Raw genomic sequence first — 71,782 nt, 5'->3', positions numbered from 1 at the left:
TATTTGAAAGGCTTATGGAACCTCCTAGAGGAAAAGTCCTGCTATTCACAATCCGCTGGGACTTCACTGTTTATTTGTCAAAACGATCTTTTCCAGTCAAATACTTCCATAGCATATTTTCCTTTCGTATGCAGAAAAATCAATTTGCAAAGTATGGTAGGCATTTGAACCTTTATTCTTTTATGAGACACTATGTAGAGACCTCCTTCCTGTGTTCCTACACCAATGAAGCCTTTTCGGTGAAAGTCTGGAGATGGTGCAGGCAGAGAGAAGACCTGGAAGCTCTCAAGGAAGAGGAAATGGATCAAATCCTGACTCGGGACAGCTATTTAATTTACAACACAATCTGGGCTGTGGCAAGGGCCTTAAATGCAGCTTATTTATCCAGATCCAGGAACACGTTTAAAACTGGTAAAAAAGCGAAAACTCCAAAGATGAAGGCATGGCAGGTACTTATTTTCTATTGCAAAGCTCTCCACCACATCTGAGAATCTTTCTTACAATTGTAAGAACCTGACAATAATTATACTGTATTCTGAATATAAAAATTACCTTAATTTGCAATTTTCCACCGCTCTCCTTTCTGCAATTCATTTCACCCTATTCATTTCTTTTCCAATTTCTTTTTGTAAAATTCTTGGTAAAAATATTTTTCTTCCACCTCTTTCTTCTTTGACTCTTTTTTTTACAAGCAGGATCATTACCACGTCATACACTAACAAGTGTGTTTTGTATATTAAGCTGTTTAACACCTCTGATCCTCGCACTTCCTGGGCTTTTCCCAGAGTGGGTCATTCCCACTCACTCACTCACTTCATTCCCACCCCACTCCAGGGGAAGGTTACTGCAAAATCCCCATTTCCTCCTGATCAGCTGGGACTCGGGAGGCAGAGAATAGATGTGGGTGGGGCCAGTCAGGGGTATTTACTGGTTCTCTGAACTACTCAAAATTTTTGCTATCGGTTCTGCAAAACTGCTCATAACCTGCTGAATGCCACATCTGCTCAGAATCCCTTTGATTTTCCTTCCCCGGTTCAAAACTCCCAGTAGAAGACTCTTTGGGTCAAGAAGCTAAGCAGGCTAAGGTCACATTGTTTCTGTGTGGGGCATCTGATTTCATTTTGGCTTTATTGGCAAAATTCCTTCAGTGTTGTTGAGCACAACTTCCATTTCCTTTAGGGTTTTAATTTTGGACCTCAATACTTCATACTGCATCTATCCTTTGCTTTGGTTACTTCCCATTGGTTTTCCAAACTGTGCAGTGACAACTACAAATGGAAGAGATAAAGAACATCCTTCACTCTCCTTATTTTCCATGTCGTTCTTGGTCCTTCTAACAAGATTTTTATTCTGTTTTCCTCATACAGATCTGTGAGATTTAAAAAAACAGCAAACCTCATAAAAACTAAAATGGAGATCATGAACAAGTAAAAAGTAGTTTTATTATACAAACATAGATATGCACACACACACACACACACACACACACATTTGTGTGTGTGTGTGTGTGTGTGTGTGTGTGTGTGTGTGTGTGATAAGCTTTTGCAAAAGGGTTCTCCCATGAAAGGGAGAGAACGTCTTACAGCTCCGAATACATGGTTTAAATACATTTTCAGGCAATTAGCAAAACAATTGAAATGCCCCCGCTTATCATTGTTTTTCGGATGTTACATAACATTTTGGCTTTCTGAGCAACATTTGTTCCAACTTACAATTCTCTTTTGGAGGGGCATTTTCCCTCCAAAAATACCCTTTCCATATGTCCTTAACTAAGACAATTTATTGGAACAGGGTATCTTCCTTCCTTTTAATTTAGCTTAGGTAAGCCTGACCCAACTCAGAATGTACTAACACATTATTTCCTCAGAAAAGGCATCATACGTACTTCCCCTTTCTAAGTGTCTTACTCAGCTAAATAGCTGAGGGTTAACTCAGGTTATATGAAGGGTAAATATGGAATCACTTAGGCTATATTCTTTACAGGAATAATTCCGTTTCTCTCAAGATCCTTCATGCCAGCTGAGATGGAGGGGTCTTACCAAAGAACTTTCTGTGTCTATATAACATTGCCCATTTTCTCTTCCACTCCAGTTTCATTCTTTCCTTCGAACTGCTGAGTTTTACAATAATTCCATCAATGGGGTATATTTGGATGAGAATGGAAAGCTGGTAGCAGACCTGGACATTTTGAACACGGTGGTTTTCCCCAATTACTCTGCTATCATAGTGAGACTTGGGAGGCTAGAAAGAGTGGGATCCTTGGATTTCAAGTTCATGATGAACCAGGATGCTATTGCAAAGATGGAGATGCTGAACAAGGTGGGGAAAAGACTTTATTCTGTTTTTTCTGAAGGTCTTTCCAAGACGATTGCAGAATTGGAGCAGGGACAGACTTGGGTTGTCATCTCAGTTCTCCCAGAGAGGAAACATCTTCCCATTAGATGTTCAGGTGCCTATGAGAAAAATATCCCTAACTATTCCAGTTAACTGTTCATCAAACTTCTGCAAGGAAACTTGATTTATATCATAGGACAAAGTGATTAAGTTTGTCAAAACAAAAATCCATTCTAGTTTCTTTTCAGTAGGTACATTGAGAATTTAATCTAAAATTGTAGTGGGAGAAAAATTAGAGGAGCTCTTAGTTTCTTGTAGTCTTCAAATTTAGCAAAGCTAAACCTTGAATTGGAGATCCCCAAACATTTCCCTTCATGTATTTTAGGAAATAAAATAATTCATTTAATGGAGGTTATTTTTCCCCTCTTGCTGGCCAGCCCCAGCCTCTTTCCAGGTGTGTGGAAAGCTGTCCTCCTGGATTCATGAAGGTGGCTCAGGAAGGGAAGCTCATCTGCTGCTACAATTGTCATCCTTGTGCAGAAGGAACCATCTCCACCATGGAAGGTGGGTGACAGCAGGAGAAAGGGACAGACTTTGTGGAGGATCATAAATCCTGAGATTCTCCATGAACATGCATTTTGGAAGGCGTGATGGGAGTGGATGCCACCTCTTGGAGTCTTGATCAAGATGTACATTTATGTCACAGTGAATTATAAGAAAATATCTTGGAGATTAAGCTCATATATAGGTCAAGCAAACAGTTATACAGATCATGGATGAAGCTATGGGATAAGTGAGGGTTGAGGGTTGTGAGAGAGATGGCATCTTTTGCTCTTAATCTTTTACAACACTTCTTCCATGTTTCAAATTACTATTTACTTTATTGCTCTGAATAGTGAGAGTTTCCGGATTCCAGAATATAATGATGGAACTTTGATTGGATTTTTATAGGAGGATCAATCAGATTCTTGCTAGTTTCCATGTCTCATGGCTATTTTGGGCTGCCACAGATTCACATTGTAGCTATTTGCTTTTAATCAAAAGATGTATTTCTTTGCTGAAGGAGTTGTCAGGGTTCCAAGTAATACATCCATAGCGAGCAAAACTCCGAGGCAGGTAGATTCCTCCAGAAATAGCTTCATTGGATATATCATATTGGCAAAATTCAGGAGAAAACCAACTCTGAAGGTTCCCATAGCTTGCACCTAATTAAAAATAAAAGGTTTCCCTGAAACCCCAAACAATCATGGTCCAATCAGGGCACTGTCTGGTTGCCTGGTGACATCACTCCTCCTTCCTCTGGCCAGGTGGTAGAATGTCCTTTGTTCCCAAGAAAAAGGATTTTATTTTGGCTACAAAACCCCAGCTATCTCTCATCCCCCCTCCCTATCCCTCAGCTCCAGTGTGGCAACATTGAAGCTCCAAGATGGCTGCGGTCAGGTCAGCTTCAGGGTTGACAGTTGGCACATAGCGTGCCTTTGATGGGCTCTTCTTTCTACTTTCTGGGGAGGAGAATTGGTAGCCTTATGTCATCATCCTTTGACTGCTCCATATGTTCAGGTGGTGCCTGTTTGGGTCTGCTTCTGGTGACTCCTGGCTTTATACTTCCTGAATCTGACATTGCAGAGTTTCTGCTGGAGGCACCTCTTAAAACAATTTTCAAAGTCATGGTCCATGAAGAGGAGAGGAGAGGAGGGGAGGGGAGGGGAGGGGAGGGGAGGGGAGGGGAGGGGAGGAGAGGGGAGGAGAGGAATCATGAGTCGGGGTTGAGCCAAACTTCCTTCTTGATCTTATTGGAAGATGTTGCTCTTTCTGATAATAAAAAAAAAATGAGGAATGCATTTTGATGTCCTCACTCCAAATCTAACTCATGTTCAAGGGCCACTCCACCTGACATTTCTTTCTCCATGGCAAAATCAGTGTTTATCATTTTCAGCTAACATAAGCAACATTAAGCAATCCTTCACATGTACTTCATTCCTCTATTGGCTGAACCTCATTGGTGCCTTAAAGCATTGACAAAAGGCTGGGCTCCAATTTTCAAGAGATTTAGCAGTGAAAAGATAAAATGGTGGAACTGCCTTTCTTCTTCCCTTCTTTTCTCTCAACAAGTTCACTGATAAAATGGTAGCAGTAAAAAACAAGGAATATTAAGATGTTCTAGCTGGAGGGAAATGAAGAAATATATTGACTTCACCTACACACAATCATTCACACCAAAAACAAGTTTACCCAAAAAATGCATTTTATTAAATGACATGTTAAAATAAGACCCTACTCTTGCTCTTTTTCAGATGCAGACAAATGTACCAAATGTCCAGAAGATCAACATCGAAACACCAATCGAGTTCACTGTATCCCCAAGATTAAAAGTTATCTTTCTTATAAGGAAAATCTGGGGATCATCCTGACTTCCATTGCCTTGTTCCTCTCTTTAACCACAGGCTTTGGCTTGGGGATCTTCATTAAATTCATAGAAACACCAATTGTCAAAGCCAACAACCAGGACCTCTCCTACATCCTCCTGGTCTCCCTCCTGCTTTCCATTTTGACTTCCTTCCTGTTCATTGGCCAGCCAAGGAAGGTGACCTGCCTCCTCAGACAAACAGCCTTCAGCATTGTCTTCTCACTTGCCATTTCTTCAATCTTGGCCAAAACCATCACAGTGGTGTTAGCCTTCTTGGCCACAAAACCAGGGAATAAAGTGCAGAGATGGTTGGGAAAGAGCTTGGCCAACTCCATTGTCTTTTCTTGTTCTGGCCTTCAAGTTGTCATCTGCAGCATCTGGTTGAGCACTTTCCCTCCATTCCCTGACTCTGACATGAACTCCCAACTTAGAGAAATCATCCTACAATGCAATGAAGGTTCTGTCACTATGTTTTATGTTGCCCTTGGGTACATGGGCTTCCTCTCTTCTGTCTGCTTCACGGTGGCTTTTCTGGCCAGGAATCTCCCTGGGGCCTTCAACGAAGCCAAGCTGATCTCCTTCAGCATGCTGGTCTTCTGCAGTGTCTGGGTGTCCTTTGTGCCTGCCTACCTGAGCACCAAAGGGAAGTACACGGTGGCTGTTCAGGTCTTCTCCATCTTGGCCTCCAGTGCTGGACTGCTGGGCTGCATATTCTTCCCTAAATTCTACATTATTATTTTTAGGCCAGATCTGAATACCAAAGAACATTTGATGTCAAAATAAAATACAGAAAATGACTTTTACAAATCTATTATTTTTCAAAAATGTCATTTAGTAGGCTTGATTAACAGGTTTTGATAATTTAATGTTTGTTTGTTTGTTTGTTTGTTTGTTCGTTTGTTTGTTTGTTTAATTTACATGCTGCCCACCCTGGATAGGGCTGACTCTAGGCAAGTTATATTCAAGTCAAAAGAAAATAAAAGATTAAAATAATAAATAGTAGCACTAACATTGGTTTAAAGTTGACAGGTGTGGGAAGGAAGGGAGCAAGATCAAGGGTGAAATCCAGCAGGTTATGACAGGTTCCTGAGAACCAGTAGTGGAAATTTTGAGTAGTTCAGAGAACCAGCAAATACCACCTCTGGTTGGCCCCAGACTGGGGTGGGAATGGAGATTTGGCAGTTTCCTTCCCCCAGGAGGGAATGGAGATTTTGCAGTATCCTTCCTCTGGAATGGGGAGGGAATGGAGATTTTGCAGTATCCTTCCCCTGCCATGCCCACCAAGCCACACCCACAGAACCGGTAGGGAAAAAATTTGAATTTCACCCCTGAGCAAGATGCACATGGGGAGGAGATATTCCTCTTATCTCTAAAACTACCCATATTTATTTTCCTGTATATTCTTAAAGAAACGAATAACAATACACCAAGTCTCACTTTGAGTGACAATACTGTGGGTCAACACAGATTCCGGATGAATGGGACAGTTTGATAGGGAAATGCAGACATAAGGAATGCGGCTTTGCAGCTCAGAGTGACCTGTGGGAAGTTTCATCATCACGTCCCTATAACAACCCCTGAATCGGAAGATGCAAATCTTTCTTACATCTAAGACCATCTTTTTTTGCAAATAACGGGAAAGCGAGAAGCAAGCTGAGGTTTATTATGCTATTGGTGGCCCCAAAATGTCTTAGCCTGGTGCCAAAGCCAATCAGAGCCACATACGAGTGTGGAACTTTCCCAAAACTTTTAAAATAAAGCCACTTAGATAACTGAGATCCTGAACAACAGCATAGTATGATATTTTATGCAGTTGATTTCTAGAAAAAAGAGAATTGAAGTTTCACAAATCTATTATCTTTTTTTGGAGTTCTATCTTGCTTTTAGTCAATGTGTCCATTTGTCTATGGAGTTGTGTGTTGTTTGAGCATACATGTTGTTTTGCCCCTGTAGAGTCATGTCTTGTTTAAACTCCACCTGTCCTTTCGTCCCCAGTTGTGGCTTCTGCTGCTTATCTTCATCTTGCCAAACCTTGCAACTTCCTATCTAATTTAAGTAGGTGTTCTTACATTTCCTTTATTTCAAACTGACATCTTTGTACAGTTACATTCCTCTCAATTATCCCTTCCTCCCAAAATGGGGATATCTTGTTTCTTAGTAGGTGATTCATCGCAATTATTTATAAGTATGGACAGATGGATCATTTCCAGTGATGAAATTTAAAAAAATTCCCTACAGGTTCTGTGGGCGTGGCTTGTTGGGGGGGAGGTCATGTGACTGGGTGGGAGTGGCCAACTTGACATCACTCACATCGAGGGGCTCCTCACTGGCCCCTCCCCTCCCAGCCACTCCTTGTAACGAACTTTGAGGAACCTCAGGCCTCAGAGCTTTATTTGACATTGCCAGCAACTGGGGTTCTTCCTGCCCAGGTTTGGACCTACACGCAGGAGTATCATCTGGAGATAACCACTGAAGGTGCCAAGGTCAGATGTGTCACCAGGGAAATGGCTGCAGTGCAGTGGATGATCACCCTCGGAGTGGGTCAGAGGGGAGTGGCTAAGTACACAGAAGAACTTTGTGACCTAGTGTCAGGTTTCCAACCGATGCCCTAATTAAATCATGAGCCTTGAGCCAAACTTCAAAAGAAATCCAGTTATTTATTAGGAATTTCATGTCAGCATATTCTAAGTGAAGCCAACTCTGACCTCACTTCATTTTCATCCCGGCTATAACCCTGTTTCCCCTCCCCCCAAGGTGTGTCATCAGTCACATTCTCCAATGAAGCAATTGTTTCACTGCAATCCTGTCATCAAAGGATGGGGGGAGGGAGGGGGACAGATGGGCAATAAACCAGGTGTGAAATGCTCCCGACTCAGACCGGCTCGGGGTGAGTAGGTAGCGGAGATTGAGGCTAGTTCACCGAACCGGGAGCAATGGCTGGCTGGCCATGTCCCTGAACCGGTCCACGGTCCGCAGTCCTGCCATGCTTGCCTGCCTTCCATGCTGCCTTCCTGGCGTCCCAGTGGCCAGCTTGTGAAGGCAAGCAAGCAGAAGCCCATGTGGAAGGCAGGCCAGCATGGCAGGGTTGCGGGGATGGAGTCACAGCCCAAGGACAGCTGGAGCATCTCTCAATTTGCAAAGAATTGCAATTGTTCAAAAGACCAGTAAGCCTAAATATCAACAACAGAGACCGAGGCTGTGTGCGGGTGGGGGGGTGTTAAGCACGAAGCCTTACAAAGCACTGGGCTACTCCCGACACCTTCCTTCCCGTGTGTGTGGAAGGTTCAGGCAAGCGGGGAACAATAGCTAGCCCTCCCCCCCTTTGCGCTCTGATATCCGTTCAAAGAGCAGCTTTCAAATGTTTGTTTGTGTATGTGTGTGAATTGCTGTGATTATGCTTTGATTTTATTTTTTTTCCCAATCAGGCTTTACAGCTATGCATCTCTATTGATGTGCGGGGGTGGGAAAAAAAAAAAAAGAAGGCTGGGCACGTTTGGCTGCAGGAGGAAGCCTGGGTAGAAGGTGGCTTTTTCTGCAGCATCCCCCTCCCCTCTTTGGATCACCCTACAAGGGGGAGGCTCTGCCTTTGCAGAAACGGGGTGGGCGGTTTGTATGGAGGATTGGCGGGGGGGATGTGCGGCCCTCTGGGATGAAGAGCAAGGCAAGAGATGGCTGGGAGGTTCGCCTGGGCAGTCAAGCCGGAGGGAAACTCAAAGCGGTGGGGGCTTCAGAAAGGCAGAATGGGCTTTTGTGCAGCTCCTGTCTTCTGTGACATTCTGTGAAAGACAGAATGTGCTTCTGTGTCAGAATGTGGAGCTCCTGGCTCTAACACTGAGTGACGTGAGTGACGTCAAACTGAGCACGCCCACCCAGTCACATGACCACCAAGCCATGCCCACAGAACCAGTAGCAGAATAATTTAGATTTCACCCCTGCAATCAATCTGTATGCTTCTATGGTGGGAATTTGGGACAGGAGAATAACAGTTGAAGGAGTGCAAAGCAGTTTGGAACCAGTTCATGCCAGGAATCAATCAATCAATCGATCAATCAATCAATCAATCAATCAATCAATCAATCAATCACTAAAGACATATCAACACCAATAACAGCAATAGACCTAATCTTGAGGTAGTTGGGGCCATCTAGATCTCCAGGGAGGCTCTTCCACAAGGCAGGGGATGCCCGTCTCTCTGGCATCCTTCTTTCTGGTCCAACAGGATGATATGGATTCATAGAGGGGATGCTAAGAATGTCCCTGTGCTTTCCCTACCCTGGGCCATGTTGGATGCCAAAAAGTTATTCACTTAACACATTTCCTCTTTCTGATAAATTCTTCACACACATTTAATCAAGGTGTCAGGTTCCCCCCCTCCCCCTTCAGCCCCAGTGTGGCAACACTGAAGCCTCAAAAATGGCCTCAGTCAGGTCAGATTCAGGATTGACAGAAGAACTCTAGAGTATCAAACAAATTAGAATTTTTTTTTTGAAATTTATTTAAATTTATTTTTAAACATAAAACATAAAATACATCTTTTTAGAGCAAATGTTTGATCTGGTATAAAATAAGTACAATTGTTCACACTCCCTTAACCAATTCAATTCCATATTTCATCTGACATTTGACATTCTACTAATCTTTAACTCCAAATATACACAGCTCCTTCTTATATTCAATCATTTCCAAATGCACACCATTCTATTTTTTTCCATTTTAACAATCAGTATTTCATATATATTCCTTAATCCTAAAACTGAATACATCAAATCTCTATTTTACCTCTCTTAAATGACATCTAGTGTCCACAGTCTTAACATAAAATATTTTTTTCTCTCTTAAAGTCATTTCAAAGTCAATTCATTTTAACATTCATTCAATATTTCCATCTATTAGCTTATTATTAATTAGCTGTTTTCCAGCTATGCTTTCCTCCACTCCTAGCCTTACTTACTTGGCTGGCTCATAGTTTGGATTTAACTGCTCTCCAACATTATTTCCTCCACTCCTCCTAAATCTATTGTTAATGTCGAGTCCTACTGGAGCTCGCCATCGATGGGGGGTGTGGGAGACGAAGGAGTGGAGATAAGCAGCCGCAGCGAACACACAAACAGTTCCTGGATAGCAGCATTCAGGGTGATGATTGATGACGTTGCCGGGCCTCTCCGATTCTGCTGTTCTCGCTGCTCTGGTGCTCGCAGCTGTTACTGTTAAGGGAGTGGGGGGTGCTTGATTGATAATCACCGGATGTATGTTTAAGGGGCTGAGTTTTTGTTAAATAGCGCTGTGGTGTGATTACACCCAGCACTGACTTTGAACCAAAACACCGACTTGTACTTTACTTTTGACTGCAAGCTTATCATTGCCAAAGTAAACCCTGATTCTCTCTGTGTTACTGGTGATTATTTCCTATCGCAGTTCTGAATGAATGACAAGCCGAGAGAAAGTCAGCGCTTGGTTCCTTTTCGCAAGAGGTGAGGAGTCCCTGTGGCTTTGCAGTAAGGGGGGTATGGCAGAAGGGACAGTCTTGGAAGAGCAGGAGTGTGGTGGAGATGTGGAGGGGGAGGAACCACTGATAGAGGAGGTGAAGGAGAGTGTGGAACAGTTGGCAGTGAAACCAAAAGTCAAGCAACCCAAGAGCGCCCCGCCCCGACCGGAGGAGGAGAGTTTTCCAGGATCAATGGGTAATCCAAAACCCCTCTATGGTTAGCTATAATGATGGAATAGCGTGGAGGGAGAATAGAATATATGTTCCAGAACATTTACGGAATGTAGTGTTATGCAGGTGCCATGATGCCAAATCAGCAGGCCATTTTGGGTATTTAAAAACTCTACACCTTGTGAGGAGGCAATTCTGGTGGCCACGAATGTGTAAGGACATAGAAGCATACGTTAAAGGTTGCACAACCTGTGCAACCACCAAACCCTGGTCTGGACGACCGTTAGGACTATTACAGACAGTCGCGAATCCTAGCAGGCCTTGGGAAGAGATCGCTATGGATTTCATAGTCGATCTCCCCCCTAGCCATGGCCACACTGTAATTTGGATGGTGGTAGATCTGTTTTCGAAACAGGCCCACTTTGTGCCATGTAAAAGCATACCATCCACGCGACAATTAACCGAACTCTTTTTGCAACATATCTATCGTCTCCATGGAGCACCTAAGAGGATTATATCCGACAGCGGTGTTCAATTCACCTCTAAGTTTTGGAGACGATTTGTCTGTTTAATTGGGTCCTCTCAAGGTGTCAGGTTTCAGTGCTATCTTAAATAAGTTTCATTTTCAAGCGCAATCTCTCTAATGAGTCATTTTTATTTAAGAACATAAAAAGCCGACATTCCTGATTTTATTTTGCAGCCAAACTGGCCCCTCCTTCCAACCCCCTCCTCTTCCGCTCTCCAACCCCAATGTCCCATTGGCCATCATGCAGATCCATCTCTACCTCCTGGCACGTTCTTTTCACAGGAATGTAGCCCCCACCCTCGTCTCCCAGGAAACACTATCTGTACATACAAAACTAGGTAAAAGTTCATCTTGTTATGTCAGCGCTGGAAGAGAGCCTAATTTGGAACGCTGACACAAGGGTTAAGTTCAGCATTCCACCCGAGCACTAACGGGGTGGCTGAACGGGCCAATGCCATGGTCGAAAGATATATCAGATGCTACGTTTCTTACCAGCAGACGAATTGGTCAAGACTCCTGCCTTTCGCCGAAGTGGCATATAACAACATACCACACCGCAGTACTGGGTTCTCCCCTTTCCAAGTAATATATGGCCAAGAGTTTTCAGCCATTCCAGAGTTAGATCCCCCTATGACAGACGGTGACACGCCACGCTGTTGGGCCGATAAAATTAGTAATGTATGGCCAAGTGTAAAAACAGCATTACAAAAGGCAGCAGACGAGTACAAAAAATATGCAGACAAGAAAAGAGCTGATCCAAAACCATTCCGGATAGGAGACAAAGTATACTTATCTACGAAATACCTTAAACTCCGACTGCCCAGTAAAAAATTAGGACCTAAATATATAGGACCATTTCCCATAACACAAGTCATCAATCCTGTAACTGTAGCTCTTAAACTTCCCCCTCTATTCAGTAGGATACATCCCGTATTCCATAGCAGTTTGGTGAAACCGGTGACGATAGAAAGGCCAGGTACCTCGACTACTCCACCGGGTCCCGTGCATACCAACCAATATGAGATAGACCGAATATTGGACTCCAGGGTTCGTAGGGGGATGTTACAATATCTTGTGCAGTGGAAAGGATATCCTGTAACACAGGCCTCATGGGTGGCAGCACCCGATGTTCACGCTGCCCGATTGATACAACGGTTCCATCGGAAATACCCAGACAAACCTAATGCAGGATCGTAACAGTGACTAACATCTGTATGCTTTCTATTTATAGGTGAGCTCCTGGTAGGGGGGGCCGCCTGTCGAGTCCTACTGGAGCTCGCCATCGATGGGGGTTGTGGGAGACGAAGGAGTGGAGATAAGCAGCCGCAGCGAACACACAAACAGTTCCTGGATAGCAGCATTCAGGGCGATGATTGATGACGTTGCCGGGCCTCTCCGATTCTGCTGTCCTCGCTGCTCTGGTGCTCGCAGCTGTTACTGTTAAGGGAGTGGGGGGTGCTTGATTGATAATCACCGGATGTATGTTTAAGGGGCTGAGTTTTTGTTAAATAGCGCTGTGGTGTGATTACACCCAGCACTGACTTTGAACCAAAACACCGACTTGTACTTTACTTTTGACTGCAAGCTTATCATTGCCAAAGTAAACACTGATTCTCTCTGTGTTACTGGTGATTATTTCCTATCGCAGTTCTGAACGAACGACAAGCCGAGAGTTAAGCTGGTTCACAACTCAATTAGTTTTTTCCAGCAATGCTTTCCTCCACTCCTACCTCTATTTGTGACTGGTTCACAACTTTGTTTCAGCTGATCTCCAGAATCGTGCTTTCCTCCACTCCTAACTCGATTTGTTGGCTGGTTCACAGCTTTGCTTTAACTGTTCTCCAGCATCATGCTTTCCTCCACTCCTACCTCTATTTGTTAAACTGGATCACAGCTTTGCTTTAACTATTCTCCAGAGTCATGTTTTCCTCCACTCCTAACTTCATTTATTTAGCTGGTTCATAGCATTTTATTTTAGCTATTATCCAGCTTTATGCTTTCCTCCACTCCTACATCTATTATTTGGCTATCTAGTTTTAACTTATTCACAATATATTACCGGTATTATTTTTCAACATATTCTCCTCCATGTCTCCTACTAATTTAAAATAGAAATGTAGTGTAACAAATATCTTCTAACCTGCTCTCTCCTAAGCTTTAAATTTTCTCTAAATTTCTCCCATTTCATACTTATTTCTTATTTTCCTATGAAAGGCAACATTTTGAACCACTTTAAAATCAATTTTCTGTAATTGTTAAATCTATAAATAGTTCTTATTATTATTCAAAAATTCATTCATTTGCCATACTTTTTGTAATTTTTCTATAGAAATCACATTTTTCCCACCTTGAAAATCACTTTCCTCTAATTATTAAGTCTGTAAATAATACTTATTAAAAATTCAAAATTTAAATTAAGCATTAAAACATTCAAAAATCACAATCATTTATACTCTTGTTTCCTAATCAAATTAATATTTAAATGTTTATATAGTCAGCTTCAATTAAGGTAATTAAGGATAATAATAATAAGGAAACAGAAAGAGAGAGAAAAAAAGAATAAAGATATAACAGGAAAAATTATGAAGAAAATTAAAAAAGATAAGAGAGGGGAAAAGAAATAAAGGGGAAAAAAGAAAAAAAAGAAAGACCAAAGAGAAGGAGGAAGATACCTCCTAGCATTATTCAAACATCAAATACACAAAAAACGTTACATCCATTTTAATCAAACTGTAATATTTTTCTTATCTTTCTACACAATATATTCCATTTTTTCTTTCTCCAATCTGTCCAAAAATATTTCTTTTCAGCTTCAATATCATCAAAATTGTAAACTCTATAAGGTTAGTTCTTTTGTAATAACTTTTCCATATATAGTATCATCATGTCTTCTTCTGCTGCCATGCCCTTTCCTTTTGTTACTGCGCCCATTAGTTCAAATTTCATTGTTTCATTAAATTTCTTCTTTCTAGTCATCAATAAATTCTCCAGTAGACAGATTAGATATCTCCAAAGTCAAACCTCCTAAGTTTTTTCTCAAAGTAATCCAGTTTGAGTAACAAGACACAAAGTTTCTCTTTCAAATAACAAACGATCCACAATTTGCACTTTCACTTCTCAGCTGATGACCATTTTGTCCATCTCCGTTTATCTTTTCTCCTTGCTTTGAAAAGTTCCTATTTACTTCCTCTTCTCTTTTTTCTCTCTTAAAAAGTAATCCATTCTCGTTAACGACAAGAAAAAAAAAAAGCCAAACTTTGCCGTAGAGTCATTCCCAAACAATCAGTATTTACTATAGTCCATTAACGGGCCTTTTCCTTTTATTGTTTATTTTAAATCCTTTTGCCCCAATAGTTCTTAGCCGCTATAAAGGCTAGGGCACACTTGTTAACATCCATCATTTAAAGGCTGTTCCCGCCTGGGTTAAAATCCACTTCCCTGGCTTTCAAACGCCTTGCTCTGTTCTCTGCTTCTCCTCCTGCACATCGCTTGTCCCAGTTGCCACAGTTTCGAGGCAGCCGCCGTGGCTGCCACTCCCACCGCCGCCGGCTCAGAGGGCAATACTCCAGTCCCGAGGAACCTGCCCGTTCCTCTCGGCCATCCGAGGGGGCCCTCTCTAACCTCCGGTCCCTCCAGGACAGGGTAGGTTCACAGACCTGCTGGTGGCAGCTTAAGAGACGGGGTTTTTGCGGGGCTCCTAGGAGCCCCACTAATTCCCCATCTGAATTGCTGTGGTGCCAACAAATTAGAAAAGTTTTATAGATGGTGGATTTTGTTAGGTTTACTTGCCTAGGTCAGTTCAACAGGTTTCATAGGTTCTAGATCTACAAAAGTTATGCTATCCTAATTCTACCTATTTATTGATCTATCTCTAAACATGTAGATATTTTGCTGTATTTTTTCTCTCTCTTTACACAGTGGTCCCCAACAACCACCCTCTTCTGGTTTATTCTGTTATTTAGTTCCACCTTTATGAACAAATAATGGCTTTTTTTCAATGAAGGAAATGTCTACTCTTTTTTAAAAATTGAAATGTCCCAACAGTCGAACCCAAAGTCAAACTTTTGTTGACTATAATGGATAAAAGTGATTTTCAGGGATTTTGTTCTGGTCTGGAACTGTGTAAGAGAGAAGAATGCCAAATTTATTTATTTATTTATTTGTTTAGACTTATATGCCACCCTTTCTCTGAGAGGACTCAGGGTGGCTCACAACAATAAAACAGAAAAATGAAACAAAAACTCCGGGTTAAAGATTACACATAAAATCCCTAAAATCAATTAAAATCCATTTTAAAAACCCCCATCAGTCCAGGCCGGCAAGGTGAAATAGCCACGTTTTTAGTTCATGGAAGAAAGAGCGAAGGTCGGGGGCCATCCGGAGCTACAGGGGAGCTGATTCCAGAGGGTAGGTGTGCCCACACAGAAGGCCCGTTCCCTAGGGGTCCCCAGCCAACACTGTCTGGCTCACGGCACCCCGAGTAGGCCCTCTCTGTGGGAACGCACCAGGCGATGGCAAGCTGTTGCTGGCCGCAGAAGGTCCGCAAAATACCCCAGTCCTAAGCCATGTAGGGCTTTATAGGTAATAACCAGCACCTTGAATCGCACACGGAGGGCAACCGGTAACCAATGCAGGTCGCACAGGAGGGGTGTAACATGAGAGCGTCGGGACAAATGAACAAAAACAGCCACCCATCTCTTAACAAAGGCAAACCAGAATCAGCTGTATCAATATGGAGGATTAACATTTCAGACTGAAGCCAAAATTCTCTCTTGAGACTGGAATGTATGGAGAGTTTTTCTAAGGGATGTGTCAGGGAAATACTTTAAGATCGGACCAACCGCCATGATGCTGTAATACTGTAATGCTGTAATAATGATGCAATGATAGGAATGAGATGTTTGGGAAAGAGTTCTCCTGTCTCACTTCTTGTCCTGTTTTCAGAGTTTCACCCCATTTGTGATTCCTCCCATTGGGCACCTGCTTGTTGACTCACTCAGAGTTTAGAGAGATGATGTCTATTCTTGTTGCCATTATCCAAATCATAGTGATTTATTTATTCTCTTGGTGCTAAATCTCAAAAGACATTTTGGATTGCTTTCAGATATCACATAAACACAGCCATAACAGGCTTCCCCTTTGACATCATATCAACACCTTGTTGGCTGATCTCTTTGCACTGGAAAATCCTGGAGGCGTAAATGGCCCTGAAGAAATAGAGAACCTTGAAAGCTTTTATGACAGGCAGGGACTGCAGATATGAAGGCTTGTATAGACTCTGTCACTATTAGGAAATCTTTGGAGCTTCTGTCTTGGAAGAGGACTTTGGTTTCTTCCACCTCTTCCTATCACTGTGTCTTCAAAGCAAGGCTGGAGACTCCATCAGGAACACAAGTCATGTCGCTGCTTCTGCTGCTTCTGCTGCCCCAGGAAGTTCTGGCAAGTCTAAGAGCCAAATGTCTCCTGACTCTGAAGAGGAATGAGGTGCATCCAGAGAACTATTACAAGCCAGGAGAGTTTCTCATTGGTGGCATTGTCTCTGCAACGAGGATGGTGCTTTCATCATTAAGCTTCAACAAATCTCCTTTGACTCAAATTTCTCTGTAAGTCAAATTTTATGTACAGAATTAGAGCCTCTCCATTCCACCCTAAGTTCTAAAGTTTCAGCTGTCTCTCTTACAATGAAGCATCTCTTTGATCTGCTAGTTTTTCTCTCTTTCTGTCTATTTTCATTCTTGGCTCATCCTTTTCAGCTGATGATCTTGATTTGAAATTCTCAAATAAATAATCAGTTGAGATATTCTTCTTTCTTGACTTTGACGAAGAAGCATTTGCTTTTCTTGACATTCTCTCAGCAGAGGTGGACTGTGGATGGAGAAGAGAGTATAGTTCTTCTCTTCTACCACTCTCATGCCCAATAAGGTCATCAGAATGGGTAGAAAAATGTAGAAATATTGAATTTTCTCTGAAGTAAAAATGATAAAAGCTTGAAAACTCTATTCTGTACCACCAATAAAATGAATGGATCCCAGTTCAGAATTGACTTTTCTTAAATGTGTGAACCTCATTTGAGTGGATGCCACCATCCCAATAATACAGTGAGTTATTTGTCAGCTAAGTCTCTATAGCTTAGCTAAGTTTAGATATAGGCCATTTAAACACCTCCAGAAATTTAGCACTTGCTGCACTTGTTAACAGTGATATTTGTTCGTTTTATGTGTCATTGTGGGTATATCTGTCTGTATGTGTCCTTTAATGATTCTATATTTCATGTGGAATAATAGGTGACACTTCCAATGATTAATTATTGGAGAAGATAAATAGGCAAACGGATAGAAAGAAATTGAAAGTCAGTCTGAAATCTTAATACAACAGCAAGAATTAGGACAATATGAAGAATAAGCCAAAACTGAATTTGAAACTGAATTATGTACAAATGGTGAACATGTAATAACAAAAATGTATAAAATTTTAAGGATTTGAAACAAAAGATGAAGAGGCTCAATTTGCATGACTAAATGCACTATTAAACTTGGATATTAAATACAGATGCAGAGAATTTGGGTAACTGGTGTTCGGTTTATATTCTGTCATAAGCTTTTTTTTTAAATAAAATGATGCATTCTTGGTATAGGACATCAGATAAATTATCAAAGATGTATTTGACATTTCAAAGCAAAGCAAGAATTGTGAAAAGAATGGGGAGACATTTTATCATGCAGGGTAGACATGTGAGAAAGTTCAGAAATTTTATATCAAATTAACACAACAATGCAAAGAATTAGAAAGGCTAAAAATTGTGAAGAAACCAGAATTCTTTTTTAATGGGACTTCTGAGCAAAGAATTACCGTATTTTTTTTTACTATAAAATGCTCTGGAATTTAAGATGCACCTAACTTTGAGGAACCTAATCTTGCCGCCTGGGCTAAAAACGGGATGCGCTGAGGCAAAAAATGAGGCTCATGGAGGACAAAAATGGGGCACACAGAGGTGGCGAGAGGCAGCTGTGGTGATGGGTGGTGACAGTGGCGATGGGCAGTGGTGATCCCCACAACCTGGAACAGCTGATCGGCAGTATTCTGGGAGGCCGATCGAACATCCAGTCAGCTGCTTGTGCTGAATCAGGGTATGCTGAAGCTGACCAGGCTGTTTGCTGTTTGCTGCAAGGATGCAAATTGCTGGGAGGCAGAGGCCAAAGCGTGTGGGCCAGCGAGTGGGTGAGGCTTCAGCAACATTTGATCTATAAGACACACAGACATTTCCACCCACTTTTTTGGAAGGGAAAAGTGCATTTTATAGTACAAAAAATATGGTACATTCATAGTGTTAATATAGGGTAACTGTGGCAAGATTATTGTATGCTCAATGTTGGAAGAATCATGGAATCCTCACAGTGGAGGACTAGATGGTGAAAAATGTAGAATTTGCAGAAATGAAAAATTATCTGTTGAAAAGAAGGTGGGGAACCAGGTTTTTTCTTTTTCTTTTTTTAATTTTTTGGACTTTCTTCCTTTCTCTATTTTTTCATTCCTTTTTAATTTTGATTAATATTTCATTTTCTTAAACAATTCTTTATAAATATAAATTTAAAAAAGAATTAGAAAGCTAACAATTATTAGACTAACTCAGAAATAATATGCATTCGGTATCCAAAAATAAAAGAAAAATGGAAAGTATCCCAGAAGTTTTATTTGATAGGTGAGATGTTTTTTGGGTGGGGTGGCGGATTTTAAAATGACTCCAAACTTCTGAGCCTTAGGTGGATTAAAAATACAATTATTAAATTTACCAGTTAAATAAAATGTTGCTTCCACTGATTATGTCCTGTTACATTCATACTTTCAGGAGACCAGCAACAGAGTACTGGAAAATTCTATCCTTCCTTTTCGCAATCCAAGCCATCAACAAGAATCCCAAGATTTTGTCCAATGTCACCCTGGGGTACAATGTCTATGACAATTATTTCATACCACAAATGACCTCGGAGGCTTTGCTGGACCTGCTTTCGGAGGGGGAGGCCAACGTTCCCAACTACAGCTGTGGAAGGCAGAGAAACACGGTGGCTGTTCTCGAAGCGGCTGGTACTGACATTTCCATCCAGATTTCAACCATGTTGGGGACCTACAAAATCCCACAGGTGTGTCTTTGTTGGGAAGACCATTTCTAGACATGCAACTTACAGCCAGACATCCTCTCTTCTAAATGAAGAGCAAAGTTCTATTATAGGAATTGTATGAAGTAAGGATGAAGGTTCTATCAAATGGGAGAGAAGGATCCCAGCAGACAATCCTCTCTCTGGTACAATCATAATGCAGACTGTGCATCTCTGCTGGTGATTTGCAATAGCCAAATGCTTCACTGAAGAGCTGCAGTGGCTCAGTGGTGAGAAGGCAGTACTGCAGGCTATTTCTGCTGACTGCAATTTGGCGGTTCCAATCTCACCAGGCTCCAGGTTGACTCATCTTTCCATCCTTCCGAGGTGGGTAAAATGAGGACCCAGATGGTTGGGTGCAATATGCTGGCTCTGTAAACCACGTAGAGAAGGCTGTAAAAGCACTGTGAAGCAGAATATAAGTCTAAGTGCTTTTATATTTATATTTATAAAGTTTATTGTCATTGTATGTATATACACAGTATACCCATACAGCGAAATTCACATCACACCAAGAGATCAAGACGGACACACATGACAATTCCCAGACATACCCCCACCCACCAAAAATTACCCACCCCTAAACCACCCAAGCATCCACACAGCAGACCAAGTAATGCTGTCCAACAGCTTACTGATGGTGGCCCTTTAGTTCATCGTTGAGTGCAATTATAGCTCTGGGATAAAAACTATTCAGAAAATGTGTGGTCTGAGTTTTATTTGTTTTCTATCGTCTGCCAGAAGGCAACAGTCCAAAAAGATTGTAAGCAGGATGAGTCTCTGAGAACTTCCTCAAACAGCAAGTACAGCCTCTTCTGTGCCTTCTTCACAAGCATGTCAACATTCATAGTCCATGAGAGGTTCTCTCAGATATAAATTCCCAGAAATTTAACTACCAACCCTCTCTACCTCCTCACCATTTATGTACAATGGTCAATGTACATCTCTCTTCCTCCTAAAGTCAATTATATGTTCTTTAGTTTTTTTGGTGTTAAGTATAAGATTATTTTCTTTACACCACAATGTCAGCCCTTGTACTTCCTGTCTATAAGCAGACTCATTGTTCTTATTAACGGGCCCCACCACTGTCATGTCATCTATTTTGTTTTGCTATTGAAGTGAGAAGAGAGGCAATGTAAACAGAATGATCAGGAGTTGAACAATTCCTCCATTTGGGCTGGATAGTGTTTTATGATGTCTCTCTCTCAAAAAAAATACTGTTTACTTTTTTTTTCAATTTCAGATCAGTCACGGTTTTGACTCCCAGGTTCTGAGTGATGAAAATCCTTTCTTCTACCCAATGCTTCCAGCCGAAGGAGCCCAGTACCCAGGGATGGTGAAGCTGGTCTTCCATTTCAGGTGGACCTTGGTGGGTCTCCTTGCTCCAGACACTGAGAATGGACAACAGTTCATCAGGACGTTGACTTCCCTGCTGATCAGGAATGGCATTTGCCCAGTTTTATCACAAACCTTTTCCCCAGTTTCACGGGAAGCGAAGATAGAGTGGCATTTATTCCTCAGTTGGAGAAAGATCAATGTCTTTATTTTTGGTGCGGACATGAGTTCATTCAATACAGGGATTTTGCTTATGGATATAGTATTTGAAAGGCTTATGGAACCTCCTAGAGGAAAAGTCCTGCTATTCACAATCCGCTGGGACTTCACTGTTTATTTGTCAAAACGATCTTTTCCAGTTGAATACTTCCATAGCATATTTTCCTTTCCTATGCAGAAAAATAAATTTGCAAAGTATAGTAGGCATTTGAACCTTTATTATATTATGAAATACTATGTAAAGACCTCCTTCCTGTGTTCCTACACCAATGATGCCTTTTCGGTGAAAGTCTGGAGATGGTGCAGGCAGAAAGAAGACCTGGAAGCTCTCAAGGAAGAGGAGATGGATACAATCCTGACTCGGGACAGCTATTTCATTTACAACACAGTCTGGGCTGTGGCAAGGGCATTAAATGCAGCTTATTTATCCAGATCCAGGAACACATTTAAAACTGGCAAAAACGTGAAAACTCCAAAGATGAAGGCGTGGCAGGTACTTATTTTCTATTGCAAAGCTCTCCACAGCATCTGAGAATTTATGTTACAATTGTAAGAACCTGACAATAATTATACTGTATTCTGAATATAAAAATTACATTAAATTCCAATTTTACACTGCTCTCCTTTCTGCAATTCATTTCACCCTGCTGATTTCTTTTCCAATTTCTTTTTACAAAATTCTTGGTAAAAATATTTTTCTTCCACCTCTTTCTTCTTTGACTCTTTTTTTCACAAGCAGGACCATTACCACGTCATACACTAAAAAGTGTGTTGTGTATATTAAGCTGTTTAACACCTCCGATCCTCTCACTTCCTGGGCTTTCCCCAGAGTGGGTCTGATTCTTTGGCTAAGAATCAGTGGTGGGATTCAAATATTATTACAACCGGTTCTATGGGCATGGCTTGATGGGAATGGCATGGCTTGGTGGGCGGGGCTTGGTGGGTGTGTCAGGGGAAGGATACTGTAAAATCTTCATTCCCACCCCACTCCAGAGGAAGGTTACTGCAAAATCCCTATTTCCTACTGATCAGCTGGGACTCGGGAGGCAGAGAATAGATTTGGGTGGGGCCAGTCAGAGGTATTTACTGGTTCTCCGAACTACTCAAATTTTTTGCTACCAGTTCTGCAGAACTGCTCATAACCTGCTGAATGTCACCTCTGCAAAGAATCCCTTTGATTTTCCTTCCCCGTCTCAAAACTCCCAGTAGAAGATTCTTTGGGCCAAGAAGCTAAGCAGGCTAAAGTCAGGTTAAAGATGAAGGGTTGGGCTGGGAAAAGACTGGAAGCAACAAGTGTGAAGAATATTCCACAAATATTCCAAAGTTGTTCCATAAAATTGAAGGAGCTGACCTTAACTGATACCAGAGTTCATCTTTCACCATGAAGATATTGGGGTCTCTGCTCCATGGTAAGTTGCCCACCTGTCACCTCAATGGAGAGTTTCATAACCACAATTTACTAGTAGTGCAAAGATCCCACATTCATCCTCAAACTCAGCAAAAAAATTCTCTTCCTAGCTGCTGATTGACCTGTAAACCAGTTTTTTTATAACATTGTTTCTGTGTGGGGCATCTGATTTCATTTTGGCTTTATTGGCAAAAATCCTTCACTGTTGTTGAGCACAACTTCCATTTCCTTTAGGGTTTTAATTTTGGACCTCAATACTTCATACTGCATCTATCCTTTGCTTTGGTTACTTCCCATTGGTTTTCCAAACTCTGCAGTGAGAACTACAAATGGAAGAGATAAAGAACATCCTTCACTCTCCTTATTTTCCATGTCGTTCTTGGTCCTTCTAACAAGATTTTTATTCCATTTTCCTCATACAGATCTGTGAGATTTAAAAAAAGCAGCAAACCTCATAAAAAGTAAAACAGAGACCATGAACAAATGAAATGTGTGTGTGTGTATGTGTGTGTGTGTGTATCATAAGCTTTTGCAAAAGGGTTCTCCCATGAAAGAGAACGTCTTACAGCTCCAAATACATGGTTTAAATACATTTTCAGGAATCAGCAAAACAATTGAAATGCCCCCGCTTAACATTGTTTTTCGGATGTTACATAACATTTTGGCTTTCTGAGAAACATTTGTTCCAACTTACAATTCTCTTTTGGAGGGGCATTTCCCCTCCAAAAATACCCTTTCAATATGTCCTTAACTAAGACAATTAATTGGAACAGGGTATCTTCCTTCCTTCTAATTTAGCTTAGGTCAGCCTGACCCAACTCAGAATGTACTAACACATTATTTCCTCAGAAAAGGCGTCATACATACTTCCCCTTTCTAAGTGTCTTACTCAGCTAAATAGCTTAGGGTTAACTCAGGTTATATGAAGGGTAAATATGGAATCACTTAGGCTATATTCTTTACAGGAATAATTCCATTTCTCTCAAGATCTTTCATGCCAGCTGAGATGGAGGAGTCTTACCAAAGAACTTTCTGTGTCTATATAACATTGCCCATTTTCTCTTCCACTCCAGTTTCATTCTTTCCTTCGATCTGCTGAGTTTTACAATAATTCCATCAATGGGGTATATTTGGATGAGAATGGAAAGCTGGTAGCAGACCTGGACATTGGGAACACGGTGATTTCCCCCAATTACTCTGCTATCACAGTGACACTTGGGAGGCTAGAAAGAGTGGGATCCTTGGATTTCAAGTTCATGATGAACCAGAATGCTATTGCAAAGATGGAGATGCTGAACAAGGTGGGGGAAAGACTTTATTCTGTTTTTTCTGAAGGTCTTTCCAAGATGATTGCAGAATTGGAGCAGGGACAGACTTGGGGTGTCATCTCAGTTCTCCCAGAGAGGAAACATCTTCCCGTTAGATGTTCAGGTGTCTATGAGAAAAATATCCCTAACTATTCCAGTTAACTCTTCATCAAACTTCTGCAAGGAAGCTGGATTTATATCATGGGACAAAGTGATTGATTTTGTCAAAACAAAAATCCATTCTAGTTTCTTTTCAGTAGGTACATTGAGAATTTAATCTAAAATTGTAGTGGGAGAAAAATTAGAAGAGAAGGTAAATAGACAAACAGCAAGGAACCACATCAATTTGAGGAACTCTTCGTTTCTTGTAGTCTTCAAATTTAGCAAAGCTAAACCTTGAATTGGAGATGCCCAAACGTTTCCTTTTATGTATTTTAGAAAATAAAATAATTCATTTAATGGAGGTTATATTCCCCCTCTTGCTGGCCAGCCCCAGCCTCCTTCCAGGTGTGTGGAAAGCTGTCCTCCTGGATTCATGAAGGTGGCTCAGGAAGGGAAGCCCATCTGCTGCTACAATTGTTGTCCTTGTGCAGAAGGAACCATCTCCACCATGGAAGGTGGGTGACAGCAGGAGAAAGGGAGAGACTTTGGGGAGGATCATAAATCCTGAGATTTTCCATGAACATGCATTTTGGAAGGCGTGATGGGAGTGGATCCCACCTCTTTGAGTCTTGATCAAGATATATATTTATGTCATAGTGAATTGTAAGAAAATATCTTGGAGATTAATCTGGTAGAGTATATAGGTCAAGCAAACAGTTATACAGATCATGGATCAGGGATATAGGATATAGAAGATATGGAATAAGTGAGGGTGAGGGTGGTGAGAGAGATGACATCTCTTGCTCTTATTCTTTTACAACACATCTTCCATGTTTCAAATTACTATTTACTTCATTGCTCTGAATAGTGAGAGTTTCCGGATTCCAGAATATAATGATGGAACTCTGATTGGATTTCTATAGGAGGATCAATCAGATTCTTCCAAGTATCCATGTCTCATGGCTATTTTGGACAGCCACAGTTTCAGGTTGTAGCTTCTTGCCTTTAATCAAAAGATGTATTTCTTTGCTAAAGGAGTTGTCAGGATTCCAAGTAACACACCCATAGCAAGCAAAACTCTGAGGCAGGTAGATTCCTCAAAGGATAGCGTTATCATATTGTCACAGATCTGGTGAAAATCGACTCTGAATGTTCCCACAGTTTTCATCTAATTAAAAATAAAAGGTTTCCCTCAAACCCTAAACAATCAGTCACATGGTCCAATCAAGGCACTGTCTGGTTGCCTGGTGACATCACTCCTCCTTCCTCTGGCCAGGTGTTAGAATGTCCTTGGTTCCCAAAAGAAAGAATTTTATTTTAAATGACATGTTAAAGGGAGACTCTACTTTTGCTCCATTTCAGATGCAGACAAATGTACCAAATGTCCAGAAGATCAACATCCAAACACCTGTCGAGTTCACTGTATCCCCAAGATTAAAAATTATCTTTCTTATAAGGAAAATCTGGGGATCATCCTGACTTCCATTGCCTTGTTCCTCTCTTTAACCACAGGCTTTGGCTTGGGGATCTTCATTAAATTCATGGAAACACCAATTGTCAAAGCCAACAACCAGGACCTCTCCTACATCCTCCTGGTCTCCCTCCTGCTTTCCATCTTGACCTCCTTCCTGTTCATTGGCCGGCCAAGGAAGGTGACCTGCCTCCTCAGACAAACAGCCTTCAGCATTGTCTTCTCACTTGCCATTTCTTCAATCTTGGCCAAAACCATCACAGTGGTGTTAGCCTTCTTGGCCACCAAACCAGGGAATAAAGTGCAGAGATGGTTGGGGAAGAGCTTGGCCAACTCCATTGTCTTTTCTTGTTCTTGCCTTCAAGTTGTCATTTGCAGCATCTGGTTGAGCACTTTCCCCCCATTCCCTGACTCCGACATGCACTCCCAACCTAGAGAGATCATCCTACAATGTGATGAAGGTTCTGTCACCATGTTTTATGTTGCCCTTGGGTACATGGGCTTCCTATCTGCTGTCTGCTTCACGGTGGCTTTTCTGGCCAGGAATCTCCCTGGGGCCTTCAACGAAGCCAAGCTGATCTCCTTCAGCATGCTGGTCTTCTGCAGTGTCTGGGTGTCCTTTGTGCCTGCCTACCTGAGCACCAAAGGGAAGAACATGGTGGCTGTTCAGGTCTTCTCCATCTTGGCCTCCAGTGCTGGTCTGTTGGGCTGCATATTCTTCCCTAAATTCTACATTATTATTTTTAGGTCGGATCTGAATACCAAAGAACATTTGATGTCAAAATAAAATACAAAAAATGACTTTTACAAATCTATTATTTTTCAAAAATGTTATTTAGTAGGCTTGATTAACAGGTTTTGATAATTTTATGTATGTATGTATGTTTGTTTGTTTAATTTACATGCTGCCCATCTTGGCTAGGGATGACTCTAGGCAAGTTATATTCAAGTCAAAAGAAAATAAAAGTTTAAAATAATAAATAGTAGCACTAACATTGGTTTAAAATTGACAGGTATGGGAAGGAAGGGATCAGGTCAAGGGGGAAATCCAGCAGGTTCTGACAGGTTCTGGAGAATGGAATAATGGAGCTATGGTCAAGCTATGCTCCTCCTTGTAAGGATGGACTTGCCCAAACCTCAGTTCTCCCTTGTGGGCCAAGTTGTACATATTAACATCCCCCTCCAGATAAGAAAAATAATTCATCAACAATCGATCAAGATAAACCAGAACATACGGACTCCTAACTGTAAGCATTTGAAGGTCTTCTGGGGAGGATAAACAAAGCCTCAGAGATAGGAATATCACAATAGTCTTACCATACCAAGTGCATTTACATAACCAGAAGAACTGCCACCACATCCCCCTAAACCAGGGGTCTGCAACCTTAAATACTCAAAGAGGCATTTGGACCCGCTTCCCACAGAAAAGAAAACACCAGGAGCCAAAAACCTGGGTGGGCATGACCAACTCAATGTCACTCACTTCCACCAGTCACATAACCCCCTAGCCTTGCCTACCCAGCCGGTCATTAGGGCAGACAACCAGTTGTTAAAAAACACCAGGAACCACAAAATCCTTTTGACATCTCTCTCTCCCCTCTCTCCTTCCCTCTCCCCCCCCTCTGTATCTCTCTGTCTCTGCCCTGGCCACTTCTCCATCCCTCCCCATCACCCTTACCTTCTCTGGTCAGGCAGGGAGTGACTGGGAGGGGAGGGCAAGGGGCAGGGTCAGCCAGTGGTGGGATCACCTACAGGGAGCCACAGGAGAAGGCCCAAAGAGCCGCATGCATCTCCGGAGCTGCAGGTTGTTGGCCCCTGCCCTAAACCAACTTCTGGATGGTTGTGGCAAAAAAATCAGGTCACACCATCCACTGCAATGTGGGTGCTGTCAAAATCTCAGTTGCAGACCTCACAGCACACTGTTTATTTAAGAAACCAAGAAAATTCAATATTCAGAGGCTCTCATTGTTTTTGTCAGTAGGCAAAGACAACACAAAAAATGTCCAGAAAACTAAAATAATAACCTTGACTCCATTTATAACTCCACTTATAATTTGCCAATGATGTGGTCAACAGTCATCACTTTCCTGCCTCTGTCAGCTCTCATACAAAAATTGATATTTTTTGAACAGGTGGCAAATAAAATTTCACTTCAGTTTCAAGGAATTCTAAAATCACTTCCAGTTTAGGATTAATACATGGAGATCTCATTGAAAAGAAAATCCCAAACAGGCCCTATTCTTAACATTAGGCTGGGTTCAAGGATACGGAGTGGTTCCAATGGAGTTAGAACACAGCCATCACCAGTGTTAAGTGCCACCAATCTAAAGTGGCATCAAACTCCATAGCTCTGATTGACCTTCCTAGCAGTCTCTAGATCAGTCTCTAGGGGTGTCAAACTCGTGGCCCACGGGCCGGATGTGTCACAAGCTGGCCACGCCCACCCCTGGTTTAGTGAAGGGAGAAAAAGTCATGATACATCATGTGAGGATGACATGATGAGGTCTGTAAGGGGTGTGCATAAGTGCATCAGCGTGCCTACCGTCCCTGTCCTAATGTTCTCTTTTGTTCGTATCCTTATCAGGGGTGAAATGCTCCCGGTTCGGACCGGATCACCCGATCTGGTAGTGATGGTGGCAAGTGGTTTGGAGAACCGGTAGCAAAAATCCCTGCGCCCACCCCCCCCCATGCTCAGCTGAAAAAAATATGCTTTTAAAAGCCTCTGACGATCCCAGCTGAGTTGCCTGATTGTCAGAGGCTTTTAAAAGCATTTTTTTCTGCAACCTCTTTGGCCGAAAGAACCGGTAGTAACAAATTTTACATTTCACCACTGATCCTTATCCTGTATTCATAATCATGTCTATATTTATATCGGTAATCTTATATGTGTTTGACAAATAAATAAAATAAAATAAATAAAATAAAATAAAATAAAATAAAATAAAATAAAATAATAAAATAATAAAATAAAATAAAATAAAATAAAATAAAATAAAATAAAATAAAATAAACATTTAAATAATGTGCCTGGGATATTGGTCATCCTTTGCTCCTCATTGTAAGGATGGACCTTCCTATTCCATTTGCTTCTCACTCAACCCCCTTCCCACTTTTCTCCCTTCTAGGCCCAGCTGTAATATTAACATTCCCCCTCCAGATAAGAAACATGATCCATCAACAATTGACCAAGATTAACCAGAACACAGGAAATCCAAACTGGCCCTTTGAAACACTTGGAGGTCTTCTGGGGTGGAGTTTCAAATAAAGCCTCAGAGATGAGAATGTCAGGGGAGTTGCACCAAGTGCATCTACAAAACCAGAGGAACTTTCACCAGGTCCTCCTAAACCAACTACTGGGTGGTTGTAGCAAGAAATCAGGCTACACCATCCATCACGCTCTGGGCACTGCCACCATCTCAGCTGCAGACCTCACAGCACACTGTGGTTGTTAAGAAACCATGAAACTTAAAAAATGTAAAGGCTCTCAGTGTGGAAGAGACAACACAGAAAGTGAAAAGGAAACTAAAATAAAAACTTCTATCCATTGTTCTATAACCATCTCTCTATTAGCCAATGATGCTGTCAACAGGACAACCCTTTCTTGTCTCTTAGTCTGCTCTCATGCAAACATTGATATTTCTAGAAGAAATGGAAAATTAAATTTCTCTTCAGTTACAGGAATTCAAAAATAAAGCTCCAATTTGGGATTCATATATGGAAATCCCATTGAAAAGAAAACCCCAACCTCTTCACATTAAGTTGGGTTCAAGGATAATGATTGCTTCCATGGCGTTAGAGCACAGGCAGCACTAGAGTTAAGTGGCACCAATGTAGAGTGGCACCAAACTCCTCAGCAGTCTCTGGAGGGAAAAGACCACACTGAAGGACAGCAGAAGTCACTTTTCTGGCTGTTGAGGTCTCTTGCTGCAGCATCACTTTCTGGACATGTCCTAACAGGAAGGACTCTGGCCACTACACAACACTGCCCCAAGAGCTCTATCTGTGATTTTTCACTAATATGTTTTTCTCCACCTGCCCCTCATCAGATGGAAGAGGTTCAGGATCCCAAAAGGACAAGATCCTTCTCATTGTAATTATCTCCTCACAGGCCTTGAGATCTCTTCTCCTCCCTCTCCAGTGATTGCCTTTGGTGGAAACATCACATTGAAGCGACATGGAAGGGATCTTGTATTAGAAAAGGATAAATGCCACAGGTTATGCTTTTTGTGGCTCAAGTTACAGGACAGGCAGGAGCTGTGATCTTCAGTGTAGTTTCTCTCTCTTCCAGGTGACTCTTGGTTTGTCTCTATTTGAATCTGGAAAGCCATTGGAGATTCCATCCTGTGTGACTGCTTCCAATTCTTCTAATTCTTCTTTAGAAACGGGAAGGAGATTGATTCAGGCCCATGAATTATGGACCTCCTGCTTCTGCTTCTGCTTCTGATGCTGCTGGTGCCCCAGTCAGTCTCTGAGAAACTTAGAAAGAAATGCCCACTGAATTTGGACCACCAGGATGGAGAAAAGCCATGGAGCTATTATAGGCCAGGAGATCTTCTCATTGGTATAGTCATCTCTGCATCAGCAATAACACACACAACATTACCTTACAACGTGGCTCCTTCTAGTCAGATTCGGTTGTAAGTCATTTACTGTGATGGAGTTTCATTCCCTCCATTTGCAAGTCTAACAACTTTTCTATTATGTATGTATGTATGTATGTATGTATGTATGTATGTATGTATTTATTTATTTATTTATTTATTTAATCAAGCATGTATTAGATAACAGATATAAGTACAGACATAATTATGAATATATGAGATGGATACAAATACAAGGGAACATTAGGACATGGCTGGTAGGCACGCTGGTGCGCTTATGTACGCTCCTTAAAGACCTCTTAGGAATGGGGTGAGGTCGACAGTAGACAGTCTAAGGTTAAAGTTTTGGGGGTTTGGGGAAGAAACCACAGAATCAGGTAGTGCATTCCAGGCATTAACAACTCTGTTGCTGAAGTCATATTTTCTGCAATCGAGTTTGGAGTGGTTTACCTTAAGTTTGTATCTATTCTTTGCTTGTGTAGTGTTGTGGTTGAAGCTGAAGTAGTCATTGACAGGTAGGACATTGTAGCAGATAATTTTATGTACTATGCTTAGGTCAGAATGAATGTGCCATAGTTCTAAGTTGTTTAAGCCCTAAATTTCAAGTCTGGTGGCATAAGGTATTAGAAGAATAGAATAGAATAACAGAGTTGGAAGGGACCTTGGAGGTCTTCTAGTCCAACCCCCTGCCCAGGCAGGAAAGCCTACACCACTTCAGACAAATGGTTATCCAACATCTTCTTAAAAATTTCCAGTGTTGGAGCATTCACAACTTCTGCAGGCAAGATATTCCACTTATTAATTGTTCTGTCAGGAAATTTCTCCTTAGTTCCAAGTTCTATTGTGAGCAGAGGAATGGAGGACTCTTCTCATGAAATATCTCTGGACTCTCTCAATTGTATTAATGTCCGATATGCAGTGCGGGTTCCAGAGAGATGAGCTGTATTCGAGAATTGGTCTAGCAAATGTTTTGTATGCTCTAGTTAGTAGTACGATATTATAGAGAAGAAGCTACACAAGATTAGGTTAACAACCTTTAATGCCTTTTTGGCAATGCTGTTACAGTGAGCTCTGGCACTTGGATCATTAGAGATGAGTACTCCAAGGTCTGTGACAGAGTGAGGGTCGTCTACAAGGTCGTATCTGCCCAGCTTGTATTTTGTGTTTTGATTTTTTTTTTTTTTGCCAATATGTAAGACAGAACATTTGTTGGTTGAGATTTGGAGTTGCCAATTGTTTGACCATTCTGACAGACAGTCAAGGACATTTTGTAGGGTAGCAATATTGTCGGTGGTATTGAATAGTTTTACATCATCTTTTTTTTTCTTCTTCTTATTTTAGTTACTCTTATATTGCAGGACCTGACTAATTTCTTGAATCCTTTTGATTTCCTGGCCTCTCACTTTTGTCTTATTTTCTAGGAGAAGCTCAAATCCAAATTATGAGGAAAATAAAACCTGAAGGAAATCCACATTATTTTCCTCTTCAATCCTCAGTTCATGATTTGAATACGAAGTTTTCTTGAAAGTAGTGATTTTTGTGCTTCCCTCTGGCCATGTCATTTCTATATTTTTATAACTGTAGATTGATACTCAATCCCTTATTTTTTAGGAATAGAGGATGACCTGTTTTAGAACAGCTTTTCTGAATCACTTCTTAAAAATCCTCTTCCATATATTCTGTTTTTGTCTTAATGACTGAAATATTCTGCAACTTGGTTACTGGACTGATGAAAATTAGTTCTGCTACAAATAATACTATATTCTTAATTTTAGTCCTTTTGGAGAACTATTTCCATCCTGTCTTCTGAACATTCACAATATCAAAAAAAGTGATGGGTGACTATCATTTGTCTCTGATTTGGATCGATATTGACTCAGTTAGCTTGTGGAGGAAAAGGGGATTATATAGAGAAAGAGTGTTTAATTTTTGCTAATTATTGATGATCCTAATATTAACATCATTTTACACTAGTTTACCTAATGACAAGAAAAGGATATTATGCACGGTTTTCAATATTGAAGTGGTTAACGAAAATCTCCGACACCTGCACAATCACACCCTTGGTTACAACTTCTATGACAACTATGATAACACCCTCGGCACTTCAGATGCCCTGCTGGACATGCTGTCTACTGGAGAAGCCAATGTTCCCAACTACAGCTGTGGAAGAAAGGACAACCTTTTGGTGATTGTTGATGGAGCTGACAGAGACATCTCCATCCAGATGTCAACATTAGTCGGCCCCTACAAAGTTGCCGAGGTTTGTGTTTGTGTTTCTCTATCTAGTAAAGCAAATGGGTTGTTGGTGTGTGTCTGAGTGAATGATAGATCCAACCATTTCATCTCTATGGAATTCAAACTCTGCTTTTCACCATGGCATTTTCAGTGGCATGACTCAGGATTGGGATAACAGTGGGGAGGGAGCAATGTTGAAAACAGAAATACTTCCTCATGACACCATCCTCATTGCTTTGAGGGCTTCTGTTGCATGATTGTGAAGGTGAGGAGAGGCTCTATATTCAATCAAAGGGTCTCCTATACAATAGGAAGGTGTAGCCCCAATGGAAAGCTCACATTTTTTTCATGATGTTAGCCAATGATATTCTCAGACATGAATTAACCATTTTATAAAAGAATTATAAATATGTAATTCTACAAGATGGCAATTTTAGTTCCCATATATAAAAAAGAGAAGAAAATGGACTCTGCAATTCCAGGCCCATTTATTTAACAGGTGTAACTAAAATCTATGTTAGCTTCCCCTTGAATAGAGTTGAGAGTAGGTAGATGAAAAGTGCATTTCTTGTAGAAGAACCAGCAGTCTTAAGCAGATGTGGTCCACTATTGACAATTCTTTTGTCTTGAAACATCACACCATCTAAAAAATATCAGTCAGAGGAAAGAATGGTTTCCTGCCTTTATAGCATTTGACAGAGTAAACAAAGAAATATTATGGAAGAAAGTGATTGCCCTTAAAATGGAACTCAGAATGTTGACCCTGTTCAAAGCCCTTTCTACAAGCTACAGACAACAATTAATCAAACAATAAACTATAAGGAAGTATTGACATTACCTAAAATTGAACAAGTAAAGTGGAAAGGAGCCAAGGAAATGAAATCCATGGGTGAACATAACGTGTTCACATCTATGGCTTGCCACAGGGTAGCAAAGCTGTAGGATGCAAGAAGAAAGTACTACCCAACAATGAGGTCCAATATAAAGCAAGGTTAGTGGCACAAGGTTTTTCACAGATGAAAAATGTGCAGTAAGATGAAGTATTCGCGCCAACTGTAAAGAGTGAAAGCATAAGGCTGGCACTAACGTTAGCAGCGGCACATGGCCATAAAACTTGGCATTTTGACATAACCACTGCATTCCTCAATGCAGAATTAGTTCAAGCACCAGGGTATGAAAGTAAAAGGCCTAACATGGTGTATAAATTGAACAAGGCCATTTATGGGCTGAAGCAGTCAGCCAGGAATTGAATATATGTTTAGATAAGGCATTGAAGGGTCTTGGGTTCAAGAGTTGCAAGGCTGATGGTTGCATATACACTGGAAAGTTACAAGGTGGGGATTGTCAACTATTAGCATTTGTGGATGATCTTTGTTTCATTGCAAATGATGTATCTCAAGTAAAAGAATTTGCTAATAAGTTGGAGAAGAAATTTGAACTAAAGAATTTGGGAGAAATACAAAATTATCTCGGTGTAGAGATACAAAAAATGGAGAAAGGTGGTTATGTTCTCAGTCAAAAAAGAAAAATTAAACAGTTGTTGGAGAGATATAACATGAAAGATGGTAATACTACTTCAACACCTATGAGCATGGATTTTCATAACAGTTTGGGTGAGGATGAAAGTGAAGCCTGTGATCAAGAGATATATCAGCCAGCAATAGGGAGCCTGTTATATCTGTCACAGTGGTCCAGACCAGACATAGCTTGTGGAGTAAGCATTTTGAGTCGCTGTACTGCTGCACCAACCCAATTGCATTGGATGGGTGTAAAAAGGGTTCTCAGGTATTTGAACGGAACTGTGAATTTGGATCTTCAAATACAGGTCTCTGAAGAATTAAAATTGAAATGGTATGTTGTACCTTTCTCTACAAACATGGAGTTGGGGTTTTTCTTTCTTGAGTTTTAAACGGAGGCACACCTGACAGGTAGTGATTATGCAAACAATGTAAAAACCAGAAATCCAATTCTGGGATTGTTGTATTGTTTGGAGGGGCTTTAATTGGATGGAAGCCCAGGAAGCAAATAACTGTTGCCATTTCTACTGCGAAGGCAGAATTTATTGCTTTGTCTGAACTCTGTTCAGAGGTAACGTGGTATGTACAGCTGTTACAGGATTTAAATGTAAAGGTAAATGAAGTTATAATGGTATATAAAAATAATGCTGCCTGGATTAAAATGGCAACAGGTGACAGAGTAAAGAGTAGAAGCAAGCATGTGGACATTAAATATTGGAATGTTAGGGAAGCCATTAAATGTAAATTAATTCACTTGCTTCACTGTTCTTCAGAGGACAATTTGGCGTACATAATGACCATGCCATTGGGTGGAGTGCACCATGGAAAGAATATTAAATTAATTGGATTAATGTCCCTTCCAGTAATGAAGGAAGGAGTGTCAGATTATTCATGAACTGGCAGAGACATGGTAACAAAGTCAGCCAATGGGAGCTGAGACAGACTGGAGCCAGAGCGTGTCTTAGTCTGCAGCTTCTGAGTCTGTGCATAGAAATGAAATTGAAACCAGTCTGAACTAGTCTGCTCTGCTGAAATGAAACTAACTGTTCTCTCCTGCTTGTGTTTGACTTGTAACTGCTACAAGGTTGGAAGAAATCTGCTGTTGGTATTGTAAATTTACTTCATGTATTATTATGTATATAAAGAAGTTAATGGATCCTGCTGCATCAGTTTACCTGTGTGTCAGAGGTGGTATTCAACAGGTTCTGACCAGTTCTGGAGAATCGGTAGTGGAAATTTTGAGTAATTCAGAGAACCGGTAAATACCACCTCTGACCGGCCCTGCCCCATCTATTCTCTGCCTCCCGAGTCCCAGTTGATCGGAAGGAAATGGAGATTTTGCAGTAACCTTCCCCTGGAGTGGGGAGGGAATTGAGATTTTACAGTATCCTTCCCCTGCCATGCCCACCAAGCCATGCCCACCAAGCCATGCCACACCCACCAAGCCATGCCCACAGAATTGGTAGTAAAAAATTTTGAAACCCATGACTGCTGTGTGTGCTTTCTGGATTTAATTTCTGCAACAAACTCTGACAACTTAGAGAAATGATCTATTGGGATCCTAATATTAAATCAATATATTTCTTGTGTGATCAGAATCCAACAATTATATATAATATGCTGCTTTTTTGGAGGAAATTAGTTCAGTTGAGCTTCTCTTATGTGGTCTGATTGTGGTAGATTCGGGGATGATTTAAAAAATACTATTTTTATTCTTAATGCTTATTCCATTTTACTTATTATTATTTTTTTAAATCTACTTTTTTCAGATCAGTAATAAAATTGCTTCGGATGATCTGAGTGATAAAACTCAATTCCCTTTTTCCCATTCGATGCTCCCCAAAGAAACAGTCCAATATCCAGGAATTGTCCAACTGCTCCTCCATTTTGGATGGACCCTGATTGGTCTCTTTGCTTCGGACACAGAGAAGGGAGAGAATTTCATGAGGACTTTTACTCCTATGCTTGTCAGGAATAGAATTTGTGTTGTTATATCACAACAATTCTCAGCGACTGGAAATACAGCAGCCCTCAGGGATGCCATCTTTAAGTGGAAACAAGTCAATGTCTTTGTTCACTTTATAGGATTTGATTCCATTTTTGACAGAATTCTTCCTTTCCATTTAATGCTCAGGCGTTTGCCAGGACCCATTGAAGGGAAAGTCTGGATCATGACAACACTTGGAATATATGTAATGAAAAAGCAGAGGCTTCTCAAGTATGTCCATAGTATTTGGACCTTTTCTCTTCAGTGGAAAAAGAGTTGGAACAATGATGATGCCTATAAAAGATATTTCTTTGTGGAACGTGAATTTCAAGTTGAGTATTTTCACTGTTCTGTTTCAAAACACATATTTTCTATCAAAGGCCAGAGAAGATGCACCCAGAAAGTACCATTGGAGACAAAAGAGGAAAAGAATAGGATGTGGATCCCAAATAATGGCGATACTTACAGTGTCATTAAGATTCTGGCCCATGCCTTAAAAACTGCATCCAAATCCCAGAGGAGAAGGGAGAAGGGAGAAGAGAGGCTGGGGGCTCCAAGGCTGCAACCATGGAAGGTATGGGGTCCCATCAAGGAGCCATCAAACTAAATTCCTTTTCAGGGTCTTTGGGGCTCTCTGAGCTTGTTTGTTTAAGATCTTAAGCTTCTGAACAACATCTGATACTTATTGGAAGAGCGTTGCATCTTCCCTTCTACAACCATTTTCTATATTCAAAAAAATGTTCCTAGACTCCATCTGATTTTCAGCTCCTGTAAACTGAAATGGCTCTTTTCCTTGTCTTTCCTCAAGGCTAAAAGAGGTTCCTCTGATCTCTTCCTTGCCTTCTTTGTTTTTGCTTAAAGCTGATGAATATATATATATATATATATTCATATTTGGCTGAAAAATGCCTGCGTTAGCGTCTTTATAACATTTATCTTCTCAGATTTCAAAGGTATTATTCCAGCACTTTTTTAAACATGCTTGTTTGTTTGCAACTGAATGAGGTTTGATTAAACAGTAGCCTCTTCTCCCACTATTCACAATAATGTTCAGTGCAAATGAGTTTGGTTCAATATTTTTAATTTAATTAATAAAATAAAAATAAATATTGAGGGCTTGTAAGCATTTCAGGAGGTATTCATGGGGGGGAAAAGAGAGCAGGATTTTTCAAAATTGGCAGCAAAACAGTATTTCCAGGATTGAAACCTGCTAGAAACAAATCGAGGAAGTGAATTCCATGAAAATAGGATTGGGGTAGAGCTGTAGAACCTAAGGGGCAGATTCTGTTACAGATTTGCAGACTTTCAAGCTTTAGAATAGCAGCCCAAGAGGGAAAGTGGCTAGATTACAATCCACCAACATGATGAACTGCCTGGAGAGAAAAATGAAGAATATCAGTGGACCGAAGTAAGAAAACCAAGCTAACTACAGAATGGGAAGGAGGAGGAAATATTAGGAAAAAATGTCCTGAAAGATTGTGGAATATACACTAAGGAAGAAGGGATTTAGAAACCGTAAGAAAAAGTCCGGGAGTGACAATTGTGAATGACGCAAGGGAGCAAACCAAATCTCGGCTTGTCCACTGAAGCAAACAACAACCAGAAGGAAATGAAGCAGTTTGCAGCGTCTTTAATCAGGTTAAGCACAGCAACACAGGCAGGAGTAAGGCACAAGCCGGCATCGACGTTTAAAGCTAGCGCTACACGCAGCTGCTGTGTAGCGCTCTTTATACACTTAGTAACAAGCAATTTACCATTTACCATGCAGATTGCCAGGCTGAGCTTTCCTTCTGGATCCATATTTTTTTTAGAAAGCAGCTGAGAAACTATCCTCCTTTTCAATTGGCAAGTCCTCTCTTCCAAAGGCATCCGTTTCTCCCGAGTCTCGTGATCCCATCTCAATCGAATCCTGCTCGGTCTGTCCTTCCTAAAAGGGTGGGGGCTCCAGCTTCTCCATCAGGGACTTGATCCACCTTGTTCCATTAATCAGTTTGGTGGTGGCGATGATGTATTCAGTGCCCCCGTCTTCCATCTGAGAGAGGAACCGAAGGGCTGCGATTTTGGCGTAGGTCATGCCTCCCAGAAAGAAGACGAGAGTGACATGGTTTTCTCCATGCTGGCGCTTTTTCTGAAGCCCGGTTGGCAGCTGCTGCCTCTCTTCAAAATGTGGACCAGGAAGTATTTTTAAGATTTCTTCAATGCTTCGCCAACCTGGCCAGACAAGCAACTCTGCCAGGAGAACGCTTAGAGGCGCATAACCACTGTAGACGTAAGAGATATTGTTTGGGTTCTGCTCTTTGATGTTGTCCATACACAGATGCAAAGTTTTCCAGATGGTTGGGTAGTTGTTCCGACTGCCCAGCCAGGGCTTCAAAAGTCCAGCCTTTTCTAGGCTATTCAAGGTCAGGATGTGTTTGTAGCCATAAGTCTGGAGAATTTCTCTCTTGTAATGATCCAGCACCTTCTGCTTTAAGCCGCTGTTGCACACCGACTGCAGGCAAATGAGCCTCAGTATCTTAATCAAAGGATACTTTCGGGCAATGCGATCTTCTATGTAGCTGTTGACCTTATCGGTATCTATCCTGGACATAAATTCTTGCTCCATGATTAAATTATTGAAGAAGTCTTCAGAGGTGGTGATGTCTTTCACGAGCTCCGCGATGGAGGTATGGTTCCCCAAAGAGCTTCTGGCAGCCTGCATGTGCGGCAGCTGTGAGACAAACTGCTTGATCTCCCCCACGGTTTTGGCGTGGTGCCTTTCCTCAAAAGCAGCTGAAATGATTTTGGCTTTCTTGCTCAAGACGCTGCCCACAGCGTTGAGGTTCTTGTTGCAGATCTCCGTGTACAGCTTCTCCGCGGAGTTCAGCTGCAGCTTCTTGGCCTCAGTGGGGAGCTCCTTCACAGCCTCCCCCTGCTTCTTGGGTTAAATTTTTCAGGGGGAAGTTTTATGTAGGTGTTCTGAATTCTATATATTTCATCAATTAGGCCCTCATAAGTCAGTTGGGTAGCCAGAGGAGAGACCAAATCCACGTTGTGATCCAGCAGCAGAAGGGTATCGAAGATGGGCAGGATGGTGTTCTGGATCCCCGAAAAGTCCCTTTTCATGCGGACCATCATGTTTGCCACATGCCATGCGCACTCTCCTTTTCCAAAGATGAGTGGGATGGTTCCGTAGAGAGCCTGGAGCATCATGAGTCCTTTCACAGCATGGTAGAGGCAGGTCTGGTCATTTTCTAGGTAACACTTCTTAAAGGCGTTTTCTGACTCCATGGACAAGAGGTCGCTGTCAAAGGGAATGAGGACGTCCAGGATACATTCCTCTCAGTGAATAAAACAGTGCAACACACCCAGTTCTTTGAGGCGCTGTTTGCACAACAAACTGCGACGCGGCACAAACAAGATGTAGAAATCCCGCTGCGGACAGCAGATTTTGTCTTCACTGAGCACATTGTCTGCAATTATGTTCATGAATTCTAACCTGGGCCTGACAAAGAAAATAATGTTCTTGACATTAGCCGGTGGAAGGTGACCCCCTTTGAGGGTGAACATTTTCTCCACCTCATGTTCCTTCAGAAGAGAATATTGCACAATCAATCCAAAGGGCCCAGTAACATACTCATCCCACATAATGGCCTTGGATCCGGTGCATTTGTCGAGGAAGGTGCGCACCTCCCTCCGCCTGGCTTCCCGCAGCACCGTCAACGGGACGTGGCCAGAGCTGAGGTGAGCCACCATGGCTGCTGCGCTGCACTCAAAGCTGATGAATATTTTTCTGCAATGTCTTCTCTAAGTGTGTTTTCTACAAGAGGACATGAAATGATTCCACTGGATCATTAATAGCATTATCGCCAAATTAATAATATGGATATTATCGTATCATTAAAAGATTACTGCTACTTTATTATAATAAGTAACCATTATCTATATAAAACAATGTGAGAAAAATCACAAAGATACAGTCATCTATCAAGTACTAGATGCTAAAAATTAGTTCATTTCCAAATGGATTTTACTTATGCACTTCTCTCTATCACAAAATCATATTTTTATTTTCTGGAAGCTGGAATTTTTTTTAAGGAGATCAAAATAACTTTGTATAAGCATTATTATAATATTTGCATCACAAAAACATGATTTATCTATTTCTTTTATCAATGAAAATACACTTGTTCATAATTTCCAATTTTATCATTAATATTAAAATTTATTTGAATACAAGTTTTAAGACAGTTGTATCCATTTAATTATCATGCCATCCAGCAATCAATTAACTAGTTCCCCATTCATCACATCATGAATCATTTTGTTAATTCTTTGCTGAAAACAAGTTCTACCACCAGCATTCACACAATCCATTAAGGAAGTGGGATATGTAGGAATTAGTTTGGAGGACTAGAGAAAGAGATGCAGGGAAGGATCAGATAAGATGGTGGGGGAGGATGAAGCAGCATCTGTGTTACAGGGAGAGAAAGAAATTCAGAGAAGGTCCTCCCAAATGTTTAGACTGTAAAAAGAGATGGTGAAAGATTTGTATTTTCATACTTGCAAGATTCTGTTAATATTGTCTTGCAGTAAAATAGAATTAGTTCATCTGGTCATTTTCCTGTCTTAGTCTTGCAACTTTCCTCTTAACAAATCCTTGCTAAACAACCATAGAAGAAAGATTCAAATGTAAAAAGAGATAACAAAACAAGATTTCTGCTTTTAAAGTTCCTGGATGTTTCCATTCTAGTTCCATCTATTTCTACAGAAGAAGGAATTGTTCAATCTTTCCCTGCTGAAAGTGTACTTGGATCAAAATGGAGAGGTAGCAGCAGATCTAAAGATCAACAGTAGGGTAGTTCTCCTCAAGGAGGATCCCATTAACAAGGAATTGGGGAGTTTCGAAAGGCAGCGACTGATAATCAACCAAGATGCTTTGTCACAGCTAAAGTTGCTCAACAAGGTGGGGAAAATAGTGATGTGTTTTTTTCATTTTCCCAAAGAATTAGGACCCTTTTCAAGTGGGCTAAACCTAGTCAAAATGGGGGGTAACCTTCACTGAGAATTGAATGTGTGGAGTAAAACATCTATCATTTTCTTAGAACATAGAGAGGCTTCTCTTCTATTGACCAAGTTATCCTTTTGATGCTATAATGCTGAATACTGTTGTAAGATGATTCAGCTATATCCAAAATGAGATTTGGGATGATTATTATTTAGGACAATAATCATTGCCATTTCATGTCTCTTCTTTATCACCATAAAACCGGTGACAGAGGGCCTCATATACTGAGGATTTTGATATTAATAGCTTCAGGTACACTAATTTCTTGTCTTCAAATATCAAAGTTGAAGGCAATTCTGTTGACCAGAGCCTGAGTTCAGCTTTGGTCTCAATCTGATAAAATGAAATCAATACTGGATGGAAGTCCTCTTGGTCCCAATGGGAAATAAGCTTCACCTTGACCTGTTTGGAGTCAGGGGACTCCCAAAATTGCAGGCCTAGAGTCTACAATGTTTTTAATCAGCTGAGACCATAGTTATACATGTCTCTCTTTAACCCCACTAGGATAGTAGAATTTAGAAAGGAGGTCCAAGGCATTCAGTTCACACAAAATAATAATGCCTGGTCTGATGTGAGCTTATTTATTCATTGATTGATTCAATTTATTTGCTCTCCCATCTCACCACAATAATGGTCTGAAAACTGAAGTATAGAAACATGACTTTGATGCAAAAAAATCCTGATATCAGAAGTAATAAGGGACAATTTCAAGGGAAATATTACTTAGGTTTTGGCATTGGAAGTAATCAGAGATTTCATATTTTTCATATGTGAAGCCCAGAGACTACTTGGCTAATGTTCCTATCTACCTCCATGTTACATAGATGGTGAGTGTAACATGTTTCCTTTGTCATTTTTTCTTTCTCTTCTCAGTCTCTGCCTCAGTCCAAATGTGTGGAAAAATGTCAGCCTGGATTTGTGAAGAAGGCTCGAGAAGGAGAGCCATTTTGCTGCTATGACTGCGTTCCTTGTCCAGAGGGGACCATCTCTACTCAGGAAGGTGGGTGACACCATAGGGGAACCTTCTGGATTCATCCATCAAGTGGATATTTCCTTCCCACCTTTTCTTATCTATCCAATTTGTGTTGTTGTTAAATATTGAGATAAAAACTGTTATAACACCAACAAAAAAAAAAGGAATATATTTGTAGTTCTGAAAAGAAAAAAATACTAACATACAGTGCTGGGATTAAAAACAAGAGAAAGGAGGGGGAGAAGGAGAACTAATAAAAGACCACTCTACAAATAGATACCAATGTTGAATTCATTCTCTCTTTAAAATTGTTGCCAAATTTAGAAAGGATGGAAATATATTGCTTCATCTTCTCATTTTTATTGGGTAAAAAGCCTTGGCAGATAACAAACTCAGTTCCCCTTCTGGAATTCCTTCATGAATTAATCTTCCTTAAGATCTCTTTCTTTTCAAGTTTATATGGTTGTCTATTTCACACATAGTGACTTTTGGTGGCACACAATTAAATCACAAATTAAAAATTTAAAACAATGAGAACTAAATGCTAAGAAAGCAAGAGAGGAGTACATCAAGATGCTACCTACCATGCAACCAGCACACAGGGCTCTGTTGTCAGGGGATCTCCAGGACTATTGGAAAATATCACATTTTATGGGATTTGTAGAGACCCTCATAGTCTGGAGATACTCTCAATTTCAGGATAGTTAATGATTTTAACTAAAAAGGTCTGTTCAATCTCCCCTGAAGTAGGCAGTGTTGCAACCCTTCTCAAGAGGAATTCCATGGATCCAACCATGTTAGACAACTTTTATCCTGTGTCCAAACTTTTTAGAGCAGTTTATTGAGATCATGGTTGTTGAGTCAATCATCATTAACGGAGTTTAAACATTCTTGGGTTAAACACATGTCCATCATCTCACAAAAGATAAAAAAATAATAATATAATAAATCAATAAAAACAAAGAACTCATGATAAGATCAGTGAGAGATAAGAATCTGGTGGATTAGCTCAGAGAAGGCAGTTTGTGGCACCAGATATTTCTTCTTACAATTTTATTTTGTTGTTGTTCTTGTTTTTTTTTTTTAATAGTTGTACTGTATATATTGGGGAATTTTTTGCTGGAATGAATGTATATACAGTACAATTTAATGAGGCTTTCCTGTCTCTCAGTATCAAATCTCATCTAAAGGTTTTCTTGAAATTTCAAAGATTATGAAAGAAATGTTACTTTGTTTTCTCAGATACTGAAAAATGCACCAAATGTGTAGATGAACAATATCCAACTAAGAACAGAGTCCGGTGTATCCCAAAAAGAGTAATCTTCCTGTCTTATGAAGAACATCTGGGCATAATCCTTGTGTTCTTTGCTCTACTTTTGTTCCTAACCACAAGCCTTGTTTTAATCATATTCCTTAAATATTTAGAAACTCCCATTGTCAAAGCCAACAACCGAGACCTCTCCTTCATCCTCCTGATCTCCCTCCTGCTCTGTTTTTTGTCCTCCTTTCTCTTCATCGGCCAGCCAAGGAAAGCCACCTGTCTTCTCCGACAAACGGTGTTCAGCATTGTCTTCTCAGTAGCCGTGTCTTCTGTGTTGTCCAAAACAGTCACGGTGGTGCTGGCCTTCTTGGCCTCAAAACCAGGAAACAGGTTGAGAAGATGGTTGGGAAAGAGCTTGATCAACTCCATCATCCTTTCTTGTTCTAGTGTTCAAATTTTCATCTGTGTCATATGGCTGGGAGTTTCTCCCCCATTCCCTGATTCCGACATGCACTTCCAGCCTGGAGAGATCATCCTTCAATGCAATGAAGGCTCTGTTACCATGTTTTATGTTGTCCTTGGCTACATGGGTTTCCTAGCTGCTGTTTGCTTCACGATGGCTTTCCTGGCCAGGAACCTGCCTGGGGCCTTCAATGAAGCCAAGCTAATCTCCTTCAGCATGCTGGTCTTCTGCAGTGTCTGGGTCTCTTTCCTGCCCACCTACCTGAGCACCAAAGGGAAATACATGGTGGCCGTGCAGGTCTTCTCCATCTTGGCCTCCAGTGCTGGGCTTCTGGGATGCATCTTCTTCCCCAAGTGCTACATTATTATCATGAGACCAGATCTAAACATTAAGGAACATCTAATGATAAAAATAGGGAAGTAATAATGAAAATGTTTCTTAGACTTGTGACAATTAATTATTGATTGCAATTTGTTGTTGGTTTATATCTTTCATTTGCCTCTGTTTGACACAGAACATAGAACAATAGAGTTGGAAAGAACCTTAGAGGTCTTCTAGTCCAACCCCCTGCTTGAGCAGGAGACCCTATACCATTTGAGACAAATGATTGTCTAGTAACTTTTTTAGAGCCTCTAGTGCTGGAGCACCCACAACTTCTGGAGGCAAGCTATTCCATTGGTTTTGTGAGGTCTTCCATCATTGGCTTGGCACCTCACAAGCGTCCTACCATTAAAGAATCAGGATTAGGGTGGGCAGTTGGGTAATAAACCTATATGCTTCTATGGTGGGAATTTGGGAGGGAGGAATGACAGTGGAAGGAGTGCAAAGCAGTTTGTGCCAGACATCTTCAAGGTCGTTCACCCTGAGTGTGGAATTTCACCAGCCCAAACACTTCAGCATTTCCCGAAACATCTCAGTGATATCCGATTGGCTAAAGACCGACTAGACATGGGGGAAGGATGGGAAACTAAGGGTTTGTTTTTTGTATTGTTTCATGGGAACTTCAGATTCCTCCTGACTTTACTGCAGCCAGCATTTTTAAATAAAAGTTATTTTCATTGCAGACAAATGGAGTTGAGGGTTTTACTTTCCTAAGGGATCAGACTGGGCCAGGTCTGACATTAGGCGGAATCTGATATAGTGGTCAACCCAGAGAGGACATCATCTCTACCATGGGGACCAAGCACATGATATAGGCTCAAGGGAGCAATCAGGAGGAAATTGAATGCTGGGCGGGAGGCTTTGAAGAGGCCTCCTTCAGGCCTGGATCGCTCTGAATGGACAGGGGAGGCAGAAAGCTGTGGCAATCTGCTGAGATCCAGGTGGTCTCTGGGCATCAGGCAAAAGGAGGAATGGAGGGGAAGCCCATGGTGATGACTTTCACTCATGGAAGCTGTGGCAGTTGCTGGCGGGAACAATGAGTGGAGTTGGAGGAGGAAGAAGATAAGGGTGAAGAATTCAACCAAGTTGACTGGATGATGGAACAAGACATCAGGTTCATGCAGGGGGCTTTCAAGAACCTCAAGGTGTGTGAACACCAGGCCTGGGCCATGCAACCTGATGACAGCCACCTCCAGCCACAACAGGAGGCTGAGTAATAACATCCACCACCACAACCAGCCTCTAAGCCAGTGTAATGGCAGCAGTGGCTATGGCTGGTCCAGCACCAGGAGCTGCCGCCTGTATCATCCCACCTGCAGGGATAGCCCCAGGGAGGAGGACACCCACAGGACACAACAGCTGGGTGTGAAGTTTAACAGGAATCCCCTGTCAGTTTTGGAAGACAGTTTTCTTTCTTGCTTCTTAACTGCCACATATTTTAGCTGGGGAAATTGGGAGGGGGCTGTTGTTTAAGCGGTAGAAAGTTAGTTATAACAACATTCCATCTTCAAGGACTTTTGCCTGTGCCTGCTGGAGACTGCCTGAAGATTGTATCCAGTTGAGTGTGAAGAGTTGATTGGACAATGTGATGAACTTGTGGGTGTGGGGCAGGGCTGTGAACTGTCAGCTGGGTGTGGAAAACCTGGAAGCTTTCAGATTTGGGTTTTTCCAGATGTGCCAACATGACATCTCTAATAAATTAGAACTTTGAGGAACCTCAGGCCTCAGAGCTTTATTTGACATTGCCAGCAACTGGGGTTCTTCCTGCCCAGGTTTGGACCTACATGCAGGAGTATCATCTGGAGATAACCACTGAAAGTGCCAAGGTCAGATGTGTCACCAGGGATGATCACCCTCGGAGTGGGTCAGAGGGGAGTGGCTGAGTATACAGAAGAACTTTGTCACCTAGTGTCAGGTTTCCAACCGATGCCCTAATTAAATCATGAGCCTTGAGCCAAACTTCAAAAGGAATCTAGTTATTTATTAGGAGCTTCATGTCAGCATATTCTAACTGAAGCCAACTCCGACGTCACTTAATTTTCATCCCGGCTCTGACCCTGTTTCCCCCTCCCCCCAAGGTGTCTCATCAGTCACATTCTGCAATGAAGCAATTGTTTCACTGCAATCCTGTAATCAAAGGATGGGGGGAGGGAGGGGAACAGATGGGCAATAAACCTCTATGCTTCTATGGTGGGAATTTGGGAGGGGAGAATAACAGTTGAAGGAGTGCAAAGCAGTTTGGAACCAGTTCATGCCAGGAATCAATCAATCAATCAATCAATCGACCATCCAACCAACCAATCAATCAATCACTAAAGATACATCAACACAAATAACAGCAATAGACCTAATCTTGAGGTAGTTGGGGCCATCTAGATCTCCAGGGAGGCTCTTCCCCAAGGCAGGGGATGCCAGAGGGAACGGCTGCTTTCTGGTCCAACAGGATGATATGGTTTCATAGAGGGGATGCTAAGAATGTCCCTGTGCTTTCCCTGCCCTGGGCCATGTTGGATGCCAAAAAGTTATTCACTTAACACATTTCCACTTTCTGATGAATTCTTCACACACATTTAACCAAGGTGTGAGGTTCCCCCCTTCCTATCCTTCAGCTCTAGTGTGGCAACCTTGAAGCCTCAAAAATGGCCTCGGTCAGGTCAGCTTCAGGATTGACACAAGGACTATAGAGTTTCAAACAAATTAGAAAAGTTTTAAAAATGGTGAATTTTGTTAGGTTTACTCGCCTAGATCAGTTGAACAGGATTCATAGGTTTTATGTCTACAAAAGTTAGGCTATCCTAATTTTACCTATTTATTGATTTATCTTTAAACTTGTAGATATTTTGCTGTATTTTCTCTCTCTCTTTACACACTGGTCCCCGACAAACACCCTCTTCTGGTTTATTCTGTTATTTAGTTCCACCTTTACAAACAAATAATGGCATTTCACCAATGTAGAAAAATGTCTAGTTTTTTTCAGAATTGAAATGTCCCAACAGTTGAACCCAAAGTCAAACTTTTGATGACTATAATGAATAAAAGTGATTTTGAAGGGTTTTGTTCTGGTTTGGAACTTTGTAAGAGAAAAGAATGTCATATGAATAAAAACAGCCACCCATCTCTTAACAAAGGCAAACCAGAATCAGCTGTATCCATATTGAGGATTGACATTTCAGACTCAAGCCAAAATTCTCTCTTGAGACTGGAATGTATGGAGAGTTTTTCTAAGGGATGTGTCAGGGAAATACTTTAAGAGCTGAGCAGCTGCCATGATGCTGTAATACTGTAATGCTGTAATAATGATGCAATGGTAGGAATGAGATGTTTGGGAGAAAGTTCTCCTGTCTCACTTCTTGTCTCGTTTTCAGAGTTTCACCCCATTTGTGACTTCTCCTATTGGGCACCTGCTTGTTGACTCACTCAGAGTTTGGAAAGATGATGTCTATTCTTGTTCCCATTATCCAAATCATAGTGATTTATTGATTCTCTTGGTGTTAAATCTCAAAAGACATTTTGGATTGCTTCCAAATATCACACAAACACAGCCATAACAGGCTTCCACTTTGACATCATATAAAAAACTTGTTGGCTGATCTCTTTGCACTGGAAAATCTTGGAGGCATAAATGGCCTTGAAGAAATAGAGAACCTTGAAAGCTTTTATGACAGGCAGGGACTGCAGATATGAAGTCTTGTACAGACTCTGTCACTATTAGGAAACCTCTGGAGCTTCTGTCTTGGAAGAGGACTTTGGTTTCTTCCACCTCTTCCTATCACTGTATCTTCAAAGCAAGGCTGGAGACTCCATCAGGAACACAAACCATGTTGCTGCTTCTGCTGCTTCTGCTGCCCCAGGAAGTTCTGGCAAGTCTCAGAGCCAAATGTCTCCTGACTCTGAAGAGGGACGAGGTGCATCCAGAGAACTATTACAAGCCAGGAGAGTTTCTCATTGGTGGCATTGTCTCTGCAACGAGGATGAAATTTCTACCATTAAGCTTCAACAAATCTCCTTTGACTCAAATTTCTCTGTACGTCAAATTTTATGTACAGAATTAGAGCCTCTCCATTCCACCCTAAGTTCTAAAGTTTCAGCTGCCTCTCTTACAATGAATCATCCCTTTGATCTGCTAGTTTTTCTCTCTTTCTGTCTCGTTTCATTCTTGGCTCATTCTTTACAGCTGATGAACCTGATTTGAAATTCTCAAGTAAATAATCAGTTGATATCTTCTTCTTTCTTGACTTCGAAGAAGAAGCATTTGCTTTTCTTGACATTCTCTCAGCAGAGGTGGACTGTGGATGGATGGAGAAGAGAGGATAGTTCTTCTCTTCTACCACTCTCATGCCCAATAAGATCATCAGGATGGGTAGAAAAATGCAAAAATGTTGAATTTTCTCTGAAGTACACATGATAAAAGCTTGACAATTCTATTCTGTACCACCAATTAAATGAATGGATCCCAGTTCAGAATTGACTTTTCTTAAATGTGTGAATCTCATTTGAGTGGATGCCAGCATCCCAATCATACAATGAGTTATTTGTCAGCTAAGTCACTATGGCTAAGCTAAGTTTAGATATAGGCCATCTAAAAACCTCCAGAAATTTAGCACTTACTGCATTTGATAAAGTGATATTTGCTCATTTTATGTGTCATTGTGGGTGTACCTGTCTGTATGTTTCCTTCAATGATTCTATATTTCATGTGGAATAATAGGTGACACTTCCAATTACTAATTATTGAAGAAGATAAATAGGAAATGGATAGAAAGAAATTGAAATCTCAATACACCAGCAAGAATAAGGACAATATGAAGAATAAGCCAAAACTGAATTTGAAACTGAATTATGTACACATGTTGAAAATGTAAATAAACATATATTAAGGATTTGAAAGAGAAGATGAACAGTCTCAATTTGCATGACTAAATGTAGTTTAAACTTGGATATTAAATAGAGATGCAGAGAATTTGGGTAACTGGGGTTCGGTTTATATTCTGTCATAAGTTAAGTTTTTTTAAAATAAAATAAAATAAAATGATATATTCTTGGTATAGGACATCAGATAAATTATCAAAGATGTGTAAACACATTTCAAAGCAAAGGAAGAATTGTGAAAAGAATGGGGAAACATTTTATCATGCAGGGTAGACATGTGAGAAAGCTCAGAAATTTTATATCAAATTAACACAACAATGCAAAGAATTAGAAAGGCTAAAAATTGTGAAGAAACCAGAATTCTTTTTTAATGGGACTTCTGAGCAAAGAATTACAGTATTTTTTGCACTATAAAATGCTCTGGAATTTAAGACACACCTAACTTTTAGGGAGGAAAATAATCTGCAATCCTTGCCGCCTGGGCCAAAAATGGGATGCGCTGAGGCAAAAAAATGAGGTTCATGGAGGATTAAAATGGGGCATGCAGAAGTGGTGAGAGGCAGCTGCTCGTGCTGAATCAGGGTATGCTGAAGCTGACTAGGCTGTTTGCTGTTTGCTGCAAGGTGGCAAATTGCTGTGAGGCAGAGGACGAAGCGTGGGGGCCCATGGGTGGGTGAGGCTTCAGCAACATTTGTTCTATAAGAGACACAGAGATTTCCACCCACTTTTTTGGAAGGGAAAAGTGCATTTTATAGTGCAAAAAATACGGCAAATAGCATTCATTTTGTTTATATAGGGTAACTGTGGCAAGATTATTGAATGCCCAATCATGGAATTCTCACAGTGAAGGATTAGATGGTGAAAAATGTAGAATTTGCAGAAATGAAAAATTATGTGTTGAAAAGAAGGTGGGGAATCAGGTTTTTTCTTTCTCTTTTTTTAATTATTTGGACCTTTTCTTCCTTTCTCTATTTTTTCATTCCTTTTTAATTTTGATTAATATTTCATTTTCTTAAACAATTCTTTATAAATATAAATAAAAATAAAAGAAAAATGGAAAGTATCCCAGAAGTTCTATTCAATAGGTGAGATTTATTTGGGTGGGGGGGTGGGGATTTTAAAATGACTCCAAACCTCTGAGCCTGTGGTGGATTAAAAATACAATTGTTAAATTTACCAGTTAAATAAAATGTTGCTTCCATTGATTATGTCCTGATACATTCATACTTTCAGGAGACCAGGAACAGAGTACTGGAAAATGCTGTCCTTCCTTTTTGCAATCCAAGCGATCAACAAGAATCCCAACGTTTTGTTCAATGTCACCCTGGGATACAATGTCTATGACAATTATTTCAGACCACAAATGACCTCGGAGGCTTTGCTGGACCTGCTTTCGGAGGGGGAGGCCAATGTTCCCAACTACAGCTGTGGAAGGCAGAGAAACACCGTGGCTGTTCTCGAAGCTGCTGCTACTGACATCTCCATCCAGATTTCAACCATGTTGGGAACCTACAAAATCCCACAGGTGTGTCTTTCTTGGGAAGACCATTTTTAGACATGCAATTTACAGCCAGACATCCTCTCTTCTAAATGAAGAGCAAAGTTCTATTGTGAGAATTGCATGAAGTAAGGATGAAGGTTCTATCAAATTGTAGAGAAGGATCCCAGCAGACAATCCTCTCTCAGGTGCAATCATAATGCAGACTGTGCATCACTGCTCAGTACAGCCTCTTCTGTTCCTTCTTCACAATCATGTCAACATTCATAGTCCATGAGAGGTTCTCTGAGATATAAATGCCCAGAAATTTAAAACTACCAACCCTCACCACCTCCTCACCATTTATGTACAATGGTAAATGTACATCACCCTTCCTTCTGAAGTCAATTTTATGTTCTTTAGTTTTTTTGATGTTAAGTATAAGATTATTTTCTTTACACCACAATGTCATCCCTTGTACTTCCTTTCTATAAGGAGACATTGTTCTTAATAATGAGCCCCACCACTGTCATGTCATCTATTTTATTTTTCTATTCCTATTGAAGTGAGAAGAGAGACAATGTAAACAGAATGATCAGGAATTGAACAATTCCTCCATTAGGGCTGGATATTGTTTTTATGATTTCTCTCTCTCTCTCAAAAAAAAAAAAAATAAAGTTAACTTTTTTTTCAATTTCAGATCAGTCACGGTTTTGACTCCCAGGTTGTGAGTGATGAAAATCCTTTCTTCTACCCAATGCTCCCAGCTGAAGGAGCCCATTACCCAGGGATGGTGATGCTTGTCCTCCATTTCAGGTGGACCTTGGTGGGTCTCCTTGCTCCAGACACTGAGAATGGACAACAGTTCATGAGGACGATGACTTCCCTGCTAGTCAGGAATGGCATTTGCCCAGTTTTATCACAAACCTTTTCCCCAGTTTCACGGGAAGCGAATATAGAGTGGCATTTATTCCTCAGTTGGAGAAAGATCAATGTCTTTATTTTTGCTGCAGACTTGAGTTCAGTCAGTGTAGGAATTCTGCTTCTGAATCTAGTATTTCAAAGGCTTATGGAACCTCCTAGAGGAAAAGTCCTGCTATTCACAATCCGCTGGGACTTCACTGTTTATTTGTCAAAACGATCTTTTCCAGTCGAATACTTCCATAGCATATTTTCCTTTCCTATGCAGAAAAATCAATTTGCAAAGTATGGTAGGCCTTTGAACCTTTATTCTTTTATGAGATACTATGTAGAGACCTCCTTCCTGTGTTCCTACATCAACAATGCCTTTTCGGTGAAAGTCTGGATACAGTGCAGGCAGAGAGAAGATCTGGAAGCTCTCATGGAAGAGGAGATGGATCTAATCCTGACTCGGGACAGCTATTTAATTTACAACACAGTCTGGGCTGTGGCAAGGGCCTTAAATGCAGCTTATTTATCGAGATCCAGGAACATGTTTAAAACTGGCAAAAACGTGAAAACTCCAAAAATGAAGGCATGGCAGGTACTTATTTTCTTTCTTTTTTTTTTAATTGAAAAGTTTTAAAAAGTTTTACAGACATTTCCCCTACCCCCTCCCTCCTCCCCTTCCAGCCCTCCCCTTCCCCTCCCCCCCCCCCGCCGCTTCCCAGAGCAAAATACAGGGTATAACATTTGACAATCACAAGCTAGCATAAGCTAATTATCTATAGCATCCTATTCCCCTCTTGAACTTTTAACTCCCCTTTTACTAGACTAAGTTTAAGTACTTAATAAAATCTTCTGGATCATTTGTGAGTTATTTGAAATTTTTTAGTCCGATATTTGCCTTGAATATAATCAATCCATCTTCTCCATTCTAACATATATTTCTCATTTGAATGGTCCTTTAAATATGCTGAATTTTTCACCATTTCTGCTAGATTTACTACTTTTAATGTCCATTAATGTCTAGTAGAGCAAAGGTCCCAGTCATCCTTAAACTCAGCAAAAAAATTTCTTTTCCTAGCTGCCGATTGACCTGTAAACCAGTTTTTTTTATAACATTGTTTCTGTGTGGGGCATCTGATTTCATTTTGGCTTTATTGGCAAAATTCCTTCTGTGTTGTTGAGCACAACTTCCATATCCTTTAAGGTTTTAATTTTGGACCTCAATAGTTCATACTGCATATATGCTTTGCTTTGGTTACTTCCCATTGGTTTTCCAAACTCTTCAGTGACAACTACAAATGGAAGTGATAAAGAACATCCTTCACTCTCCTTATTTTCCATGTTGTTCTTGGTCCTTCTAACAAGATTTTTATTCCATTTTCCTCATACAGATCTGTGAGATTTAAAAAAACAGCAAACCTCATAAAAAGTAAAATGGAGATCATGAACAAGTAAAAAGTAGTTTTACTACACACACACACACACACACACACAGTGTGTGTGTGTGTGTGTGTGTGGGTGTGGGTGTATGTTTTCTGAGGTTTTCACCCACACCGATGAGGCACGACCACAAACCAGAAGCCAGACCACAGCTGCATCATTAGCCACTTTAAACCCCTCCAATCCATACATGAAGCAAACTGACACCCACCATGAAGATGTGGCACGACCACGAACACGAAGCCAAACAACAGCAATGCAGCTCACCAGCTCAAATCCCCCTGCTACTCAGACTAACCCGAGCACAACCAAGCCCCCACGTAAACAGAACACACACCCATCCAATCAGAGCACAGCCAACCCCCCATCCAATCAGAACACAGCCAAACCCCCAACCAATCAGAACACACCTTCACCCAATCAGAACACAGCCAAGCTCCCACCTAATCAGTTCACAACTTCAGTGGCAGTTAAAAGGAAGAAAGAGCTGCGATCACGCACATTGCTCCTGGAAGCACGAAACCGAAGACACCAGCCTGAAGATGACGAATGAGACTTCGTCGAAACGTCGCCAAGACACTTCCAATTTTACACGGGAGAAAACCTGAATAACCAAAGACCTACATATATATATATAGCCATTGGATTTTCTGTAGACTAAGACATCCAGGAAGACATCCACGAACAACACCTAGAAACCGAACTACACACTCTCACTAACGTACTAACATCCAATGGATTCCAAAGAAATAAGATCACCAACCTAATCCAAAAAGAAACCCCCACTAAAATCCAAGACAAAGAACAAGAAAACGGCAAAGCCCCCCTCCCATACATAAAAAGCACCACAGACAGAATAAGCAAAATCCTCCACAAACATAACATCAAGACAGCATTCTGCACAAACCGAAAAATATCCACCATCCTAAGGAACCCCAAAGACAAAAATGAGTTAGAAAATCAAGGAGTATATGAAATCCCATGCACCGCCTGCCCCACCACATACATTGGACAAACCAACAGACGAATAAGTGCACGCATAGAAGAACACAAGAACTCAGTCAGAAAAGAGGAACCAACTTCTTCCCTGGTCCAACACCTTAAAGCCACAGGACATGATATTGACTTTAAAAAGACCAGAACTATCGCCAAAACTGAACACTTTAACAACAGAATAATTAGAGAAGCCATTGAGATAGAAAAATGCCCACACAGCATGAACAAACGAGACGATACCTCCCGCCTACCAGCCATTTGGAAACCTGCCCTTATTGACAAACGAGTCCCTAACACAACGAATGACACCAGACCCACACTCACGAGAGCCACACAGGATGTCACCACCACACATCCACGCAGAAAGCAGACTCAAACCCACACTGATAATGAGCCACGACCAAGGACCAGAAGCCAGACCGCAGCTGCATCATTAGCCACTTTAAACCCCTCCAATCCATACATGAAGCAGACTGACACCCACCATGAAGAGCTCGCATGGCCACAAACACGAAGCCAAACAACAACAACGCAGCTCACCAGCTCAAATCCCCCTGCAACTCAGACTAAGCTGAGCACAACCAAGCCCCCACACAAACAGAACACACCTCCAGCCAATCAGAGCACAACCAACCCCCCATCCAATCAGAGCACAGCCAAGCCCCTAACCAATCAGAACACACCTCCACCAAATCAGAACACAGCCAAGTTCCCACCCAATCAGCTCACACCCCCACTAGCAGTTAAAAGGAAGAGACAGCTGCGATCTCACATTGCTCCTGGAAGCACGAAGCCGAGAACACCAGCCTGAAGATGACGAATGAGACTTCGTCGAAACGTCGCCAAGACACTTCCAATTTTACGTGGGAGAAGACCCGAATAACCAAAGACCTACATACAAACACCCGCGAAAACCTGAGAAAACAAATATACATATACATATACATATCTATATATATACGTATCTATATCTATCTATATCTATCTATCTATCTATCTATCTATCTATCTATCTATCTATCTATCATCTATCTATCTATCTATCTATATATATGTACACATACATACATACCAAATTTATATTTTGCTGATAAATATATAAAGAGAGACTAGTATAGATCTATTTCAAGCTTTTTAGCTTTCTTTTTTTTTTTTAAATACTTTATTGAAATTTCCAATTTTTAAAAAGACAATGTACAAGCTTTTTAGCTTTCATCAGCTAGCCATACCCTTACTTGGATTCGAACTTGGGCTTCCTGCATGTTAGGCAGTTGAATTAACCTTCTGAGCCACAAGTTCTCCTCCCTTCATCAGCTTGATACACATATACATATGTGTGTGTGTGTGTGTGTGTGTGTGTGTGTGTGTGTGTGTGTGTGATAAGCTTTTGCAAAAGGGTTCTCCCATGAAAGAGAGAGAACGTATTACAGCTCCGAATACATGGTTTAAATACATTTTCAGGCAATTAGCAAAACAATTGAAATGCCCCCGCTTATCATTGTTTTTCGGATGTTACATAACATTTTGGCTTTCTGAGCAACATTTGTTCCAACTTACAATTCTCTTTTGGAGGGGCATTTCCCCTCCAAAAATATCTTTTCAATATGTCCTTAACTAAGACAATTAATTGGAACAGAGTATCTTCCTTCCTTCTAATTTAGCTTAGGTCAGCCTGACCCAACTCAGAATGTACTAAAACATTATTTCCTCAGAAAAGGCATCATACATACTTCCCCTTTCTAAGTGTCTTACTCAGCTAAATAGCTTAGGGTTAACTCAGGTTATATGAAGGGTAAATATGGAATCACTTAGGCTATATTCTTTACAGGAATAATTCCATTTCTCTCAAGATCCTTCGTGCCAGCTGAGATGGAGGAGTCTTATCAAAGAACTTTTTGCATCTATATAACATTGCCCATTTTCTCTTCCATTCCAGCTTCATTCTTTCCTTCGAACTGCTGAGTTTTACAATAATTCCATCAATGGGGTATATTTGGATGAGAATGGAAAGCTGGTAGCAGACCTGGACATTGGGAACACAGTGGTTTTCCCCAATTACTCTGCTACCACAGTGACACTTGGGAGGCTAGAAAGAGTGGGATCCTTGGATTTCAAGTTCATGATGAACCAGGATGCTATTGCAAAGATGGAGATGCTGAACAAGGTGGGGAAAAGACTTTATTCTGTTTTTTCTGAAGGTCTTTCCAAGATGATTGCAGAATTGGAGCAGGGACAGACTTGGGGTGTCATCTCAGTTCTTCCAGAGAGGAAACATCTTCCTGTTAGATGTTCAGGTGTCTATCAGAAAAATATCCCTAACTATTCCAGTTAACTGTTCATCAAACTTCTGCAAGGAAGCTGGATTTATATCATAGGACAAAGTGATTGATTTTGTCAAAACAAAAATCCATTCAAGTTTCTTTTCAGTAGGTACATTGAGAATTTAATCTAGAATTGTGGTGGGAGACAAATTAGAAGAGAAGGTAAATAGACAAACAGCAAGCAACCACATCAATTTGAGGAGCTCTTCGTTTCTTGTAGTCTTCAAATTTAGCAAAGCTAAACCTTGAATTGGAGATCCCCAAACATTTCCTTTTATGTATTTTAGGAAATAAAATAATTTCATTTAATGGAGGTTATTTTCCCCCTCTTGCTGGCCAGCCCCAGCCTCCTTCCAGGTGTGTGGAAAGCTGTCCTCCTGGGTTCATGAAGGTGGCTCAGGAAGGGAAGCCCATCTGCTGCTACAATTGCCGTCCTTGTACAGAAGGAACCATCTCCACCATGGAAGGTGGGTGACAGGAGAAAGGGACAGACTTTGAGGAGGATCATAAATCCTGAGATTCTCCATGAACATGCATTTAGGAAGGCGTGGTGGGAGTGGATCCCACCTCTTCGGGTCTTGATCAAGATGCACATTTATGTCATAGTGAATTGTAAGAAAATATCTTGGAGATTAATCTGGTATATAGATCAGGCAAACAGTTATACAGATCATGGATTAAAATATGGGATAAGTGAGGGTTGAGGGTTGTGAGAGAGATGGCATCTTTTGCTCTTCATCTTTTACAATACATCTTCCATGTTTCAAATTACTATTTACTTCATTGCTCTGAATAGTGAGAATTTCCGGATTCCAGATTATAATGATGGAACTTTGATTGGATTTCTATAGGAGGATCGATCAGATTCTTGCAAGTGTCCATGTCTCATGACTATTTTGAACAGCCACAGTTTCAGGTTGTAGCTACTTGCCTTTAATCAAAGGATGTATTTCTTTACTAAAGGAATTGTCAGGGTTCCACGTAACACACCCATAGCAAGCAATTCTCCAAGGCAGGTAGATTCCTCAAGGAATAGCTTTATTGGATATATCATATTGGCAAAGATCAGGAGAAAACCAACTCTGAAGGTTCCCATAGTTTTCACCTAATTAAAAGTAAAGAGTGTCCTTAAACTCCAAATAATCAGTCACTTGGTCCAATCAAGGCACTGTCTGGTTGCCTGGTGACATCACTCCTCCTTCCTCTGGCCAGGTGGTAGAATGTCCTTTGTTCCCAAGAGAAAATATTTTATTTTGGCTACAAAACCCCAGCTATCTCTAATCCCCCCTCCCTATCCCTCAGCTCCAGTGTGGCAACACTGAAGCTCCAAGATGGCTCCGGTCAGGTCAGCTTCAGGGTTGACAGGAATCTTATAGCGTATCTTTGATGGGCTCCTCATTCTACTTGCTGGGGAGGGGAGTTGGTAGCCTTATGTCATAATCCTTTGACTGCTCCATATGTTCAGGTGGTGCCTTTTTGGGTCTGCTTAAGGTGACTCCTGGCTTTATACTTCCTGAGTCTGACATTGCAGAGTTTCTGCTGGAGGCACCTCTTAAAACAATTTTCAAAGTCATGGCCCATAGAGAGGAGGGGAGAGGAAGGGAGGGGAGGGGAGGGGAGGGGAGAGGAGAGGAATCATGAGTTGGGGTTGAGCCAAACTTCCTTCTTGATCTTATTGGAAGATGTTCCTCTTTCTGATAATAAAAAAATGAGGAATGTATATCCAACTCATGTTCAAGGGCCACTCCACCTGACTTTATTTTCTCCATAGCAAAATCAGTGTTTATCATTTTCAGCTAACATAAGCAACATTAAGCAATCCTTCACATGTACTTCATTCCACTATTGGCTGAACCTCACTGGTGCCTTAAAGCATTGACAAAAGGCTGGGCTCCAATTTTCAAGAGACTTCGCAGTGAAAAGATAAAATGGTGGAACTGCCTTCCTTCCTTCCTTCCTTCCTTCCTTCCTTCCTTCCTTCCTTCCTTCCTTCCTTCCTTCCTTCCTTCCTTCCTTCCTTTCTTCTTCACTTCTTCTCTCTCAACTAGTTCACTGATAAAATGGTAACAGTAAAAAACAAAGAATATTAAGATATTCCAGCTGGAGGGAAATGAAAAAAATTATTGACTTCACCTACACACAATCATTCACACCAAAAACAAGTTTATCCAAACAATGCAGTTCATTAAATGACATGTTAAAGGGAGACCCTACTCTTGCTCTTTTTCAGATGCAGACAAATGTACCAAATGTCCAGAAGATCAACATCCAAACACCTGTCGAGTTCACTGTATCCCCAAGATTAAAAGTTATCTTTCTTATAAGGAAAATCTGGGGATCATCCTGACTTCCATTGCCTTGTTCCTCTCTTTAACCACAGGCTTTGGCTTGGGGATCTTCATTAAATTCATGGAAACACCAATTGTCAAAGCCAACAACCGGGACCTCTCCTACATCCTCCTGGTCTCCCTCCTGCTTTCCATTTTGACTTCCTTCCTGTTCATTGGTCGGCCAAGGAAGGTGACCTGCCTCCTCAGACAAACAGCCTTCAGCATTGTCTTCTCACTTGCCATTTCTTCAATCTTGGCCAAAACCATCACAGTGGTGTTAGCCTTCTTGGCCACAAGACCAGGGAATAAAGTGCAGAGATGGTTGGGGAAGAGTTTGGCCAACTCCATTGTCTTTTCTTGTTCTGGCCTTCAAGTTGTCATCTGCAGCATCTGGTTGAGCACTTTCCCCCCATTCCCTGACTCTGACATGAACTCCCAACTTAGAGAAATCATCCTACAGTGCAATGAAGGTTCTGTCGCCATGTTTTATGTTGCCCTTGGGTACATGGGCTTCCTGTCTGCTGTCTGCTTCATGGTGGCTTTTCTGGCCAGGAATCTGCCTGGGGCCTTCAACGAAGCCAAGCTGATCTCCTTCAGCATGCTGGTCTTCTGCAGTGTCTGGGTGTCCTTTGTGCCAGCCTACCTGAGCACCAAAGGGAAGTACACGGTGGCTGTTCAGATCTTCTCCATCTTGGCTTCCAGTGCTGGACTGCTGAGCTGCATATTCTTCCCTAAATTCTACATTATTATTTTTAGGCCAGATCTGAATACCAAAGAACATTTAATGTCAAAATAAAATACAAAGAATGACTTTTACAAATCTATTATTTTTCAAAAATTTCATTTAGTAGGCTTGATTAACAGGTTTTGATAATTTAATGTATGTATGTATGTTTGTTTGTTTAAATTACATGCTGCCCATCTTGGCTAGGGATGACTCTAGGCAACTTATAATCATGTCAAAGTTAAATAAAACATTAAAATAATAAATAGTAGCATTAACATTGGTTGAAAATTGACAGGTATGGGAAGGAAGGGAGCAAGATGCACATGGGGAGAAGGTATTCCTCGTATTTCTAAAGCTACCCATATTTATTTTCCTCTATATTCTCAAAGAAACCAATAACAATACACCAAGTCTCACTTGGAGTGACAATACTGTGGGTCAAATCAGATTCCGGATGAATGGGACTGTTTGATAGGGAAATGGAGACATAAGGAATGCGGCTTTGCAGCTCAGAGTGACCTATGGGAAGTTTCATCATCACGTCCCTATAGCAACCCCTGAATTGGAAGATGCAAATCTTTCCTACATCTAAGACCATCTTTCTTTGCAGATAACAGGAGGGTGAGAAGCAAACTGAGATTTATTATGCTATTGGTGGCCCCCAAATGTCTCAGCCTGGTGCCAAAGCCAATCAGAGCCACATTCGAGTGAGGAACTTTCCCAAAACTTTTATTGAAGCACTTCAGCAAAAGGGTCCCAGACACTTAGGGAACTGAGACCCTGAACAACAGCATAGTACGATCTTTTATGCATTTCATTTCCAGAAATAGGGAAGTAACACTTCACAAAGCTTCTACCTTTTTTGGGAGTTCTATCTTGCTTGTAATCTATGTGTCCATTTGTCTATGGAGTTGTGTCTTGTTTAAGCATACGTGTCGTTTTGCCCTTGGAGAGTCCTCTCTTGGTTAAACTCTATTTCTCCTTTTGCTCCCAGTTGAGGTTTCTGCTGCTTATCTTCATCTTGCCAAATCTTGCAACTTCCTGTCTAATTTGAGTAGGTATTATTACATTACCTTTATTTCAAACTGACATCTTTGTACAGTTACATTCCTCTCAATTATCCCTCCCTCCCAAAATGGGAATATCTTGTTTCACAGTAGGTGATTCATCATTATTATTTATAAGTATGGACAGATGGATCATTTCCCCCTTTTTTGCATCATTTTCCCTCCTTTATGAAATGTATACCTAGTTATATATTTATTTAATAAACAAATTCATATGGACACCCCACACATCTTACTTTGGATGCCTTATAACTTTAAAAATAACAACATAAAATCTTATAAAAACCACATCACGTTATGAGTGGGGTGAGGGAGTATGATACATGTGTATCTCTTTCTTTGAAGGCATTTCTCACTATTCCTTTGGACAAGACTCCACTTCAAAACACATTTTTATTTTTTTCAGCATCCAGCAGGGTTGACCCTATATGTTTAATGTTAAATTTATTTGATATTTGGGTCACTTTTTTCCCTTTTTGTTGTTGGTGGTGCTGGATGTACTGGATCTTTTTGTTCATTTGTCTTTCCCTTTTATCTTTTATTTGTTATGATAAAACAAGATAAGTATATTTAACATATTGTTTAATAAACACTGCAATGAGGTCCTGTGTTTTGAAACTGGTGTCAGAAGTAGGATTCACAATTTTTGATCTGTCATCAGGGATAACAGGGCATATGGATGTGTTGTAGTGAGCTTGATCCCATATCCTTTCCTGCTGCCAAATAACCAGAACCATTTAGGAGCATGTTTGAGGCAACAGTCTGTGCCTAAAGGTTTATTTTGGCTCGTTAATTCTGTGTGGCCTCTTTTTCCTTCCAATTCTCAGTCACTATTGACTATGCAATGAGCATAACCGAGCAATGACTGGAGGTATCTGTCAAAGGGGCATTTGGCTTTGGAGAAGGGGTACTATTCAGCAGGTTCTGACAGGTTCTGGAGAACTGGTAACAGAAATTTTGAGTAGTTCAGAGAACCGGCAAATTCCACCTCTGACTGGCACAACTTTAATGCTGTAGCTTTAACTTTGCCTCCTCCGTCCAGGTCTTCACTGATTTAATTGTTGGTTTGTGGTTTAAAGTCTTTGCCTATAAGAAGATACAAGGTAAATCATGCAATGACTCACCTTGTACCTGCTTACAGGAGGGGAAAAGGGGTCTATGAAGAACATCTGGGCATAATCTTGTGTTCTTTGCTCTACTCTTGTTCCTAACCACAAGCCTTGTTTTAATCATATTCCTTAAATACCTAGAAACTCCCATTGTCAAAGCCAACAACCGAGACTTCTCCTTCATCCTCCTGATCTCCCTCCTGCTTCGTTTTTTGTCCTCCTTTCTCTTCATTGGACAACCAAGAAAAGCCACCTGCCTTCTCCGACAAACAGTTTTCAGCATTGTCTTCTCAGTAGCTGTGTCTTCTGTGTTGTCCAAAACAGTCACGGTGGTGCTGGCCTTCCTAGCCTCGAAACCAGGAAACAGGTTGAGTAGATGGTTGGGGAAGAGCTTGCCAACTCCACCATCCTTTTTTGTTCTGATGTCCAAATTTTCATTTGTGCCATGTGGTTGGGAGTTTCTCCCCCATTCCCTGATTCTCACATGCACTCCCAGCCTGGAGAGATCATCCTTCAATGCAATAAAGGCTCTGTTACCATGTTTTATGTTGTCCTTGGCTACATGGGTTTCCTAGCTGCCATTTGTTTCAGGATGGCTTTCTTGGCCAGGAACCTGCCTGGGGCCTTCAATGAAGCCAAGCTAATCTCCTTCAGCATGCTGGTCTTCTGCAGTGTCTGGGTATCTTTCCGGCCTACCTACCTGAACACCAAAGGAAAGTCCATGGTGGCTGTGCAGGTCTTCTCCATCTTGGCCTCCGGTGCTGGACTGCTAGGCTGCATCTTCTTCCCCAAGTGCTACATTATTATCCTGAGACCAGATTTAAACACAAAGGAACATCTAATGACAAAAGTAGGGAACTGATAATAAAATTGTTTCTTAGACTCGTGACAGTTAATTATTGATTGAGATTTGTGGTTGGTTTATATATTTCATTTGCCTCTGTTTGACACAGAACATAGAACAATAGAGTTGGAAGGGATCTTAGAGGTCTTCTAGTCCAGCCCCCTGCTTGAGCAGGAGACCCTGTACCATTTGAGACAAATGATTGTCTAGTCACTTTTTTAAAGCCTCTAGTGCTGGAGCACCCATAACTTCTAAAAAAGCTGACTAAAAAAGTTCTAAAAAACTTGACTAAGTGGCTAAGACACTGAGCTTGTCGATCAGGAAGGTTGACAGTTTGGATGTTCGAATCCCTAGTACAGATCTCCTGTGTGAGCAGGGGGATGGACTACTTGATGTCCAAGATCCCTTCCAACTCTGCTACTTCTGGAGGCAAGCTATTCCATTGGTTTTGTGAGGTCCTCCATCATTGGCTTGGCACCTCACAAGCACCTTGCCATCAAAGGATCGGGATTCGGAGGGGGGTAGTTGGGTGATAAACCTATATCCTTTGATGGTGGGAATTTGGGAGGGGGGATTGACAGTTTGTTTATTGATTGATTGATTGATTGATTGATTGATTGATTGATTCAATTTATATGCCGCCCTTCTCCAGAGACTCAGTGCAGCTTACAATGCATTAAGCAATAGCCTTTATACTTTTGTATATACCTGCTTAGTAGGGCTTTCGGGGGCCCCCTAAGCGGTGTTCTTTTTTATACAAAGTCAGCTTATTGCCCCCACAATCCGGGTCCTCATTTTACCTACCTTGGAAGGATGGAAGGCTGAGTCAATCTTGAGCCTGGTGAGATTTGAACTCGTAGTAATTGCAGACAGCTGGCAGCTAAGTGCTACTTAACAGCACTTTAGTCTGCTGCTCCACCAAGGTTCATCAGTTGAAGGAGTGCAAAGCAGTTCATGCCAGGCATCTTCAAGGTCATTCACCCTGAGTGTAGAATTTCACCAGCCCAAAAATCTCAGCATTTCTCAAAACATCTCAGTGATATCCGATTGGCTAAAGACCAACTAGACATGGGGGAAGGATGGGAAACTGAGGTTTTGTTTTTTGTATTGCTTCATGGGAACTTCAGATTCCTCCTGACTTTACTGCAGCCAGCATTTTTAAATAAAAGTTATTTTCATTGCAGACAAATGGAGTTGAGGGTTTTACTTTCCTAAGGGATCAGACTGGGCCAGGTCTGACACTAGGTGGAATCTGATATTGTGGTCAACCCAGAGAGGACATCATCTGTACTGTGGGGACCATGCACATGATATTGCCTCAAGGGAGGAATCAGGAGGAGATTGAATGTTGGAGGGAGGCTTTGAAGAGGCCTCCTCCAGGACTGGATCTCTCTGAATGGACAGGGGAGACAGAAAGCTGTGGCAATCAAGCAATTAGCAATTAGCAATTAGCTGTACCTAATCTTGAGGTAGTTGGGGCCATCTAGATCTCCAAGGAGGTTCTTTCACAAGGCAGGTGATGCCAGAGGGAAGGGCTGCTTTCTGGTCCAACAGGATGGTATGGTTTCATAGAGGGGATGCTAAGAATGTCCCTGTGCTAGGCCTGCCCTGGGCCATGTTGGATGCCACAAAATTATTCCCTTAACACATTTCCACTTTCTGATGAATTCTTCACACACATTTAACCAAGAGGTCAGGTTCCCCCCTTCCTATCCCTCAGCTCCAGTATGGCAACACTGAAGCCTCAAAAATGGCGTCGGTCAGGTCAGCTTCAGGATTGACAGAAGGACTATAGAGTTTCAAATAAATTAGTTTTGTTTTATAGGTGGTGGATTTCATTAGGTTTACTTGCCCAGATTAGTTCAACAGGTTTCATAGGTTTTATATCTACAAAAGTTATGCTATCCTAATTCTACCTATTTATTGATCTATCTCTAAACATGTCGATATTTCGCTGTATTTTCTCTCTCTCTTTACACACTGGTCCCTGACAAACACCTCTTCTTCAAAACAGCCACCCATCTCGTAACAAAGGCAAACCAGAATCAGCTGTATCCATATTGAGGATAGACATTTCAGACTCAAGCCAAAATTCTCTCTTGAGACTGGAATGTATGGAGAGTTTTTCTAAGGGATGTGTCAGGGAAATACTTTATGAGCTGACCAGCTGCCATGATGCTGTAATGCTGTAATGCTGTAATAATGATGCAATGGTAGGAATGAGATGTTTGGGAGAAAGTTCTCCTGTCTCACTTCTTGTCTCGTTTTCAGAGTTTCACCCCATTTGTGACTTCTCCCATTGGGCACCTGCTTGTTGACTCACTCAGAGTTTAGAGAGATGATGTCTCTCCTTGTTGCTATTATCCAAATCATAGTGATTTATTTATTCTCTTGGTGCTAAATCTCAAAAGACATTTTGGATTGCTTGCAGATATCACACAAACACAGCCATAACAGGCTTCCCCTTTGACATCATATCAACACCTTGTTGGCTGATCTCTTTGCAGTGGAAAATCTTGGAGGCATAAATGGCCCTGAAGAAATAGAGAACCTTGAAAGTTTTTATGACAGGCAGAGGCTGCAGATATGAAGGCTTGTATAGACTCTGTCACTATTAGGAAATCTTTGGAGCTTCTGTCTTGGAAGAGGACTTTGGTTTCTTCCACCTCTTCCTATCACTGTGTCTTCAAAGCAAGGCTGGAGACTCCATCAGGAACACAAGTCATGTTGCTGCTGCTTCTGCTACTTCTGCTGCCCCAGGAAGTTCTGGCAAGTCTCAGAGCCAAATGTCTCCTGACTCTGAAGAGGGACGAGGTGCATCCAGAGAACTATTACAAGCCAGGAGAGTTTCTCATTGGTGGCATTGTCTCTGCCACGAGGATGGTGCTTTCATCATTAAGCTTCAACAAATCTCCTTTGACTCAAATTTCTCTGTACGTCAAATTTTATGTACAGAATTAGAGCCTCTCCATTCCACCCTAAGTTCTAAAATTTTAGCTGCCTCTCTTACAATGAATGACCTCTTTGATCTGCTAAAGCTAAATTTAGATATAGGCCATTTAAACACCTTCAGAAATTTAGCACTTACTGCACTTGTTAAGAGTGATAGTTGTTCATTTTATGTGTCATTGTGGGTATATCTGTCTGTATGTGTCCTTTGATGATTCTATATTTCATGTGGAATAATCGATCACACTTCCAATTACTAATTATTGGAGAAGATAAATAGGCAAAGGTATAGAAAGAAATTAAAAACCAGTCTGAAATCTTAATACAATAGCAAGAATAAGGACAATGTGAAGAATAAGACAAAACTGAATTTGTAACTGAATTATGTACAAATGGTGAACGTGTAATAACAAAAATGTATAAAGTTTTAAGGATTTGAAACAGAAGTTGAACAGGCTCAATTTGCATGACTAAATGCACTATTAAACTTGGATATTAAATAGAGATGCAGAGAATTTGGGTAACTGGTGTTCGGTTTATATTCTGTCATAAGCTTTTTTTTTTTTTAAATAAAATGATGCATTCTTGGTATAGGACATCAGATAAATTATCAAATATGTATTTGACATTTCAAAGCAAAGCAAGAATTGTGAAAAGAATGGGGAGACATTTTATCATGCAGGGTAGACATGTGAGAAAGCTCAGAAATTTTATATCAAATTAACACAACAACGCAAAGAATTAGAAAGGCTAAAAATTGTGAAGAAACCAGAATGTTTTTAGTGGGACTTCTGAGCAAAGAATTACCATATTTTTTGCACTATAAAATGTTCTGGAATCTAAGACGCACCTAACTTTTAGGGAGGAAAACAATCTGCAATCCTTGCCACCTGGAACGGGCCAAAAACGGAATGTGCTGAGGCAAAAAATGCGGCTCATGGAGGACGAAAATGGGGCATGCAGAGGTGGTGAGAGGCAGCTGTGGTGGTGGGTGGCGACAGCGGTGATTGGCAGTGGTGATCCCCACAACCTGGAACAGCTGATCGGCAGTATTCCGGGAGGCCGATCCAATAGCCAGTCAGCTGCTCGTACTGAATCAGGGTATGCTGAAGCTGATTAGGCTGTTTTCTGTTTGCTGCAAGGAGGCAAATTGCTGGGAGGCAGAGGCCGAAGTGTGGGGGCCAGTGGGTGGGTGAGGCTTCAGCAACATTTGCTCTATAAGACACACAGACATTTCCACCCACTCTTTTGGGAAGGGAAAAGTGCAAAAAATACGGTACATAACATTCATAGTGTTTATATATGGTAACTGTGGCAAGATTATTGTATGCTCAATGATGGAAGAATCATGGAATCCTCACAGTGGAGGACTAGATGGTGAAAAATGTAGAATTTGCAAAAATGAAAAATTGTGTGTTGAAAAGAAGGTGGGGAATCAGGTTTTTTCTTTTTCTTTTTTTAATTTCTTGGACTTTTTCTTACTTTCTCTATTTTTTCATTCCCTTTTTCTTTTGATTAATATTTCATTTTCTTAAACATTTCTTTATAAATATAAATTTAAAAAAGAATTAGGGAAAGCTAACAATTATTAGACTAACTCAGAAATAATATGCATTCGGTATCCAAAAATAAAAGAAAAATGGAACGTATCCCAGTTCTATTCGATAGATGAGATTTTTTTGGGTGGGTTGGGGGATTTTAAAATGGCTCCAAGCCTCTGAGCCTTAGGTGGTTTAAAAATACAATTGTTAAATTTACCAGTTAAATAAAATGTTGCTTCTACTGATTATGTCCTGATACATTCATACTTTCAGGACACCAGAAACAGAGTACTGGAAAATGCTATCCTTCCTTTTCGCAATCCAAGCGATCAACAAGAATCCCAAGGTTTTGTCCAATGTCACCCTGGGATAAAATGTCTATGACAATTATTTCAGACCACAAATGACCTCGGAGGCTTTGCTGGACCTGCTTTCGGAGGGGGAGGCCAATGTTCCCAACTACAGCTGTGGAAGGCAGAGAAACACCGTGGCTGTTCTTGAAGCGGCTGGTACTGATATCTCCATCCAGATTTCAACCATGTTGGGGACCTACAAAATCCCACAGGTGTGTCTTTGTTGGGAAGACAATTTTTAGACATGCAACTTACAGCCAGACATCCTCTCTTCTAAATGAAGAGCAAAGTTCTATTATAGGAATTGTATGAAATAAGGATGAAGGTTCTATCAAATGGTAGAGAAGGATCCCTGCAGACAATCCTCTCTCAGTCATAATGCAGACTGTGCATCTCTGCTGATGATTTGCAATAGCCATAGCTTTTATATTTATAAAGTTTATTGTCATTGTACGTATATACACAGTATACCCATACAACGAAATTCACTTAACACCCAAAGACCAGGTCCAACACACATAACAATCCCCAGACACACTCCCACCCACCACAATTCTCCACCCCTAAACCACCCAAGCATCCACACAGCAGACCAAGTAATGCTGTCCAACAACTCATTGATGGTGGCCCTTTAGTTCATTGTTGAGTGCAATTATAGGTCTGGGATAAAAACTATTCAGAAAATGTGTGGTCTGAGTTTTAATTGTTCTGTATCTTCTGCCAGAAGGCAACAGTCCAAAACGATTGTAAGTAGAATGGGAAGAGTCTCTGAGAATGTTTTGTTTTTGGTTCAAAATTTTTTATTTTAAAACAAACTTAAATCTTAAAACATAAAACAACTATCATCCATTACAATTACAGAAAGTGTATTGATCAGTTACAAATCTTTTGTGCTTAATCCCCTATCCAACATTTTCTTATTTGACGAATTATTACATTATTATTCTCATTTACCAATTATTTAACAATAGTTTATCTCCCATGAAAAAAAACCTTCTTTATATGTTTTATCATTTTATCCATTTCATATTTCATTTCCATGCTTTGTTGTCTAGCCATTGATAAAATAAACCCCATCTCAAATAATAATGTTTATCTTCCTGTTCCCTAAATTCAAATGTCAATTTACTCATTTCAGCACATTCCAAAATTTTCTTAATAACATCATCATCAGTAGGTATCTTCTCTCCTTTCCAGTTTTTAGCAAATACAATTCTAGCTGCCGTTAAAACATTCATAATTAAATATCTCAATTCTCTATTGTATGTTTCTGGTAAAATCCCTAATAAAAATATCTCTGGTTTAAAATCAATATGTTTCTTTATCATTTTTTCCAGCCTTGTGTGGATTTTAGTCCAATATGTTTTGGCTTCTGCACATGTCCACCACATATGGTAGCATGAACCCGGAGTCGGATGACACGTCCAACACTTCTCCGATTTGTTCTTGAACATTCTGGCAATTCTCGCCAGGGGTAAATGCCAACTGTAAAACATTTTATACAAGTTCTCCTTATATGCTGTTGACATTGTCATTTTGTAATTCTGTGACCACAGTTTTCCCATTTCTCTAAATCAATCCCATGACCAAAATTTTTCCCCCATGCAATCATTGTTTCCTTAACTTGTTCTTCTTCTAATTTTATTTCTAATAAATAACCATACAGTTTTTTAATTACATAGTCATCAGAACCTGTTAAAATTTTACTTAAATTTGTCAAATTACTGTAAAAACCTTCACTTTTAGAATCTTCATCGTGCCTAGACTGTATTTGCATATATGAAAACCAATCCATTTCAATCTCTTGTTCTTCTAATTCTTGCTTCAATTTAAGTTCACCCTTTTCATTCAATAATTCACCATATCTAATAATTTGTTCCTTTCTAAATGTTATTGAGTTTGAGGCTGCTTCAATAGAAGATAGCCAGACTGGAATTTTTAAATAATGGCATTTTTTGATCTTCTCCCAATTTAATAACAAAGATTCTCGTATCATATGTCTTCTAAAATAACCCTGTGTTTTTGTACTTTTATACCATATAAAAGCATGCGAGCCCAACAACAAATCATGTCCTTCTAAAGTCAACAATCTAATATTTCTTAACATTATCCATTCTTTTATCCACATCAAATTACAAGCTTGATAATATCATTCCCAATCCGGCAGACCAAAACCTCCTCTTGATCTAACATCTTGTAGCAGTTTTAATTTTATCCTTGCCTTTTTGCCCTGCCATATATATTTTAACACAATTTTATTTAAATCTTCAAAATATTCTTTTCCCAACTTGATTGGAATTGTCTGGAATAACTATAAGAGTATATATATATTCATTTTAATAGTTGATATCCTCCCTATCAATGATAATTGCAAATTCTCCCATTTTGCCAAGTCTGTTGCTATCTGTTGTTTAAGCTTATTATAGTTATTCTCCTTAAGCACATCTTGCTGTCAAATGTATCCCCAAATACTTAACCTTGTTCGTGACCTGCATCCTTGATACATCCACCAATTCTTCTTTTTGTTTTTTTAGCATATTTTTTGTCAAGATCTTCGTTTTATCTTTATTTATTTTCAAGCCTGCCACCTTCCCAAAATCTCTTATTTTGTCTATCAGTTTATTTATTGACTGAAATGGATCTTCCAAAATAAACACCAGGTCATTCGCAAATGCTTGCAATTTATATTCCTGATTTTGAATGTTCATTCCTTTTATTTCTTTTTCTTCTCTAATGTTTCTGTTTAGTACTTCTATTTTTTTTTTTATTAAGTTGCATAGTAATACAATACATGAACTATCGGTTAGACAGTGTTAATATAAATACAGATTGAATACATTCTTAACTTATTATATCTCATATTTTACTCCCTTATTTAGGTATCTAAGTTGTTCCTTTTCCTTTCTTTATTCTATCTTCCAACCATTTGTACCATAGTCCCCACACCATATAATATTCTGATTCCTCTTTCTCATCAATCTCATATGTTAATTTACACATTTCAGCGCATTCTAAAATTTTCCAAATTAAATGCTCTTCCGGTGGTATTCCTTTTTCTTTCCAATACTGTGCATATGTTATTCTGGCTGCCGTGATAATGTGTATTATTAAGTATCTCTTTCTCTTCTCATATGTCCTCTTTAGAACTCCCAGGAGAAAGGTTTCAGGTGCCAAATCTATATTTTCTTCGATTACTTCCTAGATCCAAATTCGAATCTTTTTCCAATATTTGATCACTTCGGGGCATGTCCACCACATATGAAAGAAGGTACCCTATTGGTGGTCACATTTCCAACAATTTGGTCTCAAATTTGGATAAATTTTGGCTAATCTTGAGGTGGCTAAATGCCATCTGTACAGCATTTTATACTGATTTTCTTTAAATGTTACCACTCTTGTCAATTTATAGTTCCTATTATTTCCCAATCAGCCAAATTTATATTATGCCCTAAGTTTTTTGCCCATACAATCATTTGTTTCTTTACCACCTCCTCGGTTCTGTCATATTCTAATAAGTAATTGTATAATTTGGATAGTATTTTATTTTCTGTGCCCGTCAATAATTTGTCAAATCTGTTTAATCCCGTCTCTATACCAAATTCCTCCTTATCTTTTTGATACCTAGATTTGATCTGTAAATATGGGCCACCAGTCAGTGTAGATGCCCTGTTCTTTGAATGATTCATTTGTTTTGAGATTTCCGCAACTATCTAAAATATCCTTGTACCTGTACATTTTATCTATTGCCTAGGGCATTGGGATATATCATGGCTTCCATTACTGAAAGCCAGTTTGGAATCTTCATGTGTTGTTTTAGCCCAATTTCCTTCCACGTTTATAATAGCGTATCCCGTAGCCTGTGTCTGTGGAAGTATGATTTTCTCCTCTTTTCCTTGTCCCATAAATACGCGTGCCAGCGTCTCTGTAGATCGTGCCCTTCTAGAGTCAAAATTCTTTTGTTTTCTAAAGTGATCCATTCCTTTATCCAAACTAAATTGGCTGTTTTATGGTAGATTTCTCAGGCTTCTACTGTCCTGTAACGATTTTAGCGAAATTCTGGGTTTTTTCCCTCCCCAAACAAATTTCCTAGTAATTTTGTTCAATTCTGCAAAGAATTTTTTATCTAAATTTATCGGCGTAGTTTGGAATAGCTATAATAATTTAGGCAGGATGTTCATCTTTATTGAGGCTATCCGGCCTAGGAGTGATAATTGTAGGTTCCCCCATCTTTCTAAATCTTATTTGATTTTCCTAATCAGGGGTATATAATTATCCTCTTTCAGGGCTGAACATCTTGACATTATCCATATTCCTAAGTATTTGATTTTTTTGACAATTTGTAAGTCCATTATCTTCTCTACTTCCTTTTGTCTCTCTGTCAAATTCTTTACCAACGTCTTTGTTTTTTCTTTGTTCAACTTAAATCCAGACATCTCCCCATACCTGCCTAATTCATCCAAGATTTTTTATTCCCCCAGAGATACGTACAATATCAGACCTCCGGATTTTTCGTCGGGCCCTGAAAACTTATTTATTTCAACTAGCTGGGCTGGCTTGATCCCACAGTTTTTGGGTTAAATTTAATTGATTTTAAATTGGGTTTGTTTTTAAACTGCAGCCAAAAATATTTAATTATTTTAAATTGTTTTTAAATTTTATATGTTCTGTTTTTATTCTGGCTCTTCACTGCCCTGAGTCCTGTTGGAGAAGGGCGGTATACAAATTGAAACAAAATAAAATAAAATAAAAATAAAAATATTTGCCTTTGTTTATTATAGATTGTTTTTATCATTTTCTCAAAATTCATGCCAAATTTCATTATTTTAATTTGTTCAATCATAAAATCCCAATTTAAATTATCGAATGCTTTTTGGGCATCTAAAAAGACTAGGGCTGACTTCCGTTGGCACCGCCGGCGTCGCAGACGGTTTTTTCAGATCGCGAGCCCCGCGATTCCATTGGAGCCATTCTGACAGCGCTAATCAGCTGTCAGATGGCTTGAAAACCTCTCCTTCGGGAGAAGAAGGAGAGGAGAGCCAGTGGGCGAGGGTAGAGCTCCCCGGGAGCCCCTGAAGCAATTCCAGGGGCTTGGAGGGTGAGAGCTCCCCGCTCAGCCCACTGAAGCTCCAGATCCGTGGTGACTCCATTTTAAATGGAGCCAGATGCCGACGACCAACTCTGCTGTCAACAAGGAGACTAATTGAGTCCAAAACCAGGCAGAACGGAAGCAGGAGAACAAGCCTTTGCAAGTATGTTGCTTAACTCCTGGGATACATTGTTTCTACTTGATTTTGTTGAGCTGAAGGAGGAAATTGTGTCTTTATTATGGCTGGACTGAAAGTGAAAGTTAAGTGCTTGTTAATAGATTTGTGCTTAGAGACTGGACTTAAGCTGCTAGGATTTGAGAGCTGGGTGTAGAAAAGACTATCTTGCTTGATAAACTACAAATAAATTTGAGAAAGTT

General features: G+C 40.5%; 4 protein-coding genes and 1 pseudogene across 4 annotated transcripts in view; 4 read left to right on the top strand and 1 right to left on the bottom strand.

The window, feature by feature from the left end:
* LOC139309818 (vomeronasal type-2 receptor 26-like) overlaps positions 1 to 5,524 on the top strand; it is a 9,592-nt gene extending 4,068 nt beyond the window's left edge. The window contains exons 4-6 of the mRNA XM_070934021.1: positions 2,092 to 2,319; positions 2,772 to 2,898; positions 4,629 to 5,524. Coding sequence (XP_070790122.1) covers positions 2,092 to 2,319; positions 2,772 to 2,898; positions 4,629 to 5,524 — 1,251 coding nt within the window. The remainder of the gene's footprint in view (positions 1 to 2,091; positions 2,320 to 2,771; positions 2,899 to 4,628) is intronic.
* A 10,658-nt stretch (positions 5,525 to 16,182) lies between these two features.
* Positions 16,183 to 25,705, top strand: LOC139309817 (vomeronasal type-2 receptor 26-like). The gene is made up of 6 exons (XM_070934020.1): positions 16,183 to 16,526; positions 18,770 to 19,061; positions 20,320 to 20,445; positions 23,112 to 23,339; positions 23,836 to 23,962; positions 24,810 to 25,705. The coding sequence occupies exons 1-6, from the start codon at positions 16,183 to 16,185 to the stop codon at positions 25,703 to 25,705; spliced, it is 2,013 nt and encodes a 670-aa protein (XP_070790121.1).
* A 3,626-nt stretch (positions 25,706 to 29,331) lies between these two features.
* On the top strand, positions 29,332 to 43,428 carry LOC139309816 (vomeronasal type-2 receptor 26-like). Its single transcript, XM_070934019.1, has 6 exons — positions 29,332 to 29,555; positions 31,494 to 31,782; positions 35,044 to 35,835; positions 39,994 to 40,206; positions 41,182 to 41,308; positions 42,524 to 43,428. Exons 1-6 carry the CDS (start codon positions 29,332 to 29,334, stop codon positions 43,426 to 43,428), a joined length of 2,550 nt encoding a protein of 849 aa, XP_070790120.1.
* LOC139309277 (vacuolar protein sorting-associated protein 33A pseudogene) lies at positions 37,189 to 38,996 on the bottom strand (annotated as a pseudogene).
* Positions 43,429 to 47,204: 3,776 nt separating the features above from the next.
* On the top strand, positions 47,205 to 58,524 carry LOC139309815 (vomeronasal type-2 receptor 26-like). The gene is made up of 5 exons (XM_070934018.1): positions 47,205 to 47,410; positions 49,489 to 49,780; positions 55,014 to 55,241; positions 55,739 to 55,865; positions 57,629 to 58,524. Exons 1-5 carry the CDS (start codon positions 47,205 to 47,207, stop codon positions 58,522 to 58,524), a joined length of 1,749 nt encoding a protein of 582 aa, XP_070790119.1.
* Positions 58,525 to 71,782: the final 13,258 nt, after the last annotated feature.

Source organism: Pituophis catenifer, unplaced genomic scaffold (genome assembly GCF_029215685.1).
Source record: "Pituophis catenifer annectens isolate HBS135680 unplaced genomic scaffold, rPitCat1.0.hap2 SCAF_2, whole genome shotgun sequence".
NCBI lineage: Eukaryota > Metazoa > Chordata > Lepidosauria > Squamata > Colubridae > Pituophis > Pituophis catenifer.
This window is presented reverse-complemented; position numbering and strand designations above follow the sequence as displayed.

Coding starts and splice junctions, on each gene's coding strand:
- LOC139309815 (XM_070934018.1), top strand. CDS start 47,205: ATGTTGCTGCTTCTGCTGCTTCTGCTGCCCCAGGAAGTTCTGGCAAGT. Junction 49,781..55,013: donor GAACCTACAAAATCCCACAG/GTGTGTCTTTCT, acceptor CTTCCATTCCAG/CTTCATTCTTTCCTTCGAAC. Junction 55,242..55,738: donor AGATGGAGATGCTGAACAAG/GTGGGGAAAAGA, acceptor CTTGCTGGCCAG/CCCCAGCCTCCTTCCAGGTG.
- LOC139309816 (XM_070934019.1), top strand. CDS start 29,332: ATGGACCTCCTGCTTCTGCTTCTGCTTCTGATGCTGCTGGTGCCCCAG. Junction 31,783..35,043: donor GCCCCTACAAAGTTGCCGAG/GTTTGTGTTTGT, acceptor TACTTTTTTCAG/ATCAGTAATAAAATTGCTTC. Junction 35,836..39,993: donor CAAGGCTGCAACCATGGAAG/GTATGGGGTCCC, acceptor TTTCCATTCTAG/TTCCATCTATTTCTACAGAA.
- LOC139309817 (XM_070934020.1), top strand. CDS start 16,183: ATGAAGGCTTGTATAGACTCTGTCACTATTAGGAAATCTTTGGAGCTT. Junction 19,062..20,319: donor GGACCTACAAAATCCCACAG/GTGTGTCTTTGT, acceptor TTTCAATTTCAG/ATCAGTCACGGTTTTGACTC. Junction 23,340..23,835: donor AGATGGAGATGCTGAACAAG/GTGGGGGAAAGA, acceptor CTTGCTGGCCAG/CCCCAGCCTCCTTCCAGGTG.